Here is a 72,089-nt window from a genome sequence, read left to right on the forward strand (position 1 = left end):
ACGTGTGCCGCGCCGGCAAGCTAATGCAGTGATCAAATCATGCCCGCGGTGTGCTACTAAACATTCGCGTGAGAATTGCTATTTGCTTTTATTGTAATATTGCTTTTATTGTAATAAAACAGGACATGTTCAGAGTGTTTGCCAGAAAAAGGTCAGATCGGAAGCTCAAAACCGTTCCAGGCCCTTTGCTTCGCGCCGGAATCGGAATCGAACCAAGGATACTCAGGCTCGCGAAACTTCGCCCATGGATATTCATGTAGTTCATTCCACTCCGCGCAGTGCCACTATCTCTACCAGTGACTGTGTTCGTCCCAAAAATAATGTGCGTCGACATCACCGGAACTCCCGTCAAGTCGCAAGTGATTATGAACCAGTGTCAGTTCACGTTGCACGAGATAGTCGCTCTTGTCATCAGCACGACAATAAACTTTTTGTGGACTTGGCCATTAACGGCAAAGAGATACCTTTCCAGCGCGATACCGGAGCTGCAGTTTCACTAATCAATCAAGACACTTACAAACTGCTGGGCACTCCTCCGTTGCGTGCCGCAAATGTTACGTTAACTAGCTACTCAGGTCAAGAGATCCCTGTGTTAGGACAGTGCAGCCTTCTTGCAACATACAAAGGACAAACAAAACTTGCGTCATTTTACGTCCTTCGTTCTTCTTGTGCAGTGAACTTGTTTGGTTTCGATTCATTTCAGTTGTTTAACTTGTCTATAGTAAGTCAGGTCCTATCAGTGAACCAGACTGTGCCTTCAGACAGTGTTTCTTGTCTATGTGAAGATTTTCAGACATTTTTGCACCGGGCCTCGGTTGCGCTAAGAACTATAAAGCACATTTAGAACTGAAAGTAAACGCGCAACCGAAATTTTTCAGAGCGCGCAATGTTCCCCACGCATTACGTGATGAGGTTGCAAAAACATTACAGGATTGGGAATCACAAGGTGTAATTGAACGTGAGCAGGCTTCTCTCTGGGCATCACCCTTAGTAATTTTGCCAAAACCTTCCAGAAAGTTGAGACTTTGTGTGGATTTCAAGGCAACAGTGAATCCACAACTAGTGATTGCAACTTTTCCTTTACCCCGCCCAGAAGATATTTTTGACAAACTGTTCCCCAGTAAATATTTTTTGAAGTTGGACCTAGCAGATGCGTACTTGAAAATACCGGTGGACGAAGAATCCCAGCGCGTTTTGGTGGTTAACACGCACCTTGGGTTGTATCAATTCAAACGACTGCCATTCGGGTGTGCATACACCCCTGCATTGTTTCAGCAATATCTCTAAACTGTTTGTGCGTCCGTCCCTACTGCAGCGACTTACCTGAACGATATTGTGATCTTTGGGAAGACGGAAGAAGAACATTTGGCCAATCTCAGAACATTATTTCAGGTCTTCGCTTGCGGAAGGACAAATGTGTGTTTTTTTGCTCGTGACTTGCCATACTTGGGACATGTACTCAATGCCCAAGGCATACATCCCAGTCCAACGCACTTCCGTGCCATACAAGACTTGCCGTCGCCCCAGAATTTGAAGCAGCTACAGAGTGTGCTGGGAAAAATCAACTATTATCATAAATATATTGCGCATGCCTCTTCCATTTCAGCTCCGCTTCATCGCTTACGCCGTAAAGATGTTCCGTTCGTCTGGACGACGGAATGCGAACGCGCCTTTTGCCAGTTGAAATCGGCGTTGCTTTCCAATACTTTCCTTACGCCATTCGATCCCCAGAAGCCCCTTTTGTTGATGGTGGATGCATAGGATTTAGGGATCGGTGCTGTGCTTGCGGACAAAGATGGATCGCACGATCGCCCTATTGCCTTTGCGTCCAAATTTCTCTCGTTTGCGCTAAGAAATTATTCACAGATTGAGAAAGAAGCATTGGCTCTCATAGTTGGTGTTACAAAGCTTCATGATTTCTTGTATGGTCGTCACTTTACCATAATCACAGGCCACAAACCTCTGACATCGCTTTTTCTTCCGACCAAGCCTGTACCTCCACGTACAGCGCAGAAATTCATTCGCTGGTCTATTTTCCTTTCGCAGTACCGCTAAGATATCTTGTATCGGTCCACTGCTAAGCACGGAAACGCCGATGCGTTGTCCCGCTTGCCTGTTGCCGAGGATAGGGCATTCGATTCCTCCGAACTTGCTTGCATGTTCATTGACGCGGAAACCGATGACGTGGTCGAATCGTTTCCGCTTGATTTTCGTCGTGTAGCTACAGCCACAGCTGCCGACCCTGTCCTTGCTCCTGTTCTGCGTTTTGTTGCTACGCAATGGCCCTTGTCAAAGGCACGGATCAGGGACCAGTTGGTTCGCCGATTTTTTGCTCACAAGGAGAGACTTTTTGTACGACGTGGTGTTTTGCTGTTGCGTTCTGATAATGATCAGTCCAGGGTCGTGGTACCACGTTCGTTACAGTCCTCTATCTTACAGCTTCTCCACCAAGGACATTGGGGTATAGTGAGAACCAAACAACTTGCTCGTCAGCACTGTACTTGGTTCGGAATCTATGCCGCGATTATAATGTGTGCTCTTCTTGCATGGTGTGTGCCGAACACCAATCAGCGCCACCGCGGAAATTCTTTCAATAGCCTAAAGCCACTTCCCATTGGCAACGCTTACACATCGATTTTGATGGTCCACTCTGGAAAGCTCGATAGTTGGTTGTGGTAGATTCATTCAGTAATTTTCCTTTTGTTGTCCGGATGTCTTCCACGACTTCATCTGCCACCATCCAAGCGTTATCCGCCATCTTTTGTATTGAAGGCCTTCCACAGACTATTGTTTCCGACAATGGCCCACAATTCATGCCCGCTGAATTTCAGTCATTCTGCAAGGCCAATGGTATTCAACACCTGACGTCCGCGCCGTTTTCGCCACAGTCAAACGGCGCCGCTGAACGATTGGTCAGGACTTTCAAGTCACACATGTTGAAGTTGAAAGAGTCGCATTCTCGGGAGGACGCGTTATTGCTCATCTTGTCCTCGTACCGCTCTCAGCCCCGAGATGGTCGCTCGCCGGCTGAGTTGCTCCACGGTCGCCCTCATCGAACCTTGATGTCTACATCCGCCGCATCAGGTTCCTGTGCAGCAGCAGACACCTTCTTTTGCTCCAGGCGACGTTGTCTACTATCGCCACTACCGAGGTTCACGGCGTTGGCTCGAAGGGCGCATTCTTCGCTGCCTCGGACGCGCTATGTATATGGTGTTGGGGGCCTGTGGTGAGGTGCGTCGGCACGGAATCTGCCGCTCCCCGTCTGCTTTCAGCGACGGTGCCGTCCGGTCAGGCCCCGGGGACCCATCTACTGGCTCGCCTCAGCCCCAGGTGTTACCGACGCTGCCTTCCATTTTGCCCCATGGCGACGCGCCGCCTGTTCTCCCGCCGGCGACGCCCGCAGTGGACGCGTCGTTGCAACAGCCGGGCGCCTCCCTGGGTCACGCGCCGCCGATCGCTTCCCGTGACCAGCTGTCCTCCGACATGGAACTCTTGCCCGCTCTGGACCATAAGTCGTCTTCGCCCGTAGGGTGCCCCGGCCCGATGGAGGTCGACCCTTGGGACCCTCCTGTCTCTCTACGGGCGCATACACCGCATGTTGGCGTGCAACCTGGAGCAGGTTTTCAGGCGTTCCTAGCTCCCCGCGGGCCGAATGGCAGGGTGCGGGACGCACAGCCTCGCCTGTTGTTGGGCTCCCCACCTCGTCGCATACGTCAACATGGGGTCCTCCCCACGGCGGGCGGAAGACTTATGCCACAACCGTACGCCGGTTTTCGGGGGAGGAATGTGGTGTCACCGCCAGACGCCACACTTGCTAGGTGGTAGCCTTTAAATCGGCCGCGGTCCGGTAGTATACGTCGGACCGGCGTGTCGCCACTATCAGTGATTACAGACCGAGCGCCGCCACACGGCAGGTCTAGAGAGACTTCCTAGCACTCGCCCCAGTTGTACAGCCGACTTTGCTAGCGATGGTTCACTGCATACTTACGTTCTCATCTGCCGAGAAGATAGTTTAGCATAGCCTTCAGCTACGTCATTTGCTACGACCTAGCAAGACACCATTATCAGTTACTATTGATATTGTGAACTATGTACCGTAAAGAGCGACGTTCATCATTAATGGATTAAAGTTAAGTATTCCACCAGCTACGTCCTTTTTTCTCAATTCTAATTTCCTTGTCCGGTTCCAGACCTCACGCCAGCCTGCGTAAGCTAAAACTCGTGCCTTTCGGCCTCCTCTAGTAACACGGTGTTGGCTCTCCTGTTCCAATATTTCTACGAAATCCAAACTGATCTTCCCCGAGGTCGGCTTCTAACAGTTTTTCCATTCGTCTGTAAAAATGGTTCAAATGGCTCTAAGCGCTATGGGACTTAACTTGTAAGGTCATCAGTCCCCTAGAACGTAGAACAACTTAAACCTAACTAACCTAAGAACATCCCACACATCCATGCCCGAGGCAGGATTCGAACCTGCGACCGTAGCGCCTAGAACCGCTCGGCCACACCGGCCGGCGTCTGTAAAGAATTAAGGTTAGTATTTTGCAGCTGTGACTTATTAGACTGATAGTTCGAGGATACATCCAGTCCAACATATATGTGAATAACATCGAAGACGCCTGGGAGCAAGTCAGGTCCGTAGTGAATGATGTGAGCCAAGCTAAAGCAAAGGACACGTCGAGTAAGAAAAGAAAGCCTTGGATAACACGTGAAATTCTGCTACTGACTGATCGCAGAAGATTCTTCAAAGACAAGAACCTAACGTCGTACAGAGAATTGCAGAAAGTTAAATGAAACGAAATGATCGTATGATATTATTGGGCAAGAGACTCCCTTCAGGGCTATTCGGCCACCTGGTGCAAGTCTCTCTATTTGAGCCACATCGGAAACTTGCATGTCTTTGTGATGAAGATAACGTCCAGTGATAAGGACAACACAAACACCCCGTCCCCGAGCGAAGAAAGTCTCCGACCCAACAATCGAATCCGGGGCCCTCTTCTTCGCTGCCTACGACACTAATTATTATAGTAATATGGAAGGAACTACGAATGTAACATATCAACGTATTTCAAAGTCATGTAGAGAAATAGAGAAACTAAACGCAAAGCATGAATTGTTCAACCTGTACAAGAAAGTGAGCAAGCACCTGTGATTTACAAAAGCAGAGGAAGTGAATCCTTACTAACAAAAGGCAATAAGATCCCCCTACGTACGGAAAAAATGTGTGAGTGGAAAGAATACAGTGCAAATAACATCAGGGGCAACAGAAGTGTTAATCATGGTATCTAGGAGAGCGATGTAATGGATATCAGGAGAACAGAAGTCGAGCGTATGAGAGAAATATCAAAGAGCGAGAAGGTTCAAGTCCTGACGAAAGGGACAGTGAAGTACTAAAGCTATTCAAGGACGGATTTGGTATCGTTACCAGTATCTATCAAAGTGGGATCATATCATATGTACCACTCTCGCATAAAGGCCAATGCAAAAATGTTGTAATGACTACAGAATGACCTGTTTAATGAGTCACCCCCTCAAATTATTCCTTAAGATGCTGCGTGTGAGAAAATACGGTAAATCTAAGGAGGGAAACGCTCAGTTTGGATTCAGAAGTGGTTCCGGACTCTGGAAGTGTTTCGCCGACGTCAGGTATTGATTCAAAGGTGTCTACATGCTGTGTGTAATCGATTATGAAAATGCTTTTGATACTATTCAGCATGAAAAACTGATGCATATCTTAGGTGAACTGTGACTGGATGGTTGTAGCATCTAACTGATTAGATGTCTGTACTGGAACTGGAAACGAAGTGCTATTATAAATTACCGACAAGCTCTTGATGAAAATTATCAAATTATGAAGCTCCATCAATAACTTCAGATATGCTGATGACACATATATTTTTTATAACCACGTTGGAGATTCGGCGAGATCTACCAAACACCGTTACTGAAGACACCTGTACTATGGTGTTAAGTTTAAATCTCAAGAAAATAGTATGGACCGTTGCCAACAGATATCAAGATGAAATTCATGTCACTCTTGCGCTCGGCAATGACAAGATCCAAAAGCTTTCATTACACAGATATTTGCAGCGTCAAATCAACGATAATTGAGACTTCGTTAGGAAATTCGTCGTAGAACCGAAGACGTTGTTTGCGGAAAATGAAGTAAGTCCTGACTAACTGCGAAATGAATGTTACATTACAGTAGATCTAGCTGTAAAAACGAAGTTGTATTCGTATATATGGCTGGGAAAGTAGCTGATAAACGTACAGTTTAGAATCTCTTAAAAAGTCGATGATTATTTTTGAAGTTGTTACATTTATTTATACTGGGTTTACGAGTGCCATCAGTAGGAAATCGGTTTTTCAATTTCCTCACTCCTTTGCATCACGTTGTTTGATGACGATCCTCACAGGGGATACTGAACGTATAAAGAGAAGGGCAGCATGAATGGTCACAGGTTTGGTTAATCCAGGAGAGATTATCACAGAGATACTGAAGGAACTGAAATGGTACTCTTGACGACAGACGTAAACTATCCCGAGAAAGTCTATTAACAAAGTTTGAAGAACCGTCTTTAAATGATTACTCTAGAGATATACTACAACCCCCTACCTGTCGTTCATAAAAGGACTGTCTCTGCACTCACAGAGACAGTCAAACTATCATTCTTCCCACGCTCCATACGTTACTGGAACAGGAAGAAAACCTAACGACTGATACAGTGGGACGTACCTTCTGCCATGCACCTCAAGATGGTCTGCAGTCTATGGATATAGATGTAGATGCCAACCATAGGAAAATAATCATCGATGTTGAGCCAAACGAACAGGCTGCGAGGAATCTGCCGCCTGCCCTGTGGAGATGGCGGTCAAGTTTCCATCACTGAAACAAGCGACTTCTAACGCTGGACATTAGGTGCCTTTTATCACGTGTCCAGTTAGTAGAGCATGCTGTTTCACGATGAGTAGAAAAGGAAAATCAAATATGCACTTTACATCTAATATATATTTACAAATCAATTTAAAACAAAAACAAGTAGTGCTGTAGAGGAGGTCGGAAGCTAAGTAAGGTTTCGACGTCTGTCTGTGAAATGCAGTTTATCGGTGAAACGATCTGCAGGGCACTTCACAATAATCTAAAATATTCCGGCTGAGGATTCGTTCGATATCCTTGTCAAACACTGTGCAAAACAGAAGCGATATGTTCACTTTATAAACATTTATTTGTCAATACAGCAGAAACGAATAACAAACAGTACTCGAACGACACCGAGAAAGGCGATTTGGTACCAGCGTTCTGTCACTTAGCAAACACATCCGGAAATTGGAAAACCCGTGTTTGCCTCCCGTGGGTAAACAGCGGCTCCTGGTGTTGGCCGGTCGCTAACCGGGGGGTGAAGTTCCAACGCACCCCCTCTGTAACTACGTGCTTCGCGTAGGAGACGAAAGGGGTTTCGTCAGATTAGAATTTAATTCATTCGCATAGCTCAAAATTAACGAACGTAACATGATGAATGAGTGTTTACTGATGTATGTAACCTGCGGATAACTTCATTTGATACACGAATCATCAATGAGACAGATTATCGCCAATCCGGTTTCAGAAATATTACAGCTTATACCAGTGGCCCCTAGATTACACATCTACATTTCATCAGTAATTCGGTAATAACAAGATCTCTCTCGATGTTCAACATATACGCTACTTCGCAAAAATTTGTTTTTATTATCTTGTAAGTGGTAAACATGAGCTACTAAGTGATGCTCAGAACTGTAGATTGGCATATTTTCCTACAACAGTTAAAGGAAAGTACCGGTGCTACTTTCTATTCCAGCGCTACCTGTGCATATTTGAGCTTGCTCGACTCATCAGGAACACAGACTTCGTATTTATGTACAAAAATTTTAGGAAATACGACAGCCAATCATGCAATAAGGAAGGATTCCTGCAAAATGAGGTCTCTTTTTAGCCTAGAATGAGGGGAAACAATTATGGCTGTACAAAGTAAACGAAGGAATCAAAATACATGAAAAACGTACATTAAAGAGTACATTTGAGAGATTTTGTCTCGGCGTAAACGTAATAACGACTTATCATTTACAGTGTCAGATTTCCTGCCTCAATGTTTATACAAGTAAATTCGGAGAAAATTATTACCTGGCATTTCTTTCATCTAGAGGTACATAAATGATAAGTGAGAAATTGAGTTACATGACTTCTTAAGTCTAGTGGTACGTTTAAATGATCTGCCGTGTAACACACAGAAAGTTCTGTATGGTGACGACACAAGCGTTATACTTATTCCGCACACAGACAGCTATCGACAGCTTATTAAAAAAAAGGACAACCGTATTATGTTTTGCATATGGAAGATTCTAATACTAAAAGAATTCGTTCAGAATCCAAATGTATATTTTTCCTATGTTTATCCGTGTAATTACTCAGTTTACGTTACCTTTCGTCGCGACTCTAGAAGAGAGACAAAATTTCAAATCCTTTCTTGTTTGCTAATTTTCTACGTAATCAAGTTCTAAAGTCATTCACTTTCAAAACATAAATGAGCGATGATCGCTGAGTGAGATTAATGTGTTATACCCACCTCACACTCTATAATTTAAATGTCAGACCACTTAAGTTGATAATAACCATACAACCTGGTTACCTCTAAACAAGACTCTAACGATTGTCTGGTCGAGGCCATATGCGCCACTCATCGATGAAGAGAACGTGGTGCCAGTCCTGAGCGGTCCACTCGACATGTTGTTGGGCCCATCTGCACCGCGCTGCATTGTGTTGTGGTTGCAGAGATGGACCTCGTCATCGACTTCAGGAGTGCAGTTGCGCATCATGCAGCTTATTGTGCTCACTTTTACTCGCAACACGACGTCCTGTGGCTGCACGAAAAGCATTATTCAACATGGTGACGTCGCTGTCAGTGTTTCTCCGAGCCAAAATCCGTAGGTAGCGGTCATCCACTGCAGTAGTAGCCCTTGGGCGGCCTGAGCGAGGCATGTCATTGACAGTTCCTGTCACTCTGTATCTCTTCCATCTCCGAGCAACATCGCTTTGGTTCACTCCGAGACGCCTAAACACTCCTCTTGTTGAGAGCCCTCCTTGGCACAAAGTAACAATGCGGACGCGATCGAACCGCGGTATTGACCGTCTAGGCTTGGTTGAACTACAGACAACAGGAGCCGTGTACCTCCTTCCTGGTGGAATGACTGGAACTGATCGGCTGTCGGACCTCCTCCGTCTAATGGGCGCTGCTCATGCATGGTTTCTTATATCTCTGGGCGGGTTTAGTGACATATCTAAACAGTCAAAGGGACTGTATATGTGATACAATATCCACATTCAAAGTTTATCTTCAGGAGTTCTGGAAACCGGTGTGACGCAAAACCTTTTTTGGTGTGTGTAATTCTACAACAGATTGACAGCAGTGATATGGACCTATAACTAAGTACTTTTGTTCTTATAAACGAGAATGACGAGCGCTTATCTCCAGTCACTGAGTACCTATTGTTTCAAAGAAACCGAAGATAAATTACCGCAGGAAGGTAAGTAATTTCTTTCACATAGACTCTGTAGAACCTCAAAAGCATGACACCCGACCTAGATATCCACAGAAGAATGGTGTAAGAAATAAAAAGGCACCTGGCAGGGCAGAAACTACTTGCAGTCAACTTGGCTCTCTTTTTAGCGGAGGTCGTGCGAATAAGAAGAGTAGAGGCACCCATTCACCTTAGACAATATCGATTATAGGAACGTGGTGAAATCCAAAAAACGTTCAATAAACGAAACCCCGTGCCACGCACTTCTCAGTAATCGCATACTGTAGTTGTAGGTTTGGAGCACTGATTGTCTATCTCACTTAGCTGGCTGCGCAGACGGGATCCTCCATATAACACAAGTATTCGCAAACTCCATCTATGTTGATCCTGCTCGTCACAGCAGCAAGCTACATAACACTCTGCGCACAACTCAATTAGCGGAAAGCTGGAACAGTAAGCAAGATCGCGGCACATTTACTTACTCTCGGGACACGTTTGGGCACAGCACTTCCCTCGGGAACCATACTTGCTTTAACTTTAACAATGGAAGTTTAGTGCCTTATACTGCAGACTCTCACAGAGTTCACTGCAACAGCTGTGCGAATGTCTTAGACTGAAGAACATATCACTGTTTTTGTTCAAGGTGAGTGAATTTTGTTATTCAAAATTAGAAGCTCATAGTATTTTAGAAAGGAACTAGGTAAATACATGTTTGCTTATAGGAGATTATTCTACAGCGTGTATCAAAAAGAATCATCTGAATATAAAACTCACAGCTGTTATGTTATGGATGCGCGGGATTAGCCGAGCGGTCTAGGACGCTCAAGTCGTTGATGTGCGGCTGGTTCCGGCGGAGGTTCGAGTCCTCCCTCGGGCATGGGTGTGTCTGTTTGTCCTTAGGGTAATTTAGGTTAAGTAGTGTGTAAGTTGGCTGCAAATAGTTTCTGCCCTGCCAGATGCCTTTTTATTCCTTACACCATTCTTCTGTAGATATCTAGGTCGGATGTCATGCTTTTGAGATACTACAGAGTCTATGTGAAAGTAATTACTTATCAAATATCGGCCTTAATTTGAGGAAGAAATTTCTGAGGATGTACGTCTGGAGTACAGCATTGTATGGTAGTGAAACATGGACTGTGGGAAAACCGGAACAAAAGAGAATCGAAGCATTTGAGATGTGGTGCTATAGAGGAAAGTTGAAAATTAGGTGGACTGATAAGGTAAGGAATGACGAGGTTCTACGCAGAATCGTAGAGGAAAGGAATATGTGGAAAACACTGATAAGGAGAAGGGACAGGATGATAGGACATCTGCTAAGACATGAGGGAATGACTTCCAAGGTACTAGAGGGAGCTGAAGAGGTCAAAAACTGTAGAGGAAGACAGAGATTGGAATACGTCAAGCAAATAATTGAGGACGTAGGTTGCAAGTGCTACTCTGAGATGAAGAGGTTAGCACAGGAAAGGAATTCGTGGCGGGCCGCATCAAACCAGTCAGTAGACTGATGACAAACTTACAACAGTGTGTAAGCTTAGGAACTGATGACCTTAGCAGTTAAGTCCCATAAGATTTTACACACATTTCAACATTTTATTTTGTTATGTGAGGAATGTGCGTGAACAACGTACTGTTGAAAAGAGCAAACCCTCAAGTTTTACGTGGTTCCCCCTAGGTAGCAGTAGTGTGCGCCCACTTCAGTTCTAGCAAACATGGTGTCGGGACAACAGAAAGCGTTTTGTGTTTTACAATTTGCGCAGCGCTGGTCAGTAATAACTGTTCAGCGTGACTTTTATACTAGGTATGCTGTGGAGCCTCCTACAGCACAGAGCATTAGATGATGGCATGAACAAGTCCGGTAAACAGGTTGTTTGTGTAAAGGCAAATAGCCGGGCCGTCCCCGAGTGTCTCACACAGACGTCGAATCCTTCCGCCATAGTTCCTGCTACAGGAAGCATATATCTCAATATGTTTGAAAACTTTCTTTTCCCAAAGTTTGATTCTAACGACTTCATTTCCCGACAGGATGGGGTACCACCACACTGGCATCAGGAAGTGCGGGAATTTTTAAATCAGAAGGTTACTGAGCGATGGATCGGTCACACTAGACCAAATGATTCAGTCTTAGGTTACTGGCCTCCAGGATAACCGGACCTGACTGTATGTGATTATTTACTGTGGGGGTTTATAAAAGACTGTTTATGTGCCTCCGTTACCAACAACAATGCATGAACTGAGTCATCGCATAACAGCAGCTGTGGAAGCTGTAACACAAGAGATGCTTGCTAAAGTTTGGTAACAATCTGAATACCGCATTGACATATGCCTTGAATCTCAAGGGAACGTACTGAACACCTACGAAAAGGTATGAAAACGAACGTTTTGAGTTTCTCGTTCATCAAAAGAAAAATGGCTCTGAGCACTATGCGACTTAACGTCTGAGGTCGTCAGTCGCCTAGAACTTAGAACCAATTAAACCTAACTAACATCAGGACATCAACACAGCCATGCCCGAGGCAGGATTCGAACCTGCTACCGTAGCGGTCGCTCGGTTCCAGACTGTAGCGCCTAGAACCGCAAGGCCACTCAAAAAGACAAAAGTCATTGTATATATTTATTAGTTTCAGAAATATAGATGAGCGAAATCGGGTGATTCTTTTTGATACATCCTCTACTTTACATGCTATATTCGAATCGTTTGAAAGCTTGATTTTCTGTAGTTGTTGTTGTGGTCTTCAGTCCTGAGACTGGTTTGATGCAGCTCTCCTCGCTACTCTATCCTGTGCAAGTTTCATCTCCCAGTACCTACTGCAACCTACATCCTTCTGAATGTGCTTAGTGTATTCCTCTCTTGGTCTCCCTCTACGATTTTTAACATCCACCGCCCTCCAATACTAAATTGGTGATCCCTTGATGCCTCAGAAAATGTCCTACCAACCGATCTCTTCTTCTGGTCAAGTTGTGCCACAAACGTCTCTTCTCCCCAATCCTATTCAACATTTCTTCATTAGTTATGTGATCTACCCATCTAATATTCAGCATTCTTCTGTAGCACCACATTTCGAAAGCTTCCGGTCTCTTTCTGCCCAAACTATTTATCGTCCATGTTGAACTTCCATACATGGCTACACTCCATACAAATATTTTCAGAAACGACTTCCTGGCACTTAAATGTATACTCGATGTTAACAAATTTCGTTTCTTCAGAAACGCTTTCCTTGCCATTGCCAGTCAATATCCTCTCTACTTCGACCATCATCAGTTATTTTGCTCCCCAAATAGCAAAACTCCTTTACTACTTTAAGTGTGTCATTTCCTAATCTAATTCCCTCAGCATCACACGACTTAATTTGACTACAATCCATTATCCTTGTTTTGCTTTTGTTGATGTTCATCTTATATCCTCCTTTCAAGACACTGTACATTCCATTCAACTGCTCTTCCAAGTCCTTTGCTGCCTCTGACAGAATTACATTGTCATCGGCGAACCTCAAAGTTTTTATTTCTTCTCCATGGATTTTAATACCTACTCCGAATTTTTCGTTTGTTTCCCTCACTGCTTACTCAATATACAGATTGAATAACATCGGGGAGAGACTACAAACCTGTCTCACTCCCTTCCCAACCACTGCTTCCCTTTCATGTCCCTCGACTCTTATAACTGCCATCTGGTTTCTGTACAAATTGTAAATAGCCTTTCGCTCCCTGTATTTTACCTCTGCTACCTTTAAATTCTGAAAGAGAGTATTCCAGTCAACATTGTCAAAAGCTTCTCTAAGTCTACAAATGCGAGAACAGTAGGTTTGCCTTTTCTTAATCTTTCTTCTAAGATAAGTCGTAAGGTCAGTATTGCCTCACGTGTTCCAGTATTTCTACGGAATCCAAACTGATCTTCCCTGTGGTCGGCTTCTACTAGTTTTTCCATTCGTCAGTAAAGAATTCGTGTTAGTATTTTACAGCTGTGGCTTATTAAAGTGATTGTTCGGTAATTTTCACATCTGTCAACACCTACTTTCTTTGGGATTGGAATTATTATATTCTTCTTGAAGTCTGAGGGTATTTCGCTTGTTTCATACATCTTGCTCACCAGATGGTAGAGTTTTGTCAGGACTGGCTCTCCCAAGGCCGTCAGTAGTTCCAATGGAATGTTGCCTACTCCGGGGGCCTTGTTTCGACTCAGGTCTTTCAGTGCTCTGTCAAACTTTTCACGCAGTATCGTATCTCCCATTCCAGATTCATCTACATCCTCTTCCATTTCCATAATATTGTCCTCAAATACATCGCCCTTGTATAGACCCTCTATATACTCCTTCTACCTTTCTGCTTTCACTTCTTTGCTTAGAACTGGGTTTCCATCTGAGCTCTTTATGTTCATACAAGCGGTTCTCTTATCTCCAAAGGTCTCTTTAATTTTTCTGTAGGTCATAGCCAATAGATTGTGGTCAGAGTCTACATCTATCCCTGGAAATGTCTTACAATTTAAAACCAGGTTCCTAAATCTCTGTCTTACCATTATATAATCCATATGATAACTTTTTGTATCTCCAGGGTTCTTCCGTGTATACAGCCTTCTTTCATGGTTCTTAAACCAAGTGTTAGCTATGATTAAGTTATACTCTGTGCAAAATTCTACCAGGCGGCTTCCTCTTTCATTTCTTAGCCCCAGTCCATATCCACCTACTACGTTTCCTTCTATCCCTTTTTCTGCACTCTAATTCCAGTCACCCATGACTATTAAATTTTCGTCTCCCTTCACTATCTGAATAATTTCTTTTATTTCATCATACATTTCTTCAATTTCTTTGTCATCTGCAGAACTAGTTGGCATGTAAACTTGTACTACTGTAGTAGGTGTGGGCTTCGTATCTATCTTGGCCACAATAATGCGTTCACTACGCTGTTTGTAGTAGCTTACCTGCATTCCTATTTTTCTCTTCATTATTAAACCTACTCCTGCATTACCCCTATTTGATTTTGTGTTTATAACCCTGTAGTCAGCTGACCAGAAGTCTTGTTCCTCCTGCCACCGAACTTCACTAATTCCCACTATATCTAACTTTAACCTGTCCATTTCCCTTTTTAAATTTTCTAACCTACCTGCCCGATTAAGGGATCTGACATTCCACGCTCCAATCCGTAGAACGCCAGTTTTCTTTCTCCTGATAACGACGTCCTCTTGAGTAGTCACCGCCCGGAGATCCGAACGGGGGACTATTTTACCTCCGGAATATTTTACCCAAGCGGACGCCATCATCATTTAATCATACAGTAAACCTGCCTGCCCTCGGTAAAAATTACGGTCGTAGTTTCCCCTTGCTTTCAGCTGTTCGCAGTACCAGCACAGCAAGGCCGTTTTGGTTATTGTTACAAGGCCAGATCAGTGAATCACCCAGACTTTTGCCCTTGCAACTACTGGAAAGGTTGCTGCCTCTCTTCAGGAACCACATGTTTGTCTGGCCTCTCAACAGATACCCCTCCATTGTGGTTGTACCTACGGTATGGCTATCTGTATCGCTGAGGCACGCAAGCATCCCCACCAACGGCAAGGTCCATGGTTCATGGGGGGCGGGGGGGGGGATTGTTCATGGGGGGGGGGGGAATGGTTCATGGGGGGGGGGTTTGTTGCACCTAAACTAATTTATATGTGGCACGTTTACGCAGCTGTCTTGCGGCACGTTTAAGCAGTATTTTGAAGTGTCATCCAAAGTGATATGCCAGTCAAGGAAGCTTTAAGAAAACAACTGGTAACGCAATAAAAAGAATAAAATAAGATGTGGAAAGTACTAAGAATGCCATTTGAAGCTAACGAACCTCAAGCAGGAAGAATTAATTCAATGAGAGAAAGGACTGATCAGGTCGGGAAATTGCTAAAAGCAGGAACAAAGAAAAATATATATAGGCCTACTTCTGATGTCATCATTAGTGCTATGCCAAAAGGCAGACCTTCACATTGTATCTCTCTATGCTCTCTTGTCTTCTGCCATGCTCTTAAGGTCCACTTAATTTCAGCTTCCATTCACGTCGTTTGGCAACGACCTTGCCACAGTGGATACACCGGTTCCCGTCAGATCACCGAAGTTAAACGTTGTCGGGCGTGGCCAGCACATGGATGGCTGACCATCCGGGCCGCCTTGCGCTGTTGCCATTTTTCTGGGGGCACTCATCCTCGTGATGCCAATTGAGGAGCTACTCGATCGAATAGTGGCGGCTCCGATCAAAGGAAAACATCGTAACGACCGGGAGAGCGGTGTGCTGACCACACGCTCGTCCTAGCCGCATCCTCAGCTGAGGATGTGACGGTGGTTGGATGGTCCCGATGGGCCACTTGTGGCCGGAAGAGGAAGTGCTTTTTACGTCGTCTATCATCTTCTGTCTCCTCCTTCCTCTCCATCTCCTATCACACACTTACTCTTCTGACACTGTCTGATAACAAGCACTCTTGTCTCAACGAACGCCTCATTCAGTTTGTATTCCTATCTCTTACAGCCTTCCGCAGTTGACCCATTCTTGATTTCTTTTTGACTGGTTGTATCGTTTCAGTAAGTGAATACGAAGGCAGTTCTACCGCTTCCGCAGTCTCATGAAGCTGTGAATATCGTTTCATTAAGTGAATACGAAGGCACTTTTCACCGCTTCCGCCGTCTGACGAAGCGGTGAAAACTGCCTTCATATTTACTTACTGAAGCGGTACAACCAGTCAAAAATAAATAAGGAATGGGTCAACTGCCAAAACTCTCTCCTCTAAAAGCCCAACGGTACCGTCCGACGGCCGTGTCATCCTCAGCCGATAGACGTCACTGGAACCGAATATGGTGGGGCATGTGATCAGCAGCACACCGCTCTCCCGGCCGTTTTTAGCTGTCGTACCCGAAGCCGCCACTTCTCAGTCAAGCAGCTACTCAGTTTGTCCCACAAGGGCTGAGGTCTCACCGAGTGTCAACAGCGCTACGCATACCAGGACGGTCACCCATGCAAGTGCTGGCCACGCCCTACTGCGCTTAAATTCGGTGATCTGACGGGAATCGGTGTTACCACTGCAGTAAGGCCATTGTCTTACTAAGTCAAAAAGAAAAATCTTTTTGTGTATGTACACAAATTGAAACTCGGCAGTAATGTGAATAAGCCTTAATTAACACTGAGAATTCTATGTAGGCCATATTATGACGTCATGTGGAATTTCGTCAAAAAATTTGTTTACTACCAGTAAAATTCACTGCCAAACAAACATATTGTAATAAATTTAGTAGCGTGTTTTCTTTACTCATTATTGTGTTCTATTACATATCCGCCACACACCGTCAGGTGGCTTGCGGAGTACGGATGTAGATGTAGAAGTAAATGTGCCCCCATGAGTGCGTAAACCTGCCCCATACCTGAGGCATATTTAGGGTCTCATTTTGACTCTATATAAATTTATTTTCCACTCTTAAATGCAATATTGAGTTACAAGAATATGTACCAAGTTATCCGTTGGTGACCATTTTATAAGGACAAACAATTTTAAACGCGATATTTTGCATGCCGACTGGAATGAGGCGCATGGGTCTGCTTCTGAAAACTGAAAGGTTGGCCGAATGAAGGAAGCGAGTAGGAGAAAGTGAGGCAAAACATGCCGGTACTGCAAGTAAATAAAAGGGGGTTTACTGGTACATGAATGTATAAAGAGACATACATAACTCTGTAAGTAGGTGCGAAGCCTCAGACGCGTCGTAAGTAGAGCAAAGTCTCATGAAGCGAAGCTGAAGCGAATTGTCCCAGCCGTGTGCTCTTGATCAAAAGGTCTGATGTTGGAGGGGAGTTCGTAGATCTGGACAGCGCCTGCTAGAGGGCGATGTCGTCGCTGTCTCTCGTAGTGCGAACTTAACAACTTTCACCTACCCAGTGGCATCGTAGCTATCGATACCACACGATAAATCTAAGTTTAAAAAATTTCGAAAGAAATCAACGTAAATGCACTGCGCCCCTGTCTCACCTACCTTTTACAATGTTACAACATTTCCCTGAAAATATCCTCTTTGTTAGTCATGTAAATATGTCCATATTATCCAGTTTCACTTCTTCTTTCTCCTTCCGTTTCTTGGCCAGTCACGCCACGTTCTTTCCGAATCTATTCATTGCTTGTCTTTCTATTACGTACATGTTTCTGTCCTTGCCCCAACCCTCTTCTGATGTTCGTTGCCGCCGGTGCAGTTGATTCATATCCGTTTGCCTGTAGGCTGCTGTTGTCATCCCACCTTTCGAGAACTAACATTACCTACAATTTTTTCTATGTTTCCACCATTTCCATAGGTTTACTTGTAAGTGTTTGCTCCCGTATTAAAACCAAGCCCTTCAATAAAATCTGACCAAATGAACATGATGTAAAATATGCAGAAAGCCTAGGGAGAAGTAAATAAAGGGTTGGCATTTCTATTAGTTCCAGGGTAAATCTACATCTACATCTACATCCATACTCCGCAAGCCATCCGACGGTGTGTGGCGGAGGGTACCTTGAGTACTCTATCGGTTCTCCCTTTTATTCCAGTCTCGTATTGTTCGTGGAAAGGAGGATTGTCGGTATGCCTCTGTGTGGGCTCTAATCTCTCTGATTTTATCCTCATGGTCTCTTCGCGAGATATACGTAGGAGGGAGCAATATAATGCTTGACTCCTCGGTGAAGGTATGTTCTCGAAACTTCAACAAAAGGCCGTACCGAGCTACTGAGCGTCTCTCCTGCAGAGTCTTCCACTGGAGTTTATCTATCATCTCCGAAACGCTTTGGCGATTACTAAATGATCCTGTAACGAAGCGCGCTGCTCTCCACTGGATCTTCTCTGTCTCTTCTATCAACCCTATCTGGTACGGATCCAACACCGGTAGGCAGTATTCAAGCAGTGGGCGAATAAGTGTGCTGTAACCTACTTCCTTTGTTTTCGGATTGCATTTCCTTAGGATTCTTCCAATTAATCTCAGTCTGGCATCTGCCTTACCGGCGATGAACCTTTATATGGTCATTCCATTTTAAATCGATCCTAATGCGTACTCCCAGATAACTTATGGAATTTACTGCTTCCAGTTGCTGAACTGCTATATTGTAGCTAAATCATAAGAGACCTCTCTTTCTATGTATTCGAAGCACATTACACGTGTCTACATTGAGATTCAATTGCCATTCCCTGCACCATGCGTCAATTCGTTGCAGATCCTCCTGCATTTCAGTACAATTCTCCACTGTTACAACCTCTCGATATACCACAGCATCATACGCAAAAAGCCCCAGTGAACTTCCAATGTCATCCACAAGGTCATTTATGTATATTGTGAATAGCAACGGTGCTACGACACTGCCCTGCGGCACAACAGAAATCACTCTTACTTCGGAGGACTTCTCTCCATTGAGAATGACATACTGCGTTCTGTTATCTAGGAACTCTCATGCTGCGTTCTGTTATCTAGGAACTCTCATGCTGCGTTCTGTTATCTAGGAACTCTTCAATCCAATGACACAATTGGTCTGATAGTCCATATGCTCTTCCTTTGTTCATTAAACGACTGTGGGGAACTGTATCGAACGCCTTGCGGAAGTCAAGAAACACGGCATCTACCTGGGAACCCGTGTCTATGGCCCTCTGAGTCTCGTGGAGGAATAGCGCGAGCTGGGTTTCACACGATCGTCTTTCCCAAAACCCACGTTGATTCCATCAGAGTAGAGTTCTACTCTCTAGAAAAGTGATTATACTCTAACATAATACCTGTTCCAAAATTCTACAACTGATCGACGTTCGAAATATAGGTCTGCACATCTGTTTGACGTCTCTTCTTGAAAACGGAGATGACCTATGCCCTTTTCCAATCCTTTGGGACGCTACGCTTTTCTAGAGACCTACGGTACACGGCTGCAAGAAGGGGGGCAAGTTCCTTCGCGTACCCTGTGTAAAATCATTCAATAAGAAACAATAAATTAATTCTCGGCGTAGATACTTCTGGTGCAAATACATCATGCATTCGCAGCAGAACGCAGAACAGCCTGACGCTCTCGCAGCTGCCGCCTCTAGGGGTTGAGGATTTGCAGAGGCAGCACGGGGCATGCAGAGTGTGTCGTTGAGACCGCTGCTTCTCGCGAGCTGCAATCTCTGCTAAGCCAGCGCCACAGCAGGCCGCACTCGCTGCGGCTCGCTGGGGGGCAATGAGACGTTAGCAACTGTTCTCAGGTGGTGAGAGCGGCTCAGCGACGAGCCTCCCCGCTTCAACGACTCTCAGCGGGGCGTACCTGGACACTCACTGAGTGTCCGCTTCCAATACCGACTGGTACTATTGACCACAATAAAACGAGGTAGCCAGACCGATATATTAGGTTAATGTAGGTTGCAGTTCACCACTTTACGGGGTTCTTCCAACTCCAGAATGGAACCGTATTCAGAATCTGCGGCAATGATTAAAGCAGAAGAAATGGGTTAAAATTTGTGCTGTGGCTGTGACTCGAACCCTGGTCTTCTTCCTTGATAGGCAGAAATGCTAACCATTTCTTCAGAATGGAAAATGAGATGTTATGCTGAGCGTCTCAAATATCACGGGTACACTGAAGAGCCAAAGCAACTGGTATAAGCTCTAACAGCTCTGCCACAACAAAGGTCAAAAATTAATTATGATTTGAAGTGTTGCTCACGCTGCTAAATATTGCATTTTTGGGCAACAACAAAGTTATGTTATGTGGCAGGTGTCATTAGAGCACAGTTAATAAAGTCGTTTCATGAAATAATGGACAAACTAGGCACTCATATTTTCGTGTTCCCCACGCTGGTCTCGTTGTGAACTCATGGCTCAATCGTCGAAAATCTAGGTAGTGATGAATCCAAGCTCGGATGCAAAGATGCCTAGGTTTTATTCTGCGATATTCAAAACTTTTATAGATGTGTCTCACAAACCATTTTTGAAGATTAAATTTTTGAATGTTAGCACAATGGTGATGTAAAAAAGTAATCAGCACTCAAAATTTAAGTTACACTTCTTTTTTATGACTTTTGTTGCAATATAACGTAACTCACAAAACATCACTGTACAAAATAAAACATAACTGAAAATATCTTCCTCACTGTTAAACTTCACATTTTATAAACTGACTACAAATCAGAGTTACAAGTACGTCAAAGATCATAGTGACAAAAGAAAGAATAGAGATGAGAATAATATCATTGTAACATATACATATCGATGTATCAAGGTACCTCTACATTAATGAAGTCAAATCTGAATGTTGTCTCAGAAATGTGTTAACTACTTCACAGAAACACAGTGCAATATTGCTGGTATCTAGAGTTTGAGCTGAGCTGCCGTAATGGTTACGTAACTCAAGTACCATTACGAAGCATACGAAATCAAATACAGAGATATGTAAACAGGCAGAATACGGCGCTGCGGTAGGCAACGCCTCTTTATTCGCACGAAGTAATGGCCGCTATCGACAGGGGATCTCAAGTTGATTCCGTATTTCTAGATTTCCGGAAAGCTTTTGACACCGTTCCTCACAAGCGACTTCTAATCAAGCTGCGGAGCTATGGGGTATCGTCTCAGTTGTGCGACTGGATTCGTGATTTCCTGTCAGGAAGGTCGCAGTTCGTAGTAATAGACGGCAAATCATCGAGTAAAACTGAAGTGATATCAGGTGTTCCCCAGGGAAGCGTCCTGGGTCCTCTACTGTTCCTGATCTATATAAATGACCTGGGTGACAATCTGAGCAGTTCTCTTAGGTTGTTCGCAGATGATGCTGTAATTTACCGTCTAGTAAGGTCATCCGAAGACCAGTATCAGCTGCAAAGCGATTTAGAAAAGATTGCTGTATGGTGTGTCAGGTGGCAGTTGACGCTAAATAACGAAAAGTGTGAGATGATCCACATGAGTTCCAAAAGAAATCCGTTGGAATTCGATTACTCGATAAATAGTACAATTCTCAAGGCTGTCAATTCAACTAAGTACCTGGGTGTTAAAATTACAAACAACTTCAGTTGGATGGACCACATAGATAATATTGTCGGGAAGGCGAGCCAAAGGTTGCGTTTCATTGGCAGGACACTTAGAAGATGCAACAAGTCCACTAAAGAGACAGCTTACACTACACTCGTTCGTCCTCTGTTAGAATATTGCTGCGCGGTGTGGGATCCTTACCAGGTGGGATTGACGGAGGACATCGAGAGGGTGCAAAGAAGGGCAGCTCGTTTTGTATTATCGCGTTATAGGGGAGAGAGTGTGGCAGATATGATACACGAGTTGGGATGGAAGTCATTACAGCATAGACGTTTTTCGTTGCGGCGAGACCTTTTTACGAAATTTCAGTCACCAACTTTCTCTTCCGAATGCGAAAATATTTTGTTGAGCCCAACCTACATAGGTAGGAATGATCATCAAAATAAAATAAGAGAAATCAGAGCTCGAACAGAAAGGTTTAGGTGTTCGTTTTTCCCGCTCGCTGTTCGGGAGTGGAATAGTAGAGAGATAGTATGATTGTGGTTCGATGAACCCTCTGCCAAGCACTTAAATGTGAATTGCAGAGTAGTCATGTAGATGTAGATGTAGATGAAGACAGCCAGTTGCCTGGGGCATTTGTTAGATCGGTTATTGCTGCTAGATGGCAGGTTATCAAGATTTAAGTGAGTTTGAACGTGGTGTTATAGTCGGGCATGAGGAATGGAACACAGCATGTCCGAGTTAGCGATGAAATGGATATTTTCCCGTACCAGCATTTCACGAGTGTACCGTGAATATCAGGAATCCGGTAAAACATCAAGTCTCCGAGATCGCTGCGGCCGGAAAACCATCCTGCAAGAATGGGACCAACTTAGACTGAAGAGAATCGTTCAACGTGACACAAGTGCAACCTTTCCGCAGAGTGCTGCAGATTTCAATGATGGGACGTCAGTAAGTGTCAACTTGCGAACCTTGCAACGAAACATCATTGATGTGGGTTTTCGGAGCCGAAGATCCACTCCTGGACCCTTGATTTCACGACACAATGCTTTACGCCTCGCCTGCGCTCGTCACCGCCGACATTGCACTGTTGATGACTGGAAGCATGTTGGCTGGTCGGCCGAGTCTCGTTACAAATTGTATAGAACGGATGGACATATACGGGTGTGGAGACAACCTCATGAATCCATGGACCAAGCACGTCAGCAGGGGACTGTTCAGGCTGGTGGAGGCTCTGTAATGGTTTGGGACGTGTGCAGTTGGAGCGATATGGGACCCCCGATACGAGTCTTACAGTTGACACGCGCATAAGCATCCTGTCTGCTCGGCCATGGTGCATTCCGACGGACTTGGACAGTTCCAGCAGTAGAATGCGACACCCTACACGTCCGGAATTGCTGTACAGTGGCTCCAGGAACACTCTTCTGAGGTTATAGGCGCTTCAGTCTAGAACCGCGCGACCGCTACGGTCGCAGGTACGACTCCTGCCTCGGGCATGGATGTGCGTGATGTCCTTAGGTTGGTTAGGTTTAAGTAGTTCTAGGTTCTAGGGGACTGATCACCTTAGATGTTAAGTCCCATAGTGCTCAGAGCAATTTGAACCATTTGAAATCTTCTGAGTTTAGACACTTCCGCTGGCCACCAAACTTCCCAGACAGGAAAAGTATTGAGCATGTATGGGATGCCTTGCAACGTGCTGTTCAGAAGAGATCTCCACCCCTCGTACTCTATCTGATTTATGGACAGCCCTGAGGATTCACGGTGTCAGTTCCCTTCCAGCACTACTTCAGACATTAGTCGAGTCCAAGTCACGTCGTGTTGCGGCACTTCAGAGTGCTCGAGGGGTCCCTACCCGATATTAGGCAGGTGTACCAGTTCTTTTGGCTCTTTAGTGTATGTCTAATATAGCCCCCACAGTTCTCGGTGGTACAAAGTGATCATTTTTAATTTCATGCGGCCAGCATCGTATTTTTAGGGATCTTTATGTGATAAACAAGACTTTGAGGGGTTTGGAAGTTTCTGGTGTTACCTTGTTATTCATGTATAAATTAGATGGTCTTCGGTAACACGTTGAAGAAATTCTTAAACTTACCGAAGAAAGAAGACAGTTCAAAACTGTTGAGAATAATACAGGCTGTTTAGGTTTTCTTATTGGTAACGCCACGTAGCGCTCTGTATGGAAAATCACTGGCTGTGCTGTGCGCAGTCTGTGGGTAGTTTGCATTGTGTCTGTTGAATTTGTAAAAGGTATAGGTTAATGTTACTCAGGGCCACTTTTTTTTGTAGGGATTTTTGAAAGTCAGATTGCGTTCCGCTAAAAATATTGTATGTCAGTTTAAGCACAGTTTTGTATTATTTTTCAAAGGGGACGTTTCAAGAGGAATATAAGAAAATGGAGGATATCTAAGGCGAAAAATGCGAAGCAAATAGAAAAGAACTGTTTGTCGAAGGGAAGATAGAAACGTCAGAACAAAATTAGGTGAAATTAAATCCAAAGGTCTCAAGATTGTAAACGTCACAGTTAAACGCAGAGAAAAAAACGGATAATTCTTCCACTAGCAGTGGAAGAACTGTCTAAGGACGTGATGAAACAACAAACGGGAGTCGATACGGAAGGCCTAGGTGATCCATTATTTGAGTTTAACAGAGCTATCGAAGACTATCGATCTGATAAGGCGCGAGGTATACATAACGTCCCTTTTGTATTTATAAAATCATTAGCGAAAGTCGCAGCGAAAGAATTATTCATACTGATTTGTAGACTCATTAAGTAGGAAGATTACCATCAGAATTTCCGATATTATTGGCACAATCTTGAAGACAGCAAGAGCAAGTAAGTTCTTTTTTACCGAGTCATCAGTTTGATATCTCATCAATGATAAAAACAATATTCAGAACATTGGAAAAGGAAACTGATGATCTGTTAGACGACGATCAATTTGGCTTTAGAAAAGGTAAAGTCGCTAGAGATGCACTTTTGAAGTTGTACTAGATAATGAAAGCAAGGTCATTAAAAAACAAAAAACCTTCATAGGATTTGTCGACCTAAAAAACGCTCACAATGTAGAATAGAGCAAGACGTTCGAAATTCCGAGAAAACATGAGTACGCTGCACGAAAGACGTGTATTACACAATGCATACACGAATCGAGAAGGGATAACAAGAATGGAAGACCTAAAATTAAAGATGGAATTAAAAAGATTGTAAGACGGAAACAGTCTTTCTGCCTTATTGTTCAATCTGTGCATCGAAGAAACCAATGACTGAAACAGAAGAAAGGTTCAACACTGGGATTAACATTTAGTTTTAAAAGGTAACAGTGATAATATCTGCGGATGACTTTGCTGTCCACAATGAAAGTAAAGAAGAGCTAAGCGATCTCTTGAACGGAACGAAGACTAAGCCGAACTAAGACGAAAGTAATCAGGAGTAGGAGAAATGAAAGTAGAGACAGAGCATTAAATTTGATGACTAACAACTAGTCGAAATTGAAAAATTCTTATAAATAGTAAACAAAATTACGCAAGACGAAGCAGGAATGATATATAATGGAGACTGCCACATGCAAAGAGGACATTCCTGTCCGAAAAAGTCTGCTATTGTCAAACATTGGGGTTAATATGAAGACGAAATATCTGAAAATGTACGTTTGGGGGACAGATTTGTACGGAATTGATTCGTGAAAATGGAAAAGAAGAGAACCGAAGCGTTTGAGACGCTGTGTCGAAGAAGGATGTTGAAAATTAGGTGGGCTTCTCTTCTATAGAATGTTGTCATATCGCTTTTCTGCCTCAAGGGGTAGTAACCACATTCAGTTGCAAATGATGCTTCATGCCAGTAATGTAACTGCGATGTATTTGTTTGTGTTGAGTCTCAATGCAGCATGTTTATTTTACGTGCCACAACGTCTGAAACTACTTGCGAAAGAGCAAGGGAAACTGACAAGGCTTCTGTCGTCCGAAAAGCCAAACACATCACTACTGCTTGACGAATGCGACATCTGTTGCTGCCGCAGCCTCAGTGAACGAGCTGCCAACAATGACACCTTCCACCGCCAGTCATTGCGATCGAGATATGGGACTTTCCAGGTCACCCACATATAGTATCACGGCAGTACGTATGTGAAAAAGAACTCCACAAAGTGGAGCCAAAATGTGTTAAGCCCGCCCGGTTAGCCGTGCGGTCTGACGCACGGCTTTCCTGGAGGGAAGGAGCGCCTGGTTCCCGGCACGAATCCACCTGGCGGACTTGTGTCGAGGTCCGGTGAGCGGGCCAGTCTGTTAGTGGTTTTTAGGCGGTTTTCCATCTGCCATGGCGAATGCGGGCTGGTTCCACTTATTCCGCCTCAGCTACACTATGTCGGCGATTGCTGCGCAAACAGGTACTTCACGTACACCTACACCACCATTACACTCGTCTAGTGTGAGACGTTCCTTGGGGGGGGGGGGGTGAGGGTCCACTGGGGGCCGAACCGCACAATAACCCTGGGTTCGGTGTGGGGCGGCGGAGGGGTGAAGTGGACTGCGGTAGTCGTCGTGGGGTTGTGGAGCACCGCGGCTGCGGCGGGGACGGAGCCTCTCCGTCGTTTCTAAGCCCTCGGTTAACATACAATACAATACAATACAATACAATATTTGTTAAACCTATAGTACTTTGTGCAACAAAAAGGTGTGCAGTATACTGCTGCGTCCATTTCCAATAAACTGACACAAGAATTCAAAAATCTTAGCAATAATCTACGCGCTTCCAAATCGAAAATGAAGAGTTTTCTCATGGCTCACTCTTTCTATTCTTTTTGTGTGTCAATCGTTTTGGCAGGAGGTCTTGGGACGACGGCTGTTTACTATTCTGAGAAAACAAAACGCCTGCAACCGTCCTTATGATTTTGTTTATTTTTCTGCAACCAGTTTTGGCTCTTCAGTGAGCCATCTTCAGGCCTTCATGCGTAGAACAGTAACGATAGTATTATCAACTTACCAATCAAGCAATATTTCAGATTAAAAACAGAATGAGAAACAAGTAGGTGACAATTGGACATAGATTGTCTGCACAACCCGGAAATAAAGACAACATAACTGTAGAAGGTGACAAATGTACAAAGGAGACAATACCTCATAAACAGGTAAAGAGAAGGAATATGACCTCTGTGTCGTGTCAAAATATAAAGTGCTACTTTGTGGAGTTGAGCGGCATGTATTATGTCATATACATAAAATAAATGTCCATAACGAATTAGAAGACCGTATATAAGACCCAGCTAAGATCATAAAATATGTAGAACATATGAAAAATACCAAGAAACTGTTCATGATGAATAACATTCATGTGAAAATGCGTCTACGAGTATATATCATGTTCTGCCAACAAACATTCACACTCGTATTCTATCTAGCAGTTCCTTGAAACATTAAGCTGATTTCTATTTTATGTTGTTGATTGCGTTTACATAAATTTATGGCTTTCCTTTTGTTCGGTTCACAAACATTTTATTTTATCTGTTATTACCTTCATGCTGTAATTTCATGTACCGACACGTTCCATGACCTAGGAGATTTGTTTCTCAATTTGGTCCTACGGAACGAAACATGTAAAATAATAAAAATAAGATGACAGTCCAGTATTGAGGGCTGTACTGTACACTGACGGAACAGATTGTACACACTGTAATAAGAGGATGCTTGTTTCATCTGACGGTTTTTGCACTAATCAGTGCTGTGTTTTGTGCGCTTCGGTCATTGCATATTATGTCTTCCTTCATTGCTGTCATGGTGTTTACACAGAAACAAGATAGACTGCTGCATTAAAATTCACATATAATTACTACACACTGAAGGGTCAAAAGTCATGGGATACCTCGTAATTCTGTGTCGAACCTCCTTTTGCTCGGCGTAGACATGGACTCAACAAGTTGCTGGAAGTCCCCAGCAGAAATACTAAGCCTTGCCACCTCTACAGCCATCCGTAATTGCGAAAGTCGTACAGGTGTACGTTTTTGTGCACGAAATGACCTCTCGATTATATCCCATAAATCTTCAATGGGTAGCGAAATCATTCACTCGAATTCTCCAGAGTTCTTCAAACCAATCGCGAACAAGTGTGGTCTGGTGACTTAGCGCATTGTCATCCATAACATTCCATCATTGTTTGAGATTATGCCGTCCATGAACGGCTGCAAATGATCTCCAAACAGCCAAACATAACCATTTCAAGTCAATGATCTGTTCAGTTGTACCAGAGGACCCAGTCCATTCAGTGTAAACACAGCCCACGCCACTGTAGTGCCACCACCGGCTTTCAGAGTGTTTTGTTTGCACCTTGTGTCTATGACTTCGTGAGCTGTGTGCCATGGTAGAAAACTATCATCAGCTCTTACCAGCTGAAACCGGGACTCATCTGACCGTGCTACAGTTTTACAGTCATCTAGGGCCTAATCGGTAAGGTCCCAAGCCCAAGGACCCTATTCTATATCGTTAATATCGATTGGTGCAGTAGGTTAGTCTCCGTAGTGACGTCATGTTCGGTTCCTTATCGAAATATCTTATTCAGTAAACTTCTGAGACTTGTTACCGAACGGTCCTCCCACCTATTTTACGACAATTGTACCAAGAGGTTTTGGATTTCGGCCTGTCTCTGTCGATCGGTGAGCTGTGGTTTAGCTACACCTATAATTTGTTATTTTAAAAATATTTAGAGGTTTAGGTTTGAATTTAGTGATTGTGTTACTGAAGAATCACCAGAGCACGCATCCAGTTGGAAAGTGAGTTCATAATAGAATTGTTGTGGTTGGCAGGAGAGACAACACCGTTACTACAGGAGGCCGAAATGCACGCGTCTCAGCTCACGCAGGCTGGCGCGAGGTCTCGAACGTGACAAGGGAATTAGAATTGAGATAAACGGACGTAGCTGGTGGAATACTTAACTTTAATCCATTCATGGAGAACGTCGCTCTTTATGATACATGGTTTACAATACCAATAGTACTGATAATGGTCTTAACATTCATAGTGGTGTCTGATTGTTCTATATCGTGTCTCCCTACCACTTTCACACAACGACGCTCGGAGAGTGTTTTTTAGGGAATTGACTAGTTTGAAACTGGGACATGTTGTTAGTAAGGAGACGCCAGACCACACATGATATGTAGAATTCAGAAGAGTTCAGTGAGACTAGCGATGATATAACCAAATACTAAATGATCTCAGCGTTAGCTCCACTGCACTCCCTGTAAAAGAATCTTAATATTAACTAAATATAGTGGAAAGGGTTCAAGGCATTCCTATTTTTAGTTAGCTGGTAAAATAACGTCGAAAAAGCAATTAAGTTTACCATTGGAAATTTTATTCTACTCACAAAACATCGTTTATAAATTGCACTATTCATAAAAGGAAATGTTTTAATACAGGATGGTAAAAACCAACTGCGTTCAAAGAAAAATGTGAACGAATATTCCCTGAATGGGTTTCCAAGTTCTACAATCGATCGAAGGATTACCTATGCCATGTCACATCTATAATCTCGGTTTAATTTAAGTTTCACAAAAGAGAAAACTATCAAAATGGTCTACTACTATCAAAATGGTCTACAGTGACCCTCAATTATCTTTAATTACTTATTTAACTTGTCGTAAAATACAGTGGCTGATGTGGCTTCTCAATAACTATATAAAAGAAAAGTCATCGAGTTTCAGATCTGTTCTTCAAGTGGCAAATGTGAACACCATGAGATTTAATTAACGATCGACACTAGTATTACGCAAAAAAGGGGTGTAACAGATTAGTCTTCTGCAGTTCTGAGTGAAGCCTTATGCGCTCAAAAATGCGGACTCGCGAGCGTTCATTACCTTGTCGGTGTTTGGGCAGCGTCAGGGCGACAGCGGCCGGCGCACCAGCCATCCAGCTCGCCGTCTCGGAACTAACTCTGCTAACTTCTCCTTACTACAATTTACCGAAGTTGGTTTAAAAAAACTAGCTGGCTGTGTTTACATCTGACCAATCAGGATCTCAATGTTACCCTTAAGCGCCGCCTACAAAGATTCTGTCTATCCAATGAGAAACGTTATACTTTTCGTGGTGGGGCAATGTTTTTAAAGTTTGCAAAGTAACAGAGACGCTAAAAAGTCTCACGCTAAAACCTGCAGCTGGTGTTGTCCTTTTAGCGTTATCGTAAGATCTATACTGTTCTTCTGGAGGGCTCTATCTTTTAACATGTGCTGGGGGGTGGTCCTTGACGTACCTGAGACGCGAAAAAGTCTCACGCTAAAACGTGCGGGTGGTGGGCCCTAGTGGTTAGCTTGCGACGTGGGTGTCCAGTCCGTCCCTTATCGTAGGGCCTTCTAGCTTAACGCGGTTCTGCTCTCGGCTTCTGTTCTCGTTTCTCCCCTCGGAACTGCGTCGGTCTCTCGGTGGGAGGGTACGACATGCATTTAGGTATTCTTGTGTTAGTCTGTGGTATTCCATTTGCTCACTCGTTACACGTATTACTTTGGTTAATTTAATGTCACGATTTATTCGGAGCTATGTGACATACTACTGGATTTGCTTATCATGTCAGGGTTTTCATGGAAGGTGTTGGATTTGCCTGACACCTTACAATGGCGCCTTGCTAGGTCGTAGCAAATAACGTAGCTGAAAGCTATGCTAACTATCGTCTCGGCAAATGAGAGCGTAGAAGTCAGAGAACCATCGCTAGCAAAGTCGGCTGTACAACTGGGCGAGTGCTGGGAAGTCTCTCTAGACATGCCGTGTGGCGGCCCTCGGTCTGCAATCACTGATAGTGACCGAGCGAGGTGGCGCAGTGGTTAGCACACTGGACTCGAATTGGGGAGGACGACGGTTCCATCCCGTCTCCGGCCATCCTAATTTAGGTTTTCCGTGATTTCCCTAAATCGCTTCAGGCAAATGCCGGGAAGGTTCCTTTGAAAGGGCACGGCCGATTTCCTCCCCCATCCTCCCCTCACCCGAGCTTGCGCTCCGTCTCTAATGACCTCGTTGTCGACGGGACGTTAAACAATAATCTCCTCCTCCTCCACTGATAGTAACGACACGCGGGTCCGACGTATACCACCGGACCGCGGCCGATTTAAAGGCTACCACGTAGCAAGTGTGGTGTCGGGCGGTGACAGCACAAGACTGTTTTCTTTCGTTAGAAATATGGTTAGCTTAGGTTAATACTGTGACTGATTTCATCCAAAACGAAAAGTTTTCGGTCAATATTCTCTCAAAATACTTGTTATCTTTATGCATATAAGAGTTTAAAGATCATTAAATATCAAGTCATCGGCCCTGCTTACGCATATTACATAAGTGTGAACTGACTCTACTAGTGGCTTTGTGTACTTTTTCCCACAAATGGGTTAGTTAGTAACTGTCGAAAAGTGTTTACAACTTTCAAGTAAAAATGGAAAGCAATTATGTGAAGCCTGATATTGGAAACCTTCCAAAATATGACCTACGCAGCACCGTTTCACAACGCAGCCAGCCTGCGTTCCCCTGTACAGTACTACAAGAATTGAGCACTGCCACTCCGTTGTTTGGTGTGGCCCAGTGGTTTGCGCGCGGGAAAACAAAACGAAAATACACGGGTTCGCGCATGGGTGGAGGCAATTTTTTTTTCTTTCGTCTTCTTGTATGCAACACGTTTTGAGACATTGTTATTCGTGAAAGTTAAGATTTTTCTGCAATATTCGTTACTACTTACATGTAGGAGCGCAGTTCCTCAGTAATGATTTCGTGATTTTTGTGTGATTAAAATACGAAATATGAAATTGCTGTGAGCGAAACAGCCGACAGAGACCTTTATGATTTTTTCTTATCAGAAATAATAACCATTTTTTCAGAATCCGGAGTGATTTCCGAGTATGCGGAAATCTAAGAGCACAAATTAAATTACTGTGAACGCAACTAGCAGCAGTCACATCCATAATCTTGCTTGTCACAAGTACACTCCTGGCAATGGAAAAAAGAACACATTGACACCGGTGTGTCAGACACACCATACTTGCTCCGGACACTGCGAGAGGGCTGTACAAGCAATGATCACACGCACGGCACAGCGGACACACCAGGAACCGCGGTGTTGGCCGTCGAATGGCTTTAGCTGCGCAGCATTTGTGCACCGCCGCCGTCTGTGTCAGCCAGTTTGCCGTCGCATACGGAGCTCCATCGCAGCCTTTAACACTGGTTGCATGCCGCGACAGTGTGGGCGTGAACGGTATGTGCAGTTGACGGACTTTGAGCGAGGGCGTATAGTGGGCATGTGGGAGGCCGGGTGGACGTACCGCCGAATTGCTCAACACGTGGGGCGTGAGGTCTCCACAGTACATCGATGTTGTCGCCAGTGGTCGGCGGAAGGTGCACGTGCCCGTCGACCTGGGACCGGACCGCAGCGACGCACGGATGCACACCAAGACCGTAGGATCCTACGCAGTGCCGTAGGGGACCGCACCGCCACTTCCCAGCAAATTAGGGACACTGTTGCTCCTGGGGTATCGGCGAGGACCATTCGCAACCGTCTCCATGAAGCTGGGCTACGTTCCCGCACACCGTTAGGCCGTCTTCCGCTCACGCTCCAACATCGTGCAGCCCGCCTCCAGTGGTGTCGCGACAGGCGTGAATGGAGGGACGAATGGAGACCTGTCGTCTTCAGCTATCAGAGTCGCTTCTGCCTTGGTGCCAATGATGGTCGTATGCGTGTTTGGCGCCGTGCAGGTGAGCGCCACAATCAGGACTGCATACGACCGAGGCACACAGGGTCAACACCCGGCATCATGGTGTGGAGAGCGATCTCCTACACTGGCCGTACACCTCTGGTGATCGTCGAGGGGACACTGAATAGTGCACGGTACATCCAAACCGTCATCGAACTCATCGTTCTACCATTCCTAGACCGGCAAGGGAACTTGCTGTTCCAACAGGACAATGCACGTCCGCATGTATCCCGTTCCACCCAACGTGCTCTAGAAGGTGTAAGTCAACTACCCTGGCCAGAAAGATCTCCGGATCTGTCCCCCATTGAGCATGTTTGGGACTGGATGAAGCGTCGTCTCACGCGGTCTGCACGTCCAGCACGAACGCTGGTCCAACTGAGGCGCCAGGTGGAAATGGCATGGCAAGCCGTTCCACAGGACTACATCCAGCATCTCTACGATCGTCTCCATGGGAGAATAGCAGCCTGCATTGCTGCGAAAGGTGGATATACACTGTACTAGTGCCGACATTGTGCATGCTCTGTTGCCTGTGTCTATGTGCCTGTGGTTCTGTCAGTGTGATCATGTGACGTATCTGACCCCAGGAAAGTGTCAATAAAGTTTCCCCTTCCTGGGACAATGAATTCACGGTGTTCTTATTTCAATTTCCAGGAGTGTATTTATCTGCGATCGAATCCTCAACCACAGTAGACGGAAATGAAAGATCTCTGCCGTAATATTTGTAGACTGTAGCACTATATGTGAAACATTTTCATTCATGATATGCATGTTATAAGCTTCGACGAACTGCAGGAGCTCTCGAAAATGCGTTTTTTCAGTTTTGTTTTTAAGACCCAAATCGTTGACCTATCATACAGGGAAGTGGGCTACTTAATCATTTGGATCTCTAGGAGCGATCTATAACCACATTCTGTTTATCTTCTTATTCTTTAAAACCCTCAGAATCAATTTTTCGGGTGTTTTTATAGTGATGACTGGGTGTTGTGTGATGTTCTTAGGTTAGTTAGGTTTAAGTATTTCTACGTTCTAGGGGACTGATGACCATAGATGTTAAGTCGCATAGTGCTCAGAGCCATTTGAACCATTTTTGTTTCCGGAACGTACAATAGAAAACACGATGTCAGTGTGACTGGGAATAAGATGACATAATGCGACATTTACAACAATCTGCAGAATGCAGTCAAATACGCGATCGTTATCATGCATGCATATAAACATGTCGTCCGAGAAACTGTAAAACTTTTTGTGCATTTCAGCTGAGAGTCATGGAAATGGATATACTGCGCCTGAAGCTGTTAAGGAGGAGGCAAGGGCGATGAAGGCGGGCACGTCAGCTCGATGGAATGCGGCGTCATGCGTTACGGCAACGTAGACGCAATTTTCGGTACTTGGAAGAATAGCGGGCCGTGTAGCCTGCTGGCCGCTTTGTGTTCGTGGCGCTGTGCTCTCCGCAGTGCGCATGCCCGGATCTGCGGCCGCTTGGTTTTGATTGGCTTGTGCGACACGAACCGACAACAACGCTTTGGTTCTCTAGGCATGAACGCTATCGCTACCGAAATGCATACTGAATAACGCAGGGACTCTAATTCGAGAAATAGACAGTTTGGTACTCTCGAGTACCGAAACGATCGGCACAGTGGCGGAAAGGTACAGAGTAGGCGCCCAGGAGAGGTGCTGCAGGCGACGCCGTGCTGTTAGAAAAAGCACTCGCGTAGGTCTTCTGTTGCCATAGGCCATTAACGCCAAATTTCGCCTCACTGCCTTAAAGGATATGTTCGTTGTTCGTCCCACATTGATTTCTGTGTTTATTTCACGAAGTAATGCTTGTCTGCTAGCACTGACAACTTACGCAAACGTCGCTGCTCTCGGTGGTAAAGTGAAGGCGGTCGGCAACTTCGTTATCCGTGGTGAAAGGTTATACCTGAATGTGGTATTGCTGGCTCGCTCTTGACACTGTGCATCTAGGAACATTGAAGTCCTTAACGATCTCCGAAATAGAATGTTTCATGCCGTTCAGAGTCGGTTAATTGCTGTCGTGCGATTGTAATCACGTCGGATAACTTTCCACGTGAATCACCTAGGCACAAGTGACAGCTCTGCCGAGCGCTGCCCTTTTATACCTTGTGTACGCGATACCATCGCCATCTGCATATGTTCATGTCGCTGTCCCATGATTTGCCATCTCAGTTTGTTATTGCTCCGTAATGAGCCACTGCAGACTGTGGTTCTCCTGTAGCAAAATGTCTAATGTGTGTGTGTGTGTGTGTGTGTGTGTGTCACCCAGACTGAGGAGCAGAAAACTGAATAAACATTCTCGGCTTCAGAGGGTATATGAGTTTCTTTCAGTGATTCCAATGTCAAGTCAAATTTACAAGGAATTTGGAAGTATGAGTCCACTTATCAGTATGAATTTACAGCCACTGTGGCGCGGGTGCATTCAAGACGCCAGTCACACGAGATTAAGGCCCCACTAGTTCTAATGTCATTGATATACACTGAGTATCACTGATATACATTATTCCGACTCTAGGTGCAAGTGCAAATGAATTACGCATATGGAAATAAAAGGAACGGTTGGCCCCAACACATGGACTGTAGATGTGTGCCCGGAGGAACATTGATAATTACTAAATAGTGATCAGGACTGTCAGCTATAGTACTGTAACAAGGATTACATATCACAAACATTTATTGAGTACGAATTCAAATGACAGTGCTCAGATCATGCAGTGTGCTAAGTGACTCGTTGTGAGGGACTCAGTGCAACTACACATGTAGATCAATGTGTGACAATCATGGATCGCCGGGAAGAGACTGATCGGAAATTTTCCAACAGCATAGGTCAAGTCTCGCTACAGCCATGTTCCAACATGCACTAATTCTATTGGGACGGGTGTCATAAAGCCATTGCATCATTTCCAGACGCAAGCTAATTCAAAACTGCTGGAAATGGTCTTTAATATGCTATATACTGGCACTGGGATAGAGCGACTTTTGAGCTACTCCCACACATGTTCTGCTGGGGATGGATCTGGATTTCTTGGTGGCTGCCGAAGTACCTAAATATCACGCAGATAGTTCTTAGCATCACATGAATTGTGTGGACGAGCATTGTCTTGCTGAAAACTTGCACTATTGTAAAACAGCAGCACGATACTAATGGTTCAAATGGCTCTGGGCACTATGCGACTTATCCTCTGAGAGCTAAGAACTAATTAAACCTAACTAACCTAAGGACGTCACACACATCCATGCCCGAGGCAGGACTCGAACCTGCTACCGTAGCTGTCGCACGGCTCCAGACTGTAGCGCCTAGAACCACTCGGCCACTCCGGCCGGCAACACGATACTATCACATGAGCGATAACACATGAGGAGGCATGATGTGCATGATGTACCATCGTGCCATCAGTTCCCCCAGGTACTACCAACTGTAACCTGTAATCATACCATATGGCTCCCCACACTTTGAAGCGAAGAATAAAACCGCTCTGCCTCTTCGAAACATTAGACGAATGGGACCTCCGTCCAAGTGACCACCATATTGCTAGTGTTGGTCATTCAGGGTGGTTCAGAAACACTATTCACTGCTGAACAAAATACAGTGGCATGCATCAGCAGTCCATTATTCTGGGCTAAAGAACCACTACAAGTGCCGCGGTTTATCTTGTCCTGCTAATGGCACTACACAACCGCGTTGGCAGCAAATGGGATGGTTCTTGTCTACTACAGCTGCTGCTAGTATCTGGCCACAGGGGCAGCATGAGAGAGAATGTTACTGGGAGACCTTTGTTTGTTTTTTCACGGCATGCAGTGATATGAAAGGGCGTGTAGTACGGTGATCCTCCCTTATTGTGGTGATACATGGTTGACTGGATCCTTGACGATACATGTACCTACTCTCATGTTAGAATGTAGTGCAAAATCGCCCCACTGTGACATCTGGGCCCAACAAGTCTGGATACTGCACCATTCATCCAGTCGGCCAAATGGAGACCCACAATGAGGCCCCTTTAAAATTATTTCAGATCCTGATCACTCTGTCTCACCAAAATTGTGGTGCATCTCTGTATCCTTCAAAGGGCTCACTTAACATCTGATACTGCTCACGCCTGTTATATAGCTAACTAGAACTGTAACACCGCTAAACATGGGTAACATTAATGCACTGCGGTGGCTTTTCTACCTGTTGCAGAGAATCGTTTATATAACCCAGCAACCCCCAATGGTGTGTGCTTGTATTAAGTTACTTGTCATACGACTGCTGAAACGTGAATACTCACTGGAATTAAGAAAGACATGGAAGGGAGGACCCATCATTATAACTTCATTTACACACAACCTTTTTATTTCAAAATATATAAAGAAAAATAGATTTTTTTACAAAATGAACAAATAGGAAAAATAAATAAGCGTTTGCAAAAGAAATCAAACAAGCAAACAATATTACAATAATTACAAGACGGCCGGATCTGCAACAACCCTGTTATCGGGTTAAACAGAGGTGTTTACTACCGCACTGGACGCAGTTTCTCCTATTAAATACCCTTATGCAACACGTGAAAACTATGTAAGCACATTGATGACAAAAGTGATTCAATTACTCAAAACAGATGACGTAACTTTTAATTTGAAAACTGTATGTCGAGAGGTTCTAGGTCAAGATGCGCACCTGAAAGGTGACATGTTCCACATCCACGAGGATCTCCTCAACACGGATCTATGGAACGAAAAACTAATCTAATATAATCTAATCTAACCTGTGCCTATAGAAGAGATTAGGAAACAATATGACAATGATAAGGCTAACTTCAAAGCAACCACCGAGCGAGGTGGCGCAGTGGTCAGCACACTGGACTCGCATTCGGGAGGACGACGGTTCAATCCCGCGTCTGGCCACCCTGATTTAGGTTTTCCTGTGATTTCCCTAAATCACTTCAGGCAAATGCCGGGATGGTTCCTTTGAAAGGCGACGGCCGATTTCCTTCCCCATCCCTCCCTAATCTGAGCTTGTGCTCCGTCTCTAATTACCTCGTTGTCGACGGGATGTTAAACTGTAATCTCTTCCTCCTCCTACAAAGCAACCAATTTCTTAATTTCAATCGGCAACCAAGGTGCAACTGGATTCCAACCCGTCCCTTCTGAAAATCTTATTTTGACTAAAGCCCTAGTTACAGTTGGCTGTTAATATTTTCATAGTTAAACTGATTGTCAGTTATTAAGATCACTCTGAAGGAAAGCCTTAAAACATTACTTGTGAATACTTATTACAAGAGAACTCACTAGGCGGAATCACAAGATCCAGCTAAAATACACCAGTAGTGACGCGGCCTTTCAAACACAGCAACGCACAGCTTAGTACAATAGGTTATTCAGATTAGAATTAATGACTAACAAATACAATTATAATCAGAGAATTGAACCGGTTAACATCTAAAGTCCTGTGTTTTTTTAAAGGCAATATTTCCTTTAGCACAATTGTTCTGGCTGTATTTACGACCAGGTGCTGATTCCTTAGGACATTAATGATCTGGTATAAACCAGAAAGAAATGGCAATAAAGTAGTGGGACAAATTTCCAAACAACAACTAGTATCTTAGGACAATACTACAGCCTATATTTACGACCAAAGAATCGACCGAGTAAAACTCTAAGGGTCGGGTACAAATCAGAAAATAAGGAGGGCAGAAAGGCAATGATACTTATCACCGTGAGGATTACAGAATGTGGCTCCCCTTTGTCAGCAAGCAGTTCCATGGGTCCACGGTGCGTCGCAGCGGTTACTGAGTGGTGCCGATAAAGGCCAGGTAGCAGAGGACAGCCAGGCCACGAGCCGTCGTCCGACACGAATGTCGCCAACCAACCCACGGGAGGTCGCCCTGCTGCTTATAGTCGGCGCTGACCCCGGTGAGGTACTCCGGCACCTTCGCCCTCCGCACGCCCTCCTTGCGCAGCTCGTGGCTTCGGCCGCCCGGACCTCCTGACCACCTCCTGTCGCGACGCTACCGCCAATCCCCAGACTTCGTGCCTCCCTCTCGGAGGAGCGGACACCGTATACACAGATACCAGCTCTTCCTCACAGATACTGGCAATTGGTCCACAAAGAGGATAGTCGATACTATACCTGAGCCAGTGGCGCGAGACAGGACAGTCTACTAACTCGGTGGCGCCACGGCTCAACCATGTCTTCCGAATATTTCACTTTTTTTTGTCAAAGCAGTGTACATGAAGACCAAAAAGAGACAAAACATCATTTACTAGAACAAATGCAAGTGCACGTAACTGACTCATTTCACATGCTTTCAGTTGCATGCACATTAGAATAAATTCTATATTATATTAGTCAGCCAGTGACACAGGGTTGCAGCCTGCCCCCGATGTTATTCAATCTGTATATTGAGCAAGCAGTGAAGGAAACAAAAGACAAATTCGGAGTAGTTATTAAAATCCATGGAGAAGATATAGAAACTTTGAGGTTTCCGATGACATTGTAATACTGTCAGAGACAGCAAAGGACCTAGAAGAGCAGCTGAACAGAATGGACAGTGTGTTGAAAGGACGATGTAAGACGAACATCAACAAAAGCAAAACGAGGATAATGGAATGTAATCGAATTAAATAGGGTGATGCTGAGGGAATTAGATTAGCAAATGAGACGGTTAAAGTAGTAAATGAGTTTTGCTATTTTGAGCTTCGTTATGAGTTTTGAGTTTGAGTTTTTCTATGAATATGTGTTTTCCTATAACTGATCATGGTCCTATAACTGGGAAATGAAGAAGCTTGCACAGGGTAGAGTAGCATGGAGAGCCGCATCAAACCAGTCTCAGGACTGAAGACCACAACAACAACAAGTAAGTGACAATGCGTATATAGTTCCGATATCGATTTAAATATCAGACGAGGTGTCCTGATATTTCTGATATGTACTAATAGAAGTGTAGCCATCTGAAGATAAACATAATTGTTTGAAACGAATCATTATAGAGAAATGAAAATTCTGAAAAATATTGGTGGCGGGTTGTTTTATCCTTCAACAAAACTTTCCACTGTGTCGCATATATAGACCATACATACTAAGAAAGTGACTATCAATTTTTATTATTTATTTGCATCGGTTTGCTAAGACTGATCAAAGAAAAGTCTGCCTGTATTGGAAACGTTTCTGGTGTACCTTGTGCAATCTGAAATTATATTTAATAGCTGTATTAATTTCGTCGACTCCACCTCCCCACATACACAGTCCCATTATATGCTAAATCCTTCTGTGGGTGTCCGAACGTGATGATAACAATTTGTTATGTGAAAGTGGCTTTCTGAATGCATTGCTATCTCTCGACGCAGTAAATTCTGACACACTGAAATTTGCGGACTGATACCAACCGCAGTTAATGTGCAAAAACAGAGAAAGGAAAAAAAAAGGCAGGAAAAAAGAGAACAAAGCATATCGGCGAACACAGCGTACGCCACGCGCTGCCAAATTTGTGGCGTGGCTGTGGGGAGAGGGCGTGGGGTTACTAAGGGGTGGGGACAGTGAGTGAGGGGGCGGAGGGAGGGAGGGAGGTGTCGATGTGGTAACCCCGTGGACCGGCTCCACTGCGACACTGCAGGCGTTACGGGAAGCGCCGGCGGCAGCGGCAGAGGCTCAGGCTCTCACGGTTCTTGCATGAGTGGACCATGCTTTACAACGATGGGCTTTACTGAAGCGTTTATGTAAGCGAGTATCAGAGGTTTAATCCTTCATCACACTTAATAAATAGCTTAAGGGAAGTAGGAATGCTGCTTAATAACAGTTCACAATGGCAATTTTTATGCATATAAAACAATTTGAAATCTTGTGCCTTAAATGGTTCAAATTTCGTTAAGAATTTTTAAATTAAAATTTTTCTATTTCATTCTTTTAGAGCTGTATATTTGCTCATAAATGTTAGCCAACTTGTGATGTGTTTGTACTCAAACTTTCACTTGTCCGAAAACATAAGATATGGAAGGATGTGGTTCTCACCTTCTGTCGTAGAGACTTTGGTACCACTGTTATGGAAGTCAGTTGTGTTTACACTTTAGTTTTAGATGTGCGAGGTAGCGTTTTGAATCTTGAGATCGTGCGTACCACGTTCTGAGTGTATATTTGTCTTTTCGTTACTTTTGGTTCTGCGTAACATAGTTCCTACGATGCCTATGAGTCCGGAATTATTTAAAGAGCGTAATTTCCATGGGAATCGATTCACAGACACATTTTGTGTAAGCGATTCTGCTGGAATGTCTGACCTCCCACACAGTATAGACATTAGCTTCCTAATTGCCATTATACGTCTCAGTAGTAATAGCCTACTGGAGATCATCACCACCATAAAATTCTATCCCAGTAGCCTGTTGAGAAGCAATGAAGCCATTATGTAGAGATTTGGGGCATCCTGATAATATATTAAAAAACTAGAAACCCACCTCGATTGCGAAAAAAGCACCCAGTGTTAACATAGGTTTCGGCGTGGATAACCACACCTTCTTCAGACCAATAAAACCCACAAGTGCCTAAGAAGACCTATGTCAATGATTAAAACAACACCATAGCTATACTTCATAAACGAAAAAAGGAAAACACAAACAATACACATGTACAAAGTTTAAACCACTACTTAACTTAATGGTGTACGCTCCACCTCACACCGGCCTGTGTTCGATGGGCCATGAGCTGCCATAAACTGCAGTTGGGTCATGGCCCATCGAACACCGGCCGGTGTGAGGTGGAGCGTACACCATTAAGTTAAGTAGTGGTTTAAACTTTGTACATGTGTATTGTTTGTGTTTTCCTTTTTTCGTTTATGAAGTATAGCTATGGTGTTGTTTTAATCATTGACATAGGTCTTCTTAGGCACTTGTGGGTTTTATTGGTCTGAAGAAGGTGTGGTTATCCACGCCGAAACCTAGGTTAACACTGGGTGCTTTTTTCGCAATCGATGTGGGTTTCTAGTATTTATTGTATTAACCGACGATTGCTGACGAGATGCGATGTTGAAGGTTCTTACATCCTGATAATCTCAGGAAAGTCTTCACGTCTGTACCCAGAATGAGAATGAGTCGTGCAACAACTTCATTCGGCCCCATTTGTAAGGTGTCAGCCAAATCCAACACCTTTCATGAAAACCCTGACATGATAACCAAATCCAGTAGTATGTCACTTATCTCCCAATAAATCGTGACATTAAATTAACCAAAGTAATACGAGTAACGAGTGAGCAAATGGAATACCACAGACTAACATAAAAATGCCTAAATGCATGACATACCTTCCCACTGTGAGACAGACGCAGTTCCGAGGGGAGAAACGAGAACAGAAGCCGAGAGCAGAACCGTGTTAAGTTGGAAGGCACTACGATAAGGGACGGACACCCACGTCGCCAGCTAACCGCTAGGTCCACCCCCCCCCCCACCCATATTAAAAGCTAGAACCCTCCAGAAAAACAGTATAGATCTGACGATAACACAAAAAGGACCACACCAGATACAAATTTTAGCGTGAGATTTTTTCGCATCTCTGTTACGTTGCAAACTTTAAAAACATTGCCCCACCACGAAAAGTATAACGTTTCTCATTGGATAGACAGAAGTTTTGTAGGTGGAGCTTAAGGTTAACATTGAGAACCTGATTGGTCAGATGAAAACATAGCCAGATAGTTTTTTTTAAACCAACTTCCGTAAATTTTAGTAAGGAGCAGTTAGGAGACAGTTGCTCCCGAGATGGCGAGGGGAGCCGATCTGTGCTGCCCGCCACCGCCCTGACGCTGCCTAAACACCGACAAGGTAATGAACGCACGCGATGCCGCATAACAGCGCATAAAGCTTCACTCATAACTGCAGAAGTCTCATCTGTTACACCACTTTTTGCGTAATACTAGTGTCGATCGTCAATTGAAGCTCATGGTGTTCACATTTTCCACTTGAAGCAAAAATTTGAAACGCGATGATTTTTCTGCTACATAGTTATTGAGAAGCCACATCAGCCACTGCAATTTACGACAAATTATATATTAAAGATAATTGAGGGTCACTGTAGACCATTTTGATAGTTTTCACTTTTGTGAAACTTATTTCAAACCTAGATTATAGATGTGATATGGCATAGGTCATTCTTCGATCCATTGTAGAACTTGGAGACCCATTCAGGGAATATTATTTCACATTTTTGTTGAACACAGTTGGTTTTTACCATCCTGTATTAAAACACTTCCTTTTAGCACTAGTGCAATTTATAAACAATATTTTGTGAGTAGAATAAAATTTCCAATGGTAAACTTAACTGCTTTTTCGACGTTATTTTACCAGCTAACTAAAAGTAGGAAAGACTTGAACCCCTTCCACTGAATTTAGTTAGTATTAAGATTCTTTTACAGGGAGTGCAGTGGAGCTAATGCTGAAATCATTACATATTTGGTTATGTCATCGCTAGTCTCACTGAACTCTTCTGAATTCTACATGTCATGTGCAGTCTGGCGTCTCCTTACCAGCAATAGGTCCCAGGTTCAAACTAGTCAATTCCCTAAAAAACATGCACAGAGCGTCGTTGTCTGAAAGTGGTAGGGAGACACGATATAGAAGAAACAGACACCATGCAGAATGTTAGAAAATGGCGACCCTGCCAGGATGGTAAAATACCATGATTGAAGGTCGACCAGATGCCTAACTAGGTCAGAAAAATATCCTGTTGACACATTTTCTTAATTAAAAAAATAAACGTTATAAATAGTCGAAAATATAGCTACAGCGATAGATAGTAATAATGTATTCAATAGATAGACATACTAGCAGAGACAACAGCATAATTAAGTAATGAATTTTAATATTGTTAGAATTAAGTTTTCTCTCCAATGCAAGCGCACAGGTGGCGGATACATCGCTGGTAAGTTGTTTCTGACCCAACAAGTAAGTGAATTGTTTGTCAGGTCATGTGAACAAAACGTTTATGAAACACATGAGATCGTATGATCGCTTGTTGACGTGAAGTAGGGTGCATGAATTGCTTTTAAAACAGAAAGTAAGGGATTCAGAAAGATTGGCAATGGCAGATAGAGACCTTGACAGAATTGAGGTAGAGACCCAGCATGAAAATGGACAGAGAATAGAGGACAGTACAACAGACGATGCATTATCACGAGAAATAGGACATATAACGCACCATAACGGGGATAATGTACGTCAATTCATAGAAAACGTAAGTCAGCATACGTCAGAGGAGCAGGAAAGTAGAAAGACAGTCGATGAGGATTCTAACTTGCGTCTTGAATGCGTAGAACCCATAGTACAAGTAATCAGAGCTCCCTCACCACAGAGTACAAGGAATGCGAGCAGAAACGTGTCACAGCACAGTTAAATGCAATCTGTTGCCAACTAACACTTGGGCGAAAACACAGAGCGTAGGACGTCGGAAGAAAACGCAATAGGACCCACCAGTCTGGCAGAATTATTACAATTAATGACGGAAATCATGACAAGACAAAATAAAGAAATTGCGAACCAAGTTAAAATTCAGATTGCAGAAATGACGAAACAAAATGCAGAAACAACGAGACAAATGCGTGAGATTAAAGAACAAAACAAAGAAATTCAGTTACATCTGAGTCGTACTGAAGAAGAGGCAAAAGAATCTGGAGAAGTGATATGAAACATAATAACAAGTCACAGTCAATTGAGAACAGACATTTACAACGTACAAGCGGAAGTACAAACATTGCGTAATGACATTCAGGACGAGATCAAAACATTACGTAACAACACCCAGGGAGAAGTCAAGAAACTAGAGAAACAGATAAACGAAATTACTAGACAAGCGACAGGTACAGCGCGTGAAATTGTTGAAAACAGTGCGTTACACAAACGTATCACAAAAGCAGCGCAGCAAAGATATGATAATAGCGTAGTCAAAATAGAGGCGCAAACGAAGCAACAATTTCAGAAATTGCGAGCAGAGTTGTTGCAAATCATTGAAGAGCGTAGTGAACAAGATCGAACAAGCACTGAGTATGCAGTCACATCCGTATCTGTAACAACACCGGAAAAACAAGCAATTACCGAAGATATTACGCATTTGCGATTCCAATCACAGGCGGAAAGTAACATACGTGAAATCAGACAGCCTGTACAGCAACAAACACGTTTCGAAATTCTTTGTAGGGAAGCAGCCTACTTACACCGTATAAAACTCACAGCAGTCTTTCCATTGTGTGCCACCAGTCCGCTGTAACTAGCTCTGACCTCATAAATGTTGCCCAATACTTTAAAAATCAAGTAATTAACCTGAAACGTTTCTAGCATGTCAGGAGTAATACTAAATCAGTATGTGTTGAATATCAGTTCAATAACTTTAACCATTTTCGAAATTTGGACGTTTTTCTGTAAAAATTATTGACGCAACAGAAAAGAGCTAGAAACTTTAAAATTTATATTTAGATTCCTTTTGCATAATAATTTAGTAGAAATAGTATTCTGGATGTCAAAAATTAAAATTTTAGTTGAAATTCACGATGTTCTAGGTTTTGTCTTAAAAATTAAGGAAGCAAGATAGATTAAGTAGGTGAATAAATAAAGCTAGGATGTTTAAATTTAAGTAGAAGGAGACACGCTACAATCATAAAGATGTGAAAAGTTTCAACTGAGTAACTATAAAGCTATAGCGATAGTGTATCTCCAAAGGGCAAGTTCAGAGCTCGTCTACTGCGTGTAGTGTAATTAAATTAATTCTCTCGCCCAACATATTGGACTTAGCCACGTCAGACTTTTATTATGATTACTTACCTGTGTGCTGTTGCACATTTGAATTGAGAGCTTCATTGGCCATCAGCAAAGGAATCAATGATTTATTTAATGACTTAAAGTGGTGCATTACTAGCCCAGCGACTAGTCGGGACCGCGAATTTAATCAGGCGTTCCCTTAGCTTTATATAGAAGAACGCTGCGCGAGGAAAAAAAGGCCCCAGTTCTCTCCAGACGCTGATCAGCGCATCATCTGTGCCGGGAGTCGCGTCGAGTCGGTATCATTGCTATAAATAGCCTCGGATGCCGTAATAAGTTACTCGGGATACGCGTTGCCAAGAAATCATTTTCGAGTGAAGTGTTACTTCTGGGATGACTTTGATGATCTATCTTCAGTTTGCGTATGTCGTTTTTTGACGTTCCGCCGCGGGACAGACATTCTACCATTATTTAACGTGGCGTTTGATGAAAATTATCATCAAATTATGGCGAGCATTCACTTAAGCATTTAATTTGAACAGTCATAGTTGCATCAGCGCATTAGACTCTGAACTGCTCTGGTAGTTGGATTGTGTGGATTCTTTTCGGCCAGTGACTTTCAGAATATAGTGAACATTTTTGAAAGAATCGTTTTTTGATTATGAATCCCAGACAATCTCCTAATTCCTCAGAGCTATAATCTGTGGCTATAAGTGTATTTATCAGATGAAGTGGGCACTAGGAATTCTAATTACAGGCATCACGTTTTGCTAATCACTTTCTGGTTGCCAATATTGTAGTTAGAGAGCCAGTGTTGAGAACGCCAAACAACAGCATTAAATAAATCGTAGGAACATTTTAATAACAACAAAATTCCACCCGCCGTCCCACATATGGTGCATCGTTGGGAAAGACATGTATCATCATTCATTTCATTAACAATTATTTCCACCCGTGAGGGCATAAGTGGCTAATCGGCCGGGAAATGCGTTTTTTCTACATTTCATTTCCACATTCATTAACACTTATTTCCACCCGCCAGCCCACATCTTGATGAACAAATGTAATCACAAACACATGCGGAACCACAAATGTATGTTTCAAGACAGTTTGGATCGTGCAATGAAGCAGCAAGGTTAGCCACACTAGATACCCAACCAATACGTGACAATGGAAAGCCAGGTCGCAAAGAGTACAGTACAATGCATTCAGCTACACGTTCAAAACCGATGGAAGAAAATTATTGCGTACCACTCCAACGATACTACGCAAGCATAGGCGAAAGTTACAGTGCACAATATCCAATGGATCTATGACAACCGGAAAGAACGACGGGAGAAATGATCAGAAACAAAAGTGGCAAAGAATCGCGAATTTCATATGGAACTATGACGAAGTACGACAACGAACATTTCCTCACAGTCAGAAAATTTCTACACTTTCGAGAAGGAAAATCATTACATCTACGATCTTTTATTGATCAATTCCGAGTAGGATTACCAGAACACTGGAGGCTAGCACACAAATTAGACTTTATATGTGCATACATGTCAGGAACAGTCACTGAAACCATGCAGAATGTTGCAGCGACATGCCGATCGTACGAATATTTCAGAGAGACGTTTCTCTCACGATATTGGTCCAGCGAAGCACAGAACAGAGTGAAGTACGAATTATTGCAGAACCCATATTTTGAAAATTCAGGAGAGAAGTGCCCCGTGAAATTTTTCGAAGTAATGGGAAACAAAAATCAATGCTTAGATGTACCATACAGTGATGGAGAGTTGATTAAATTATGCGCGATGAAGCTACCATTGAAATACCAGCAATCATTAGTAGGTCGCGGAGGCAATGACGTCGACGCATTTAAAGGTATTCTAAGGGAACTAGAGTTCATATTTTCGGAAGATGGTGCAAGGAAAAGACGAAGCGCACGTGAAAACGAAAGCAAAAAGCAGTGCAATCCACGAGACACAGCATGAAGAAACAATAATTACGAACCCACGTGATAACTTCACACCAAGAAACGACAATAGATTTTAACAAAGAACCGATTATGGGTTTAGAAGAGAATATGGCAATAACTATAATTCACCCAGGAACGGCACACAACTATTACAGAGGGAATAACGACAACTGGAACGTGTACTGGAGAGCCAACAGACCGACAAATTATCAACAAAGAAACCACTATCAACAAGCTGAACAAGAAAAGCAAATACACATAGAAGAGGTGGAGGTACGACCTTAAAACCCCAATAAATGTTCGAATTGACAGCTAAGAGCCAAAAGAGAATGACGCACCAACCCAGGTCAATTGCAGCACCTTGAACAGAGAAGTAAAAATCTTATCACGAGAAGAGAAGAAGGAAGAAACAAATCCGCAGGGACCAGATGAAAACGAAGACTAGAAAATAACAATATCGTGTTGGGACGAAATTAATTGGGAGAATACTGACGAGGAAGATGATATACCAGAGGCATGCACAGTGAATGTAGAAGGAAAGGACGAAATAGTGAGTATTGCAGAGCTATTTGAGATGGAAACCAGGGAAAGCGAATTCAATGAGGATAATGCGCAGGTGACAGAAGTTGAAAACAAGTTACGAGTGGGCACACTCCCCACGTATATAGTGAAGGAAGTTATGAAGCTATAATTAGAGCATTTAGATGCGATTATGTGGAAGTAGCGACGAAGAAGAAGATAGACGAGTATGAGGAAAAAGTAAAGGATGTTGAAGAAAGTGTAAGTGAAGGAAGAAATAGAGAAGAGGAAATGAAAGAGAGAGAAGTAGCAGTCGAAGCCTATTCTGCAAAAAGTTTGAAGTCACAAGGGAAATTCCTAAAAGGACTCATGTATGATTCAGTGGGGGATTCTTTGATCCAAGAAGAAGAAGAACAGAACCAACCCTTTCAAATTCAACCAATTGTGAAGGCCATGGTAAAGTATATCCCAGTAATATTGTAATTGATAGCGGAAGTGAACTGACTGCGATCTCAGAAAATTTATTCATACAGTGAAATGCCAATTAGGAATTGCCAGTTCTGAAAACACGTAAGATTAAAGTAAGAAGTCCTATGGGAAACAATGCTGAGGAAGTTAGAAGACAAACAAGGTAACTCTTTCTTACCAAGGTCAAAAGATCGAAGCCAACTTCGTGATTATACCTAAAGTAACTGTAGATTAGATTATAGGTGCAGATTTTTTGAATGAGAGATGAGCGATATTAGATATGGGGAAAGGTAGCGTAACATTCGGGAATGTCACACTTCTCTTTGAGCAAAAGCTAAAATTAGAAGAAATACCAGTTATAAACAAACAATTAAGAATGATGCGGGATAAAGAGGATGAAGAATTGGAATGGTATGCACAAAAGGGGGAATCGCCTCAACTCATGTTAGAAGTCCATAAAGAAATCGACGAAAAACGGCAAGAAGTTCAAGGTATTTCGGAACACAGTAAAAGAGAATTATAGGGTATTTTATAAGGTAAAGCAGAGGTATTTTTACCTAAGATTGGCAGTATTAAACACTTTCAGTACAAGTTTGAAGATTAATTTTATTACTGGTAAGGAATCAGCACAATATTGCAAGATTATGTTGCAGATACCATCGTCAGGAGAGAGAAGAATGAATAGAGAGAAAGGTGGGAAAAGAAAGTAGTTTCAATAAAAACAAAAACAAAAATAACACCAATAGTACCATAGATTAATGTGCAGGAATAAAGCATAGATAGTCTAACAGCATGAAATACTAAAATGCTATACACCACGACACTACACAAAAATTAAAAAAAAACGAATTTGAGGATTCTTGAGTAGACTTTAAGACTCAAAATATCTTAGAACTGTAACATGGAAAGGGCACCGAAATTTGTAAAGCTTTTTAAGAAGGCATTAAACAATGTAAGTACTGGATATATGTTAGATGAATATATGTAAAACTTTTTGTAAGAACCATTGTAAGAACTTTAGCAAAAATGAAATGCAATGACTCACAAGTTGCAACGCAAGAAATATCAAGAAAGAAAAAGACGTAATTAGCAAGACACGATTCCTACTAGGCAGAAGCGTTGAGAGAAGGGAAAGGACAGTGAGACCAACAGAAGGCCCTTGTAGCTGAAGTGGGCAATAAATTTGCCCACTAGGTGGAACCCTGTTGGGACGGAACACAGAGCTGCACAGTGACAGAGCCCTGCAGAGACGTGACGGGACGCCAAACGGTGGAAGGGTCTCCGAGCGGCCCGAATGAACGAAGCGAGCAAAAAATGGCCCGACGAGAGATCGCTTGGGCAAGCCACCACTGGCAAAAAATATGTGTAAAAGTCACACTACTGCTATTAATAGCACGCTGATGCAGAAAACTGAAGAAAACTTCCACAAAGTAAAAATGACATGCCCAAACAATTTATCAAACTGTTACTAGGAGGAGAACTTCAAAGCTACTAGTTATCAATAAATATTTCCATATCTTGCCCAGAGAAGAAACAAGAAGCAAGTAAGAAGCAGAGAAAAAGCAGAAAGAACAGAAGTTGAAGATTCGCAAGATTGAGACCAAGAAAGAAGAATGGGTGAAGAATAGAGACGAGATACATTCCCGAATCCCTATCCTATTGTAAACTAGTCGTCTGCGAAGTATTACAACGAGAAACGACCCCTTTCAGCGACACATAACGATGACTTTCAAACATACAAATCCAGTAAACCACGAGATTCTGCACTCACAGCTCCATTTCATTATGGGACCTCCACAACAATAACACACACTTGCAAAGCCAACAAGGAACGACGAATGAAGCTGTAGATCAAATACTTGCCCACATCCATCAGGCTCAAGTCCATCACCTTCGTGCAAAAACATTTGCCAACCGCATGCTTAAACATTCATAGGGTTGTGTGAATGTGTAAAATCAAATTATGTGTCGTAGGAATTGTGCGTGTGAAAAACTAAATAAGTTCAGCACACCAGACAGCTAATAAACTACAAAATAACAGTCATTGACTACAGACTTAAGTAAAAAAAAGACTATCCATTAAAATAAGTCATTAGTTCTGGAATGGAAAGTATATAAAGAAACAATATGCAACTTATTTTCTCCTCATAAAAATAAAAGCATAACTATATTTTACTTATTTTGTCCTTATAAAAACAAAGAATTAAAAATTATCTTGTTGGATGTTTATTATTAACATTTGTACCATATATTCGGATAATAACTCAATACTTGTATTTGTATATTTCTTTGTCAAAGCAATTCTTGGAAATAATTCTTATTTGTTAGTGTAACAATGTTGATACGAGTATCAAGAAACAAAAACATTTTATTTGTACATGGTATTTAGAAAATGTATTAGTAATAAATTTTACTTAATTACTACATTTATAAAAACAATATTTCTAAGAAAATCGATGTGAAAGACTACTCACTTTCGAAAAAAAACTTCTTAAAAAACAAACTTCACACTTAAATGAAGAAAGGAAGTAATTAAAAATTAATAATAGCATAAAAATAGTTTTGTCTTGTCATTTTTAATTATAGTGGGGAAGAATATAAAAATATAAATTAGTAATATAAACTAGCATAGACCAGAATAATGTGCCAGAACAGTATGCAACAAAATTTAGATAAATTAGAAAATTTTTGGCTGACTTAGTCAACGATGCAATCATTGCCTAACTTCATGCAAAAATTAAGTTTGAAGGGTGGTGATATGCAAGGTGTCAGGCAAATCCAACACCTTCCATGAAAACCCTGACATGATAAGCAAATCCAGTAGTATGTCACATAACTCCAAATAAATCGTGACATTAAATTAACCAAAGTAATACGAGTAACGAGTGAGCAAATGGAATACCACAGACTAACACAAGAATGCCTAAATGCACGTCATACCTTCCCACCGTGAGACAGACGCAGTGGCGAGGGGAGAAACGAGAACAGAAGCCGAGAGCAGAACCATGTTATACTGGAAGGCACTATGATAAGGGACAGACACCCACGTCGCCAGCTAACCGCTATGTCCACCCCCAACCCATGTTAAAAGCTAGAGCCCTCCAGTAAACAGTATAGATCTTATGATAACACAAAAAGGGCCACACGACCCGCAAGTTTTAACGTGAGGCTTTTAAGCGTCTCTGTTACATTAGGACCACCCACCAGCCCATGTTAAAAGATACAGCCCTCCAGAAGAACAGTATATATCTTACGATAATGCTAAAAGGACCACACCAGCTGCAAGTTTTAGCGTGAGACTTTTTCGCGTCTCTGTTACGTTGCAAACTTTAAAAACATTGCCCCACCACGAAAAGTATAACGTTTCTCTTTGGATAGACAGAATTTTTGTAGGTGGAGCTTAAGGTTAACATTGAGACCCTGATTGGTCAGATGAAAACACAGCCAGATTTTTTTTTTAAACCAACTTCGGTAAATTGTAGTAAGGACAAGTTAGGAGAGAGTTACTCCCAAGATGGTGAGGTGAGCGGGGCTGTGCTGCCCGCCGCCACCCTGACGCTGACTAAACACCGACAAGGTAATGAAAACACGCGATGCCACATAACAGCGCATAATGCTTCACTCAGAACTTCAGAAGCCTCATCTGTTACACCACTTTTTGCGTAATACTAGTGTCGATCGTCAATTAAAGCTCATGGTGTTCACATTTGCCACTTGAAGTAAACATCTGAAACGCGATGATTTTTCTGCTATATAGTTATTGAGAAGCCACATCAGCCACTGTAATTTACGACAAATTAGATAAGTAATTAAAGATAATTGAGGGTCGCTGTAGACCATTTTGATAGTTTTCTCTTTTGTGAAACTTAATTTAAACCTAGATTATAGATGTATTATGGCACAGGTCATCCTTCGTTCCATTGTAGAACTTGGAAACCCATTCAGGGAGTATTCGTTCACATTATTGTTGAATGCAATTGGTTTTTACCATCCTGTATTAAAACATTTCCTTTTATCAATAGTGCAACTTACGAACAATGTTTTGTGAGTAGAATAAAATTTCCAATGGTAAACTTAACTGCTTTTTCGACGTTATTTTACCAGCTAACTATAAGTAGGAATGGCTTGAACCCCTTCTATTAAATTTAGTTTGTATTAAGATTCTTTTACAAGGAGTGCAGTGAAGTTGACGCTAAAATCATTAAGTATTTGGTTATATCATCGCTAGTCTTACTGAACTCTTCAGAATTCTACATGTCATGTGTGGTCTGGCGTCAAATTAGTCAATTCCCTAAAAAACACACAGAGCGTCGTTGCCAAAGAATGCATTTTCTGGGAAAACACCTTGAAAAGAGTGGTCATTCAGTGATCATCATACTGGAAAATTAAAGGTCATCGAAAGGACTGACACCAAGGTCTTCAGTTTCTGAATCAAGTGTCAGTAAGAATCTCTTCGGGTGCAGCTGAATTTGAAACAAAGGCAACAAGGGAAGCAAGCAGATGAGGAAAGCTTCTGTATGCACGAGACGAGCCAGACAGTGAACCTAATAACTCTGTTAGACGGTTGGGATAGTAAAATCCGGTATGTACGACATCCGCAACTGTGAGGCAGTACAGTTAGTTTAGATAGGTCTGCTTCAGTTGTATTAATATTTAAACCACGATCGGTTTCAGGATTTTAAAATCCCGTCTTCAGACGTATTAAATTAATTGTATTTGTTTGGTAGCACATAAAATGCGGTCGCACCAGTCAGTGCAAGAGCTCCAAAACATTTCACGTAGTCAGAACCTGTCCGCCTCCAGGCTCTGAAGCGGATCTCTCTAAATCACTTTAGCTACTGGTGAATTTTCATTATACTTTACATTAATCTCAGTTTCTACCATTTCCTATTTTAGGTGCTATTTTACATTTATCTCGCAAATCACTACACTTATGACATTCATATTTTCAGAATTGCTTTAAAATAGGTAAAAGGTGCCACTGAACTAGCATAATAGCAAGAACTGCCTTGTGATTTGAATTAGTGGGATTTACAAGAAATTTCAGAATGGCTTAATGGTAGAAATTTCATAAATATTACACCAACGAGAAAGGGCTAACTATACATACTGACAACAGCTGTCGAAATGTCGAAGTTGTAATACTTCAGTGAAAGAGATACGTGAAGTTAGCAAATACAACATTGGCGAGAGAGGGCGTTTCGACAACCCTTAAGTCATCAATTTACTGCTTTCTTAACCTCTGCTCGTATTTTCCTTTCCTATTTTTTAACACCGTCCTGGAACAGAAGAATTATTTTCAATCTGTCATTTTTTTACGGCGTGACTGATTAAAGGTGAACTTCTAGGTACTGAGCACCTCTGTTTGCATTTAATGCACAACATTTCGTCTGCTGACCTACTTGTCTTACTCGGATACTACAAGTTGTGCTGGTACCTGGATTTTAACGAGAGTAATTTACCTTTGGTCAGTTTTTTGTCCAGATGCAATACATATGCCCTCTGATGACTAAATTATTTTTATTAGCAACGATACTGCCGAGAGAAAACTTCGGCCTAAACCTCTGGACAGATACGCGCTTAGCTTAAGGATAAGATCTTTTAGGGAAAGTGAGGTGCCTGGGAATAGCCACTACACAATGGTAAGGTGGAGGTCTGCACCTCACTGAACCGTCACAGGAAGATTTCGACAAGAACTATGCCTACCAGAAGGAGGTCAGTGCAGACACACAGAGGAGGAACATTCCAGAGGTTCCATGTAAGTTGCCAGTGAAGGCAATGTTGATGCAAGCCATCATACCTGGGTGAGAAAGGCCATCAAAAGGCATATAAAAGAGCAGCAATAGCGATACTGGTCAGTCAATATCAAGTGTTCATCAAGCAATGAAGCCGAGGTAGTGACATGCGGCAAAGGAGATCAGCGGCTAAACTCACAACCACAGCAGCAACTGATGGAGCGGTAGAACTTTATCTACAACACAGTAACACTTTGGAGATAAGACACTGTTATAGACGAATAGCAAGCCTATCATGAATATTTGATATAGTTTCATTGGTAGTATAGTTGGCATTTTTAGCACTTACTACTAGAAACAGGTAGCTACATAGTACTTGTCTCCTGTTAAGGAAGTTGTGTTGGTAAACAGCAGAATGTGTGGTTATGACTGCACTTGAACCTGTTAAATTAATGCACGTATAATAGGACACAATAATAGCGGAAGGGCTTCCGGCTGATATATTCGTATATTTATTAATGCGTCTCTTGGTCACACAATTTTCATGTAAAAAAGTTACACAGAAATGAAATTATTGAAACGTAATTAATAGTTCACCTCATCTCGCTACAACAGTAGATCATCAACCCATTTATGTACCCTTCTCTGTTCCCCAGGCCGCGCGGGGTAGCCGTGCGGTCTGGAACGCCTTGCCACGGTTCGTGCATCTATCCCCGTCGAGGGTTCGAGTTCTCCCTTGGGCATAGGCGTCGGTGTTGTTCTTAGCGTAAGTTAGTTTAAGTTGGATTAAGTAGTGTGTAAGCCTATGGACCGATGACCTCAGCAGTTTCGTCCCACAGAACTCACCACAAATTCCCAAATTTTCTGTTTCCCGGAACCAATCCTACCCAGGAAAGAGGCTTTACTCCTAATCGACTGAGCTTTGAAGGTTAATTACGGAAAACCTTCCACCACAAGAAGAGAGTGTTGTCGTCAGCGTCCTCATAGCGCCACGCAGACCACACCAACTCTTTATTGGTGGATCGGACTTTTCCTGTGGCGCAACTTAAGAATTTGGTGTCATTTGTGGGGTAGTGGGGTGGTTTTGTAACAAAGATCTCGCATTTTCATAGAAATCCGGTATGGGAACACAAGGGACTTCTGTCAGGAGCTTCGCTGTTTATTACTCCAAGAGGAGAAGGAGCTCACATCAGTAACAGCACCCAAGATAGGACAAGCCCTGCAAGAAACGGAAGACTGGAACAGCACAGCCTGTTGGAAGAGCCGTACGACATTGTCAAGACAAGATAGCACGATAATAAAGTATAAAGCCTCATTACACTGTATAAAATGACGTCCTACAGTTCTACATCAACATCTACATCCATACTCCGCAAGCCACATGATGGTGTGTGGCGGAGGGTACCTTGAGTACTTCTATCGGTTCTCCCTTCTACTCCAGTCTCGTATTGTTCGTGGAAAGAAGGATTGTCGGTATGCCTCTGTGTGGGCACTAATCTCTCTGATTTTTCCTCATGGTATCTTCGCCAGATATACGTAGGAGGGAGCAATATACTGCTTGACACCTCGGTGAAGGTATGTTCTCGAAACTTCAACAAAAGCCCGTACCGAGCTACTGAGCGTCTCTCCTGCAGAGTCTTCCACTGGAGTTTATCTATCATCTCCGTAACGCTTTCGCTATTACTAAATGATCCAGTAACGAAGTGCGCTGCTCCCTGTTGGATATTCTCTCTCTCTTCTATCAACCCTATGTATTACGGATCCCACACTGCTGAGCAGTATTCAAGCGTACTGTAACCTATTTCCTCTGTTTTTGGATTGCATTTCCTTAGGATTCTTCCAATGAATCTCAGTCTGGCATCTGCTTTACCAACGATCAACTTTATATGATCATTCCATTTTAAATCACTCCTAATCCATACTCCCAGATAATTTATGGATCTAACAGCTTCCAGTTGCTGATCTGCTATTTTGTAGATAAATGATAAGGGATCCGCAGCACATCACACTTGTCTACATTGAGATTCAATTACGATTCCGTGCACCATGAGTCAATTTGCTGCAGATCCTCCTGCATTTCTGTACAATTTTCCATTGTTACAACCTGTCGGTATACCACAGCATTATCCTCAAAAAGCCTCAGTGAACTTGCGATGTCATCCACAACGTCATTTATGTATATTGTGGATAGCAACGGTCCTACGACACTCCCCTGCGGCACACCTGAAATCACTTTTACTTCGGAAGACTTCTTTCCATTGAGAATGACAAGCTGCGTTCTGTTATCTAGGAACTCTTCAATCCACTCACACAATTGGTCTGATATTCCATATGCTCTTACTTTGTTCATTAAACGACTGTGGGGAACTGTATCGAATGCCTTGCGGAAGTCAAGAAACACGGCATATACCTGGGAACCCGTGTATATGGCCCTCTGAATCTCGAAAACGAATAGCGCGAGCTGGGTTTCACACGATCGTCTTTTTCGAAACCCATGCTGATTCCTACAGAGTAGATTTCTAGGCTCCAGAAAATTCATTATACTCGAACATAATACGTGTTCCAAAATTCTACAACTGGTCAACGTTAGAGATGTAGGTGTTATAAAATGGCGCAAGTGCTAGGACAGCGTTATTTTTAATCTTGAGACCTTTCTTGGTAATAAAAGTGAACCGCAGAAGGTATAGAATCTTTCGAGTCAGACAACATTCAGGAGAATCAATAGCAACAGGATGAAATAGCATAGATGAACTATCAAATCATTCACGGAAAACGTAGCTCGAGTAACGGAAAGTGCCCAACTGAAAGCCGCGGAGTAATTGGTTAACATATTAGGATGTACCTGTTTTATTATCGATTGATACAGACCATTGTGCACAGTAGGGGCAAAGATATTAAGCTGGGTGACGTAGGTGAGACAGCACTTCAAGAAAATGCTCGATAATTTCTGTTAAGGAAAAGAATCACGTTCCGATGGAAACACTTTGAAAGGTTAACGATAAAAAAACATGGAGATTCAACTGGTCTATTAGACAATTCAACCCTTTACCAAATTCTTTGCAATTGGCCTTCATTACGCATTTCTCTGACTCACAGGCCACTACCCTAACTTTGGGTCACTTAACAATAGTGACACATGATTGCTGCACGTACGACGTGATTAATTTTTCATCTTTTCGCCCGGCGTCTCTCCCAGCTCTTCCTTACACTGGGGCCGTACTTATTGCATCTAGAAAATTTGTAAGGCGAGCAACCTTGTGCCTTATGTCCACGACGCCGACATCTTTCACACATAGTTATCTTGGTATAGTTTGTACACATATACATCTCAGCGGCAGCAGAAATCTTGAAATATCTTAGCTTCTTCCGCCCTGGCGGATGTCTGAACCCATCTCATCTTTGCGTTATTTCAGGACTCATCACTGTATCTAGATACATGCTGTAGTATCCCACTCTTGATTTCGTTCTCTTTATAGTTAACCTTTCAATGTGTTAACATCGGAAGTGATTCTCTTCCTCCGCAGAAATTCTCACGCTTTTTCTTGAAGTTCTACCTCGCCAGTGTCACTCACGCTAATACCGTCACCCGTCTGACCTTGGTGCTGTTGCAGACTTGTCACAGCATCTTGTAACACCATAGCTCTACTGATATATTTTACGTTTTGTTTTCGTTTAATGTTATAACATTGAGTATGTGCAAAGGTTGTTGGATTGAATCGGTAACACAAAACTGAATACTCCTTTCTTTGTAAAAACTTTGACGTCATGGTTTGATTCTATACAGTGTAGTATATCTGTCATTTAAATTATTTGTCTCAATTGGAGGGAGACAAAACATACTGTATGCATTTGGAATTAGGATGAATAATTTTTTTTAGAAATACTAATATGTGCAAATGTTCTGTTATTTAAAATGTTTGTTCGCTGTTACGTAAATTGCTGACCTTCACTTAAAGTTCTTAGTTATTTGTATGTAAAAGACGTGGTAGTTCCCCTCGGGAACGGAACTGAGTAGCGTGCACAAATTGTGGTTGGCCTAGGTAGAAAAGGTGGAACAAGAGTCAGTCAGGGACGAGTTACGAAACTGCGGAGGAAGAGAATCACTTCCGATGTAAAAGTTGTATATTGTGCTGGTTCCGAGAGAGGCATTTCCTGCCGCTTTCCAATGCCTCGGATGGATGGATAAAGAACTCAAACTATTGTGAAATTGGTATCTATCATCGCCACCAAGAAACGACAGAGTCCAGAAATTCTGCCTCCAAATCCATCTACCAACATGCAATCGCCACCACATTGCGCAATCACTGTTATGGAGCACTACAGTAATGTACAGTGAAGGACAAGCTCATTGGATGTTTTAGTGTGCACAAATATAAGTAACGTATAACTGAATTTATGTACCTGCCTTGATTTTTTCCCTATCACAAAACCTCTCAGGTTCCTCTCCATTTGAACTATGATTACCGAGTGTCCTACTTTGTGTAAAAAATGAAAGCCTCAAAACCAAATAGTTAATTAAATAATGTTGTTTCATCTTTCGTAAGATGTGAGTATTCAGATATACTGTGGATTTAGGGAAATTGTGGGAGGTAGTAAATGTAGTCTTGTGAAAGCCTCCCAGTGATTGAAACAGTCCAAATTAAAGTTTTTTTAGACTTTCAAAGACACCTATGTAAAGATTTATTTGAAACTAAAGACGGTGGTAATAAAGACAATTAGCTGTTTGTTTTAAAAATAAAAAGTCCTTAAAACTGAGGCTTATAAAGTTTTACTTAGTTAATCGTCATAGTGCTGCCTGTAGTAAATTTTGAAAGGCGAGTCAGTTTCTTGCAAATTTGTCAACATTGTGTCTCACTGTAGTAAAAGTGGAAAACTGCAATAGTAGAAAGTTATATACTCATGCTTGCTAAGCACTTGTTTCTTTTGGGTACTGAAAGTGGATATTAATAGTGTACCCTTTACCACTATTTACGAAAACAATAATGTCTCTATTCAATAGACAGTGAGAAGTAACCTGTTAGTGAATTCCATTTAACTTTCATTCTAAATAGAATAGTATTTAGTTGACAGATATTTAATCTGTAACCAGTTCATAATTTTGCAGTGAACTACATTTATAATTTTAAGTCAGCTAGGAAAATGTTTGAGCAATAATACTGCACCAATGTCCAATTAATGATACCGCAGTGAATATTAATAGTAATGTTCTGAAGACCATTAAGTTTGAATAAGCCCTGAAAGTAATAGTGTGTTTCGTTATGTGTTATATTTATGCAAATAGTTTCTTCTGCTCTGTCAGCTCAGATCTTACCGTGAACATGTGCAGGTTGCAGAGTTCATTGCACTCGCGAGTTTCAAAGTATAGGCCGTGTTTGTCCGTTAAAGTTACTCACACTTAATTTCTTGAACAAGAACGTCAATCATTCTCATTCCTAATTAGGCTGGCGACCGTTTTCCTTGTTTTTCGAACAGTGTAGATACGTAAAATATCGTTTGTACTGTTCAAATATTTACGTAATTCTGACTTTCATTTCTGATAAGCCACCCCTGTTAGGTATAACACGGTCAACATAGCATAATTCCTGTCAGAGGGTAACACTGCTCTGTTGCTTTGTACCATAATTGCTTTAACTGGAAAGTTTTATTTCACGACCTGCCTCCTACTTTAAGGTTATGCTACAGTAGTAGCAGACAGACGGTAGTGCTATAATCTGACTGCAATGAATCTGTTTCTTTATGGGAGAAACAGTGAGCACACTTGTACCACTATGTCTGAAGACAGGAAGGTGTCAGATACGGAACACTAAACACGCTTTCGATGACGATAAAGAATATAAGAGAAGCCAGAAATTTTCTAGGAAAATAAAAAAAAAATCCATATGTTGAGAGAGGGAATGGATGTCGCTTATAAACGTACACTCGCACTGCTCGCCTGCTGCTATCTGGCGGGCGGTATTGCGGCGCTGTGCATACGATCGTCGACTGCTGGCAGTTTTTCACACGTTAAAGAAGCATTGAAAATGCGTGTTACAGAGGGTGTCTAAGAGTGCTTGCCGTCGACTGGCCAGTCTTCATTTAGTGAATTTTAACTAAGATTTATTATAAGCAATTTTTTTCTATCGAATTTTTCCAAAAAACGATAAATGTCTGGGTTTATCTCAGCACCAATGTATAAAAACCCATCGAGGCTCCCAAATTCTCTAAGTTCGACCATAACCTTGAGCGTCATGCACTTCACCTCGCCTTCTGTATACGCCTCCCGTCCCCCACGCGGATCCTCTATGACCTCATTCCTTTCCGCCATCTGCTCCTGTTCCTCGAACATATCCACATCCTCTACACATCCCGCCGCCTTGATCCCCCTCACCCCTGGTTGCTCCTCTCCCCTCCTATCCCCGCCCCCTGCTACATCTTCATTGTTGTGTTCCGCCTACCCTCCATGTCTACACCCTTCGTCTCCTTTCCCAAGGTGGCTTCCATCAACTCCCCATCCCGGATGAAGCCTTCTCTCCCTCTGTTTATCCCTCCTATCAACTCTGTTCCTCAGCCCCCTCCTTTCCTTCATCCTCTTCTTGGGCTCCCTCTCCCCTCCTTCCATCCTCTTTTTTTCCCCACCTACCCTGTCTCTGCCCCCCTTCTCTCCCCCGAGTCCCTTTGCATTTCCCTACTCTGCCTCTTCCCATTCCCTCTCACGTCTGTCCCCCCCCCCCCCCCTTATGGGTCCTTTCCCTCTTTTGGTTTCCCCCCTTTCGGTTTTCCTCTCCTCCCTCCTTGTTTCCCCCTCATCTGTCCAGGTGCCCCCCATCCCTATCTGCCTTTGGCTATGGTGTGGTATCATTGTGCCGGCATTTTAGTACAGTGTTTACTGTGAGTGTTCAGTGTTGTGTGTCTTCTCCGAAGTGTTGCGAACGGACATCATACTGTCGCTGGGTGTGATTTTTATATCTCTTGCGAACAGAAACCAGACTGTCACCATGTTTTTTTAATTGTCTGTCTACTATGTTCCCTGCCTGCTCCTTCATATTTTATTAGCTATGCAAACCCTTTGCTTTATGTTTTAACTTTCTACAATTTTCCGCCGTTTTACAATTTCAGTCCCTGTTCTATCGCCTGCTTTTATTGTTTCTTATCTTGTTTCCTACGTTTTAAAAAGTCTTTAGGCTGCAGAGCAGCGTAATAAGCTGCTGCCAGGCCGCCCCCTTCGTGGGGAATCGAAATACAATAAAGGAAAAATAAGAAAACACATATTCGCCCTCAAAACCAGCACAAATCCGGAAAAAACCGGAGTTATGGAAGCTCCAGTCACGCACAGGGTTGCATTCTTTCGGTTCTCAGCTGCCGCATGCAGCCATGTCGCATAGTAATTGAAGAATATGCTAAAGAGCTTGATTATGAATTTTAAACTGTTACATCGGTTCGTAGGATAAAAGTAATTCATTACTAGTTGTATTCGCGAAAAGACGTGCGAAATTATTATGAAATTTGTGGAAGGAAACAGCATGGTGGTTGTCACTAATTTCCGCTGATGGTACACGTAGATGATGTAGGATACACGGAACAGCTTCTGTGAACAGTGATAGCTTGTTAATGTAGAAATGCATTGCAGCAACGGTTACTTCAGCATGAAAGAGAAACTGTTAACATAAGGGAATGTGTTACGTCTCAAAAGATAATAAAATGAAGTAATATTGGTTTGGACTGCTACTATTTCAAAGTGGAGTTCCTTCCATTTCAATTGAGAGACTTTAGTATCTGCAAGTATAAGGAACACATGTTCGTATTAGGCTGCACGCTCAGTTTTATTTAGTAGCAAAGCGTGTCCATTCTGCAAAGCTCCCATACGTGAGACCGATAGCCACAAAATTAATAAACGAAATATGTTAGAGGAGCTGTTCATTAGCAGATTATTATACCAACCATTCTTGTGTGCTTATCATGAATGTTTTGATTCTGTTATACGTTACACCGTGGCGAAATGTCGGCTCAGCCAACAGCTCTCATTCTGTCTGACCCTAATTATATCCCTCTGTGTACTTTCCCGCCCCCGTTCCGCCCACCTAATAGGCTTCGTGTATGTCTGTGACTGCCACAAAGTGTCACATATACGCGCTATTTGTATAATCATTCCGTATTCAGAACATTAATCAACTAATTAGTACGGAAAGCCAGGGGAAAAAAGCTCCCTATCGAGGAAATCAAACTTTTTCAGGGATTTACAATTAATACCCTGATCGGTGTGCAGATAAATACTGTGTAAATACGGCCAGTAGCATGCTAAATAATATCGTGCTAGTTATGAAATTGTACCGGGAAACTCATCACAGCATGGTTAACACTAAGCCGCTTTGTCAGTAGCCTTCACAACCACTGAGTGACAAGGTACAAACTTCTTTGACCTACATTCCCTTTTCTGTTCAAAGAGTAATCTCTTAGTTCTATCAAATTTAAAAATAGTGATTCCCGTTCTTAAAATCAGTAATCCAAGGCGTAGTTTTGAAACTTTATTTCTTCGCCACCACATGCTCTGTGCCGTTGCTGTGATGCAGCGTATACAGTGGGCAAGCGGCAGTACGAGGATCAATGGACCGGTTCTTATCTCCTGCAGTTATCTATCATTAAACTTTCCTGATATCTGGAAGGTTCTGGAACTTGTATATTCTTGGACTATTGTAATACGCTAGAACGTTCTATCTACGGATAACTAACAGGTTTTCCTCTCTGAGGCAGGCATCTGAGGTCCATGTGCACTGTCCGTGTGTGCTCACTAAACGTGGTTTCACAGTGAGGTGTTGCTTCTCGTTGACAAATCTGCTGTTGTAGCTTGTAACTGATTTCGTGTTCTTTGTGAGAATATTATAAAAGCAGAAACAATAGATTTAAAAAAATATTAAAAGATGCACTGATGGAAATAGGAAGTGTTGCGCTTTGAAGTACCTGTCCGTAATTTTCCAACCTACGTAAGGATGTTCGTTACACAACATGTGCTAAATATAACCTTGGTACATAAGTTGGTAGCGTTTTTCCTAAGTTTGGAAACTACAACAGAGGCATATAACAGAGTTTTTAGTCGTCAATAATATATTCTCCATCACTATTTATAACAGCCTGCCAACGCTGGGGTAATTTTTCGATTAGGCAGTTGTAGAAATCATTCAGTTTCGAGGCGAGGAACACATCGACCCATGTTCGGTGAGTATTTTTATCCGGAAAGGAAGCTCCTCTAAGGTTGTTCGATAGAGAACGGAAAAGATGAAAATCTGAGGGCGCAAGGTCAGGTGAATAAGGAAGGTGTGGGATGGCTCACCAACCCAACTCCTGTGTAGTGGTTTTTGTCAGTCTAGCAGAATACGGCCGGACGTTATCGTGAAGTAGCATCACTTCACGCCATCTTCCTGGTCGTTGAAACTGGACTGCGTTTGCAAGATATCTCAGTTGTTGACAATAAATCTCAGCAGTGCTGGTTACACCCCAGAATCAATTTATAGTAAACCACAGCGTAGCTCTTCCATTACAATCATAACACTATCTTTTGTTGATACGCATAGACCTTTGTACGGGGAGTTTCTGCTTCGATTTGGCTCAACAAATCCTCCTTATGGTAGGATAGAGACACCATTTAACGTCATTAGTAACGATACAGGATAGAAACTGTCGGTATTCTTTACGAGCGCATTGATGATGAGCAAGCAGAGATGCACCTAAAGTCATCCGCTAATTTAGGCATGGAGCATGCGGTACCCAAAACCCCGATTTTTGAAACATCCCACTGCATGCAAATGTCGCACCATGATGTAATGATCATTGTTCATCACATTTGACAATTTTCGAGTACGCTGACGTGTATTATTTTGGATTAGTGCGCTTAAAAGATTTTCATCATGCCCATTCCTAAAAGTGGAGTCAGTAATGTCAAATCGATCCTCCTTAAAACGAGAAATCCATTTTCATGCCGTGTCTGTCTAATACCATTGTCCTCATAAAAGGCGCAAATGCTTCGGGTCACCACTCCATTGAACTGACTAGAGACAGCTTTGATGACGAACGCTCGGAACCGCATGAAACCATGCTTGTAATAACACTCGATCATATTTGTGTCATTTCCATGCAAAACGTTGCATTCCACCACATGTGGCGTTTTAATATGGAAGAAAAACGTAATAGGATGCCAATTCCGTAGGAGGGAGTTTATGCGTAATTCAACACACATATCTTATACATCTGACAGTGGTCATATTACTCATCATAGGAGCGAAAAGCTATTTACAATTTGTACAGAAAACAGATGGCAGTTATAAGAGTCGAGGGACATGAAAGGGAAGCAGCGGTTGGGAAGGTAGTGAGACAGGGTTGTAGCCTCTCCCCGATGTTATTAAATCTGTATATTGAGTAAGCAGTAAAGGAAACGAAAGAAAAATTTGGAGTAAGTATTAAAATCCAGGGAGAAGAAATAAAAACTTTGAGGTTCGCCGATGACATTGTAATACTGTCAGAGACAGGAGGGTATAAGATGAACATCAACGAAACCAAAACGAGGATCACGGAATGTAGTCGAATTAAGTCGGGTGATGCTGAGGGAATTAGATTAGGAAATGACACACTTAAAGTAGTAAAGGAGATTTTCTATTTGGGGAGCAAAATAACTGATGATGGTCGAAGTAGAGAGGATATAAAATGTGGACTGGCAATGGCAAGAAAAGCGTTTCTGAAGAAGAGAAATTTGTTAACATCGTGTGTAGATTTAAATGTTAGGAAGTCGTTCCTGAAAGTATTTGTATGGAGTGTAGCCATGTATGGAAGTGAAACATGGACGATAAATAGTTTGGACAAGAAGAGAATAGAAGCTTTCGAAATGTGGTGCTACAGAAGAATGTTGAAAATTAGGTGGGTAGATCACATAACTAATGAGGAGGTATTGAATAGGATTAGGGAGAAGAGAAGTTTGTGGCACAACTTGACTAGAAGAAGGGATCAGTTGGCAGGACATGTCCTGAGGCATCAAGGGATCACAAATTTAGCATTGGAGGGCAGCGTGGAAGGTAAAAATCGTAGAGGGAGACCAAGAGATGAATACACTAAGCAGATTCAGAAGGATGCAGGTTGCAGTAGGTACTGGGAGATGAAGAAGCTTGCACAGGATAGATTAGCATGGAGAGCTGCATCAAACCACTCTCAGGACTGAAGACCACAACAACAACAACAGTGCAGATGTGGGATTTCGATGAAGTAGTTAAAGCAATGTGGAAGATAACAATGAGCACATTGCATTCAAAATCACTTTCACATTCAAATAGTGCAATTCAACAGCCACACTAATTACATTTTCAAGTGGTGATACGGACATGTGAATGTCATAACCTGCCTTTCATCAAGCGAATTTAAACATGTGTGTATACCATGTCGCAGAAAATCGATTGTAAATCACAGAGTGAAGAGTGTTGATGAAATAACGATCCTGTATCATCACTTGTGGCTCGACACATTGTAGTTTTACAAAATCAGTCGTCATTCTGATATAGAGCAATAAGGACGCAGGAGGACTCAGGAGGACGCAGGAGGAGCTGGCTACTCTTCGCGAACAGCTGAGCGTGTTGATGGCCGCGGTCAACCGTCTTCAGGCTGCTGCCTCGGAGTGTAGCGGCAGTGGGGAGTCTGGTGCGTCGCATGGTGCACCCCAGGTGTTACATGCTTCACCCACTGTCCCTGCTGTCGAGACATCTTCGCGGGTACCAGGCGCGGTTGGGCCACCCTCTCCCCAAGGGGAGTGGCGGGTTCAGCGGCGTTCGCGGCGCACGAGGCGGAGGGTCAATGTGGAGGCTGGCCGTGTGGCATCGCCCGCTCTGCCTGTGAGTGGACATGTGGCTGTTCCTTCAGCAAGGTCCGAGCAGGCACACGGGGGAAGGGGTTTATTAGTTATTGAGAGCTCCAACGTTAGGCGGGTGATGGAGCCCCTTAGGGAAATAGCGGAAAGGTCGGGAAAGAAGGCCAGTGTTCACTCTGTCTGCCTGCCGGGGGGTCTCATCCGAGATGTGGAGGAGGCCCTACCGGCGGCGATAGAGAGCACTGGGTGCACCCGACTGCAAATTGTTGCTCATGTCGGCACCAATGACTCCTGCCGTCTGGGTTCAGAGGTCATCCTCAGTTCGTACAGGCGGTTGGCGGAGTTGGTGAAGGCGGAAAGCCTCGCTCGCTGGGTGGAATCAGAACTAACTATTTGTAGTATCGTTCCCAGAACCGATCGCGGTCCTCTGGTTTGGAGCCGAGTGGAAGGCTTAAACCAGAGGCTCAGACGATTCTGCGGAGAGCTAGGGTGCAAATTTCTCGACCTCCGCTATCGGGTGGAGAAATGTAGGGTCCCTCTGAATAGGTCAAGCGTGCACTACACGCCGGAAGCGGCTACGAGGGTAGCGGAGTACGTGTGGAGTGCACATGGGTTTTTTTTAGGTTAGAGAATTCCCTCCCTAGGCCCGACAAGGTGCCTCCTGAGACGCGGCAAGGCAGGAGTAGGCAAAATGCAACAGGGAATAACAATATTAATGTGCTAATAGTAAACTGCAGGAGCGTCTATAGAAAGGTCCCAGAACTGCTCTCATTAATAAACGGTCACAACGCCCATATAGTACTAGGGACAGAAATTTGGCTGAAACCACATGTAAACATTAATGAAATCCTAAACTCAGATTTGAATGTATACCGCAGAGACAGGCTGGACAGTGAAGGGGGAGGCGTGTTTATAGCGATAAGAAGTGCAATAGTATCGAAGGAAATTGACGGAGATTCGAATTGTGAAATGATTTGGGTAAAGGTCACGGTTAAAGCAGGCTCAGACATGGTAATAGGATGTCTCTATAGGCCCCCAGGCTCCGCAGCTGTTGTGGCTCAGCACCTGAAGAATAATTTGGAAAATATTTCGAGTAGATTTCCTCACCATGTTATAGTTCTGGGTGGAGATTTTAATTTGCCGGATATAGACTGGGAGACTCAAACGTTCATAACGGGTGGCAAGGACAAAGAATCGAGTGAAATATTTTTAAGTGCTTTATCTGAAAACTACCTTGAGCAGTTAAACAGAGAACCGACTCGTGGCGATAACATATTAGACCTTCTGGTGACAAACAGACCCGAACTGTTTGAATCAGTTAATGCAGAACAGGGAATCAGCGATCATAAAGCGGTTACTGCATCGATGATTTCAGCCGTAAATAGAAATATTAAAAAAGGTAGGAAGATTTTTCTATTTAGCAAAAGTAACAAAAAGCAGATTTCACAGTACTTGATGGCTCAACACAAAAGTTTTGTCTCAAGTACAGATAGTGTTGAGGATCAGTGGACAAAGTTCAAAACCATCGTACAATGTGCGTTAGTTGGTTTATCTTGTAGTGAAGTCGAAGTAGATACTCCGTGCGAATTGGTATGGGTGGAGGTTATACTTAACAGCCGAATTAAGTTAATAATTGGCTCCTTCTACCGACCCCCAGACTCCGATGATACAGTTGCGGAACAGTTAAGAGAAAGTTTGAGTCTTGTAACAAATAAATACCCCACTCATACGGTTATAGTTGGTGGGGACTTCAACCTACCCTCGGTATGTTGGCAAAAATACTTGTTCAAAACCGGTGGTAGGCAGAAAACGTCTTCCGAGATTGTCCTAAATGCTTTCTCCGAAAATTATTTCGAGCAGTTAGTCCACGAACCCACGCGAATTGTAAATGGTTGCGAAAACACACTTGACCTCTTAGCCACAAACAATCCAGAGCTGATAGAGAGCATCATGACTGATACAGGGATTAGTGATCACAAGGTCATTGTAGCTAGGCTCAATACCATTTCTTCCAAATCCATCAGAAACAAACCCAAAATAATTTTATTTAAAAAAGCGGCTAAAGTGCCACTAGAAGCCTTCCTAAAAGACAATTTCCATTCCTTCCGAACTGACTATGCGAATGTAGACGAGATGTGGCTCAAATTCAAAGATATAGTAGCAACAGCAATTGAGATATTCATACCTCATAAATTGGTAAGAGATGGAACGGATCCCCCGTGGTACACAAAAAAGGTCCGAACGCTGTTGCAGAGGCAACGGAAAAAGTATGCGAAGTTCAGAAGAACGCGAAATCCCGAAGATGGGCTAAAATTTACAGACGCGCGAAATTTGGCACGTACTTCGATGCGAGATGCCTTTAATAGGTTCCTCAACGAAACATTGTCTCGAAATTTGGTAGAAAATCCGAAGAAATTCTGGTCGTATGTAAAGTACACAAGCGGCAAGACGCAGTCAATACCTTCGCTGCGCAGTGCCGATGGTACTGTTATCGACGACTGTGCCGCTAAAGCGGAGTTATTGAACGCAGTTTTCCGAAATTCCTTCACCAGGGAAGACGAATGGAATATTCCAGAATTTGAAACACGAACAACTGCTAGCATGAGTTTCTTAGAAGTAGATACCTTAGGGGTTGCGAAGCAACTCAAATCGCTTGATACGCGCAAGTCTTCAGGTCCAGATTGTATACCGATTAGGTTCCTTTCAGATTACGCTGATACTATAGCTCCCTACTTAGCACTCATATACAACCGCTCGCTCACCGATAGATCTGTACCTACAGATTGGAAAATTGCGCAGGTCGCACCAGTGTTCAAGAAGGGTATTAGGAGTAATCCATTTAACTACAGACCTATATCATTGACGTCGGTTTGCAGTAGAGTTTTGGAGCATATACTGTATTCAAACATTATGAATCACCTCGAAGGGAACGATCTATTGACACGTAATCAGCATGGCTTCAGAAAACATCGCTCTTGTGCAACGCAGCTAGCTCTTTATTCGCACGAGGTAATAGCCGCTATCGACAGGGGATCTCAAGTTGATTCCGTATTTCTAGATTTCCGGAAAGCTTTTGACACCGTTCCTCATAAGCGACTTCTAATCAAGCTGCGGAGCTATGGGGTATCGTCTCAGTTGTGCGACTGGATTCGTGATTTCCTGTCAGGAAGGACGCAGTTCGTAGTAATAGACGGCAAATCATCGAGTAAAACTGAAGTGATATCAGGTGTTCCCCAGGGAAGCGTCCTGGGACCTCTACTGTTCCTGATCTATATAAATGACCTGGGTGACAATCTGAGCAGTTCTCTTAGACTGTTCGCAGATGATGCTGTAAATTACCGTCTAGTAAGGTCATCCGAAGACCAGTATCAGTTGCAAAGCGATTTAGAAAAGATTGCTGTATGGTGTGTCAGGTGGCAGTTGACGCTAAATAACGAAAAGTGTGAGATGATCCACATGAGTTCCAAAAGAAATCCGTTGGAATTCGATTACTCGATAAATAGTACAATTCTCAAGGCTGTCAATTCAACTAAGTACCTGGTGTTAAAATTACGAACAACTTCAGTTGGAAGGACCACATAGATAATATTGTCGGGAAGGTGAGCCAAAGGTTGCGTTTCATTGGCAGGACACTTAGAAGATGCAACAAGTCCACTAAAGAGACAGCTTACACTACACTCGTTCGTCCTCTGTTATAATATTGCTGCGCGCTGTGGGATCCTTACCAGGTGGGATTGACGGAGGACATCGAAAGGGTGCAAAAAAGGGCAGCTCGTTTTGTATTATCACGTTATAGGGGAGAGAGTGTGGCAGATATGATACACGAGTTGGGATGGAATCATTACAGCATAGACGTTTTTCGTCGCGGCGAGACCTTTTTACGAAATTTCAGTCACCAACTTTCTCTTCCGAATGCGAAAATATTTTGTTGAGCCCAATCTACATAGGTAGGAATGATCATCAAAATAAAATAAGAGAAATCAGAGCTCGAACAGAAAGGTTTACGTGTTCGTTTTTCCCGCTCGCTGTTCGGGAGTGGAATAGTAGAGAGATAGTATGATTGTGGTTAGATGAACCCTCTGATAAGCACTTAAATGTGACTTGCAGAGTAGTCATGTAGATGTAGATGTAGATGTAGTTGAGTATGTGCCAAGCAAGTTCGTAAGAGATGGAAAAGAGCCACCGTGGTACAACAACCGAGTTAGAAAACTGCTGCGGAAGCAAAGGGAACTTCGCAGCAAACATAAACATAGCCAAAGCCTTGCACACAAACAAAAATTACGCGAAGAGAAATGTAGTGTGAGGAGGGCTATACGAGAGGCTTTCAATGAATTCGAAAGTCAAGTTCTCTGTACTGACTTGGCAGAAAATCCTAAGAAATTTTGGTCCTATGTCAAAGCGGTAGGTGGATCAAAACAAAATGTCCAGACACTCTGTGACCGAAATTGTACTGGAACAGAGGATGACAGACTAAAGGCCGAAATACTAAAAGTCTTCTTCCAAAGCTGTTTCACAGAGGAAGACTGCACTATGCTTCCTTCTCTAGAGGGTCGCACAGTTGACAAAATGGTAGATATCGAAATAGACGACAGAGGAATAGAGAAACAATTAAAATCGCTCAAAATAGGAAAGGCCGCTGGTCCTGATGGGATACCAGTTCGATTTTACACAGAGTACGCGAAGGAACTTGCCCCCCTTCTTGCAGCGGTGTACCGTAGGTCTCTAGAAGAGCGAAGCGTTCCAAAGGATTGGAAAAGGGCACAGGTCATCCCCGTTTTCAAGAAGGGACGTCGAACAGATGTGCAGAACTATAGACCTATATCTCTAACGTCGATCAGTTGTAGAATTTTGGAACACGTATTATGTTCGAGTATAATGTCTTTTCTGGAGACTAGAAATCTACTCTGTAGGAATCAGCATGGGTTTCGAAAAAGACGGTCGTGTGAAACCCAGCTCGCGCTATTCGTCCACGAGACTCAGAGGGCCATAGACACGGGTTCACAGGTAGATGCCGTGTTTCTTGACTTCCGCAAGGCGTTTGACACAGTTCCCCACAGTCGTTTAATGAACAAAGTAAGAGCATACGGACTATCAGATCAATTGTGTGATTGAATTGAGGAGTTCCTAGACAACAGAACGCAGCATGTTATTCTCAATGGAAAGAAGTCTTCCGAAGTAAGAGTGATTTCAGGTGTGCCGTAGGGGAGTGTCATAGCACCGTTGCTATTCACAATATACATAAATGACCTTGTGGATGACATCGGAAGTTCACTGAGGCTTTTTGCAGATGATGCTGTGGTGTATCGAGAGGTTGCAACAATGGAAAATCGTACTGAAATGCAGGAGGATCTGCAGCGAATTGACGCATGGTGCATTGAATGGCAATTGAATCTCAATATAGACAAGTGTAATGTGATGCGAATACATAAAAAGATAGGTCCCTTATCATTTAGCTACAAAATAGCAGGTCAGCAACTGGAAGCAGTTAATTCCATAAATTATCTGGGAGTACGCATTAGGAGTGATTTAAAATGGAATGATCATATAAAGTTGATCGTCGGTGAAGCAGATGCCAGACTGAGATTCATTGGAAGAATCCTAAGGAAATGCAATCCGACAACAAAGGAAGTAGGTTACAGTACGCTTGTTCGCCCACTGCTTGAATACTGCTCAGAAGTGTGGGATCCGCACCAGATAGGTTTGATAGAAGAGATAGAGAAGATCCAATGGAGAGAAGCGCGCTTCGTTACAGGATCATTAAGTAATCGCGAAAGCGTTACGGAGATGATAGATAAACTCCAGTGGAAGACTCTGCAGGAGAGACGCTCAGTAGCTCGGTACGGGCTTTTGTTAAAGCTCTGAGAACATACCTTCACCGAAGAGTCAAGCAGTATATTGCTCCCTCCTACGTATATCTCGCGAAGAGACCATGAGGATAAAATCAGAGAGATTAGAGCCCACACAGAAGCATACCGACAATCCTTCTTTCCACGTACAATACGAGACCGGAATAGAAGGGAGAACCGATAAAGGTACTCAGGGTACCCTCCGCCACACACCTTCAGGTGGCTTGCGGAGTATGGATGTAGATGTAGATGTAGAAGGTGTTTCAATTAGTTACGCGTTCGCCAATGGCTGAAGTTAGAAAACGTTTCATGTGTTCTTCAGTCATTTTTCCACGCTTGCTTACCTCCATATGAATGTTTCGTGGCAGGGTGTTTCAGGTTTCTTTGAAATATACGAACCGAAACTGCCTTCTGCCTCTTGAAAACAAATGTAAAATTTGCTTGCTGTGGCTAGGGCTGTGTACAGACTGCAACGCACTAGCTGTAGTTTTCTTTCCTCTTCGAGACAGTGTTGATGATCAAGACGTTTCATATTGGAAATGGCTCTGATCATTGTTCCAAAGACTTCCTCTCTCCCTCCTCTGTCGTAAGTATGTTCACTTTTTCCACAAACTGCTGTGCCTTCTGACATGTACTGTTATTTTCTTCTATATCCTTACATGTGAAAAGTGGAGTAATAAGCCTGGACAAAAGGTCATTCTCAGCTTTAAGTGCAGAAAAATAAACCGAAGCTTTGAAATTGTCCAAGCCAACCATTTTACACGCTTCTATTGCCAACATTTGCAGATACCAATAGTGAACTACAGATCCTGGCGATCT

At 42.9% G+C, this 72,089-nt stretch overlaps 1 pseudogene; it reads left to right on the forward strand.

The window, feature by feature from the left end:
- The first annotated feature begins 15,576 nt into the window (after positions 1 to 15,576).
- Positions 15,577 to 15,694, forward strand: LOC126291652 (5S ribosomal RNA; annotated as a pseudogene).
- Positions 15,695 to 72,089: the final 56,395 nt, after the last annotated feature.

The sequence above is a fragment of the Schistocerca gregaria genome, chromosome 1, assembly GCF_023897955.1.
Source record: "Schistocerca gregaria isolate iqSchGreg1 chromosome 1, iqSchGreg1.2, whole genome shotgun sequence".
NCBI classification, from domain to species: Eukaryota; Metazoa; Arthropoda; class Insecta; order Orthoptera; family Acrididae; genus Schistocerca; species Schistocerca gregaria.